Below are 72,089 nucleotides of genomic sequence, written 5' to 3'. Positions count from 1 at the left end.
TTGCATTCATCTCATTTCAGTTCAGTTCAGTTCAGTTCAATCACTCAGCCATGTCCAACTCTTTGTGACCCCATGAATTGCAGCACGCCAGGCCTCCCTATCCATTACCAACTCCTGGAGTTCACTCAAACTCATGTCCATCAAGTCGGTGATGCCATCCAGCCATCTCATCCTCTGTAATCCGCTTCTCCTCCTGCAACCAATCTCTCCCAGCATCAGGGTCTTTTTCAATGAGTCAACTCTTTGCATGAAGTAGCCAAAGTACTGAAGTTTCAGCTTCAACATCAGTCCTACCAATGAACACTCAGGACTGATCTCCTTTAGAATGGACTGGTTGGATCTCCTTGCAGTCCAAGGGACTCTCAAGAGTCTTCTCCAACACCACAGTTCAAAAGCATCAATTCTTTGGCACTCAGCTTTCTTCACATTCCAGCTCTCACATCCATACATGACCACTGGAAAAACCATAGCCTTGACTAGATGGACTTTTGTTGGCAAAGTAATATCTCTGCTTTTTAATATGTTATCTAGGCTGGTCATAATTTTCCTTCCAAGGAGTAAGTGTCATAATTTCATGGCTGCAATCACCATCGGCAGTGATTCTGGAGCCCCCAAAAATAAAGTCTGACATTGTTTCCACTGTTTCCCTATCTATTTCCCAAGAAGTGATGGGATCAGATGCCATGATCTTAATTTTCTAAATGTTGACCTTTAAGTCATCTTTTTCACTCTCCTCTTTGACTTTCATCAAGAGAATTTTTAGTTCCTCTTCACTTTCTGCCATAAGGGTGGTGTCATCCGCATATCTGAGGTTATTGAAATTTCTCCTGGCAATCTTGATTCCAGCTTGTGCTTTCTCCAGCCCAGCATTTCTCATGATGTACTCTGCATATAAGTTAAATTAGCAGGTCGACAATATACAGCCTTGAGGTACTCCTTTTCCTATTTGGAACCAGTCTGTTGTTCCATGTCCAGTTCTAACTGTTGCTTCCTGACCTGCACACGGATTTCTCTAGAGGCATGTCAGGTGGTCTGTTATTCCCATCTCTTTCAGAATTTTCCAGTTTGTTGTGGTCCACACGGTCAAAGAATTTGGCATAGTCAATAAAGCAGAGATAGATGTTTTTCTGGAACTTTCTTGCTTTTTCGATGATCCAGAGGATGTTGGCAATTTGATCTCTGGTTCTTCTGCCTTTTCTAAAACCAGCTTAAACATCTGGAAGTTCACGGTTCAGGTATTGCTGAAACCTGGCTTGGGAATTTTGAGCATTACTAGCTCGTGAGATGAGTGCAATTGTGCGGTAGTTTGAGCAGTCTTTGGCATTGCCTTTCTTTGGGATTGAAATGAAAACTGACCTTTTCCAGTCCTGTGACCACTGCTGAGTTTTCCAAATTTGCTGGCATATTGAGTGCAGCACTTTCACAGCATCATCTTTCAGGATTTGAAATAGCTCCACTGGAATTCCATCACCTCCACTAGCTGTGTTCATAGTGATGCCTTCCAAGGCCCACTTGACTTCACATTCCAAGATGTCTATCTCTAGGTGGATGATCACACCATCATGATTATCTGGGTCATGAAGATTTTTTTTGTACAGTACTTCTATGTATTCTTGCCACCTCTTCTTAATATCTTCTGCTTCTGTTAGGTCTATACCATTTCTGTCCTTTATCGAGCCCATCTTTGCATGAAATGTTCCCTTGGTATTTCTAATTTTCTTGAAGAGATCTCTAGTCTTTCCTATTCTATTGTTTTCCTCTATTTCTTTGCATTGATCCCTGAAGAAGGCTTTCTTATCTCCCCTTGTTATTCTTTGGAACTCTGCATTCAGATGCTTATATCTTTCCTTTCCTCTTTTGCTTTTTGCTTCTCTTCTTTTCACAGCTATTTGTATGGCCTCCTCAGGCAGCCATGTTGCTTTATTGCATTTCTTTACCATGGGGATGGTCGTGAACCTCCATCCATAATTCATCAGGCACTCTGTCTATCAGATCTAGTCCCTTAAATCTATTTCTTACTTCCCCTGTATAATCATAAGGGATTTGATTTAGGTCATACCTGAATGGTCTAGTGGTTTTCCCCACTTTCTTCAATTGAAGTCTGAATTTGGCCATAAGGAGTTCATGATCTGAGCCACAGTCAGCTCCTGGTCTTGTTTTTGCAGACTTTATAGAGCTTCTCCATCTTTGGCTACAAAGAATATAATGAATCTGATTTCGGTGGTGACCATCTGGTGATGTCCATGTGTAGAGTCTTTTCTTGTATTGTTGGAATAGGGTGTTAGCTATGACCAGTGCATTCTCTTGGCAAAACTCTATCAGCCTTTTCCCTGCTTCATTCCATACTCCAAGGCCAAATTTTCCTGTTACTCCAGGTGTTCCCTGATTTCCTACTTTTGCATTCCAGACCCCTCTAATGAAAAGGACATCTTTTTTGGGTGTTAGTTCTGAAAGGTCTTGTAGGTCTTCATACAACCATTCAAGTTCAGCTTCTTCAGCATTATTGGTTGGGGCATTGGCCTAGATTACTGTGATATTGAATGGTTTACCTTGATAACAAACAGAGATCATTCTGTCGTTTTTGAGATTGCCTCCAAGTACTGCATTTGATGGTTTTGAACTGTGATGTTGGAGAATACTCTTGAGAGTCCCTTGGACTGCAAGGAGATCAACCAGTCCATCCTAAAGGAGATCAGTCCTGGATGTTCTTTGGAAGGAATGATGCTAAAGCTGAAACTCCAGTACTTTGGCCACCTCATGCGAAGAGTTGACTCATTGGAAAAGACTCTGATGCTGGGAGGGATTGGGGGCAGGAGGGAAAGGGGACGACAGAGGATGAGATGGCTGGATGTCATCACCAACTCAATGGATGTGGGTTTGTGAACTCCAGGAGTTGGTGAGGGACAGGGAGGCCTGGCAAGCTGCAATTCATGGGGTCACAAAGAGTCGGACACGACTGAGCTACTGAACTGACTGACTGACTGACTGCATTTCGGATTCTTGTTTACCATGATGGCTACTCCATTTCTTTTAAGGGATTCCTGCCCACAGTAGTGGATATAATGGTCATCTGAGTTATATTCACCCATTCCAGTCCATTTTAGTTCACTGATTCCTAGAATGTCGATGTTCACTTTTGCTATCTCCTGTTTAACCACTTCCAATTTGCCTTGATTCATGGACCTGACATTCCAGGTTCCTATGCAATATTGCTCTTTACAGCATCGGACCTTGCTTCTATCACCAGTCACATCCACAACTGGGAACTGTTTTTGCTTTGGCTCCATTCCTTCATTCTTTCTGGAGTTATTTGTCCACTGATCTCCAGTAGCATATTTGGCACCTACCGACCCAGGGAGTTCCTCTTTCAGTATCCTATCATTTTGCCTTTTCATACTGTTCATGGGGTTCTCAAGGCAAGAATACTGAAGTGGTTTGCCATTCCCTTCTCCAGTGGACCACAGTCTGTCAGACCTCTCCACTATGACCCGTCCATCTTGGGTGGCCCTACAGGGCATGGCTTAGTTTCATTGAGTTAGACAAGGCTCTGGTCCTAGTGTGATCAGATTGGCTAGTTTTCTGTGATTATGGTTTCAGTGTGTCTGCCCTCTGATGCCCTCTCGCAATACCTACCATCTTACTTGGGTTTCTTTTACCTTGATCATGGGGTATCTCTTCATGGCTGCTCCAGCAAAGTGCAGGTGCTGCTCCTTACCTTGGATGAGGGGTATCTTCTCACAGCCACCCCTCCTGACCTTAAACATGAAGTAGATCCTCTCCGCTCTCCTGCGCCTGCGCAGCCACCATTCCTTGGACGTGGGGTTGCTCCTATCCACCACTTCCCCTGACGTCAGGCGTGGGATAGCTCCTCTTGGCTGCTCCTGTGCTGTTGCAGCCTGGCACTCTCGGCCGCCACCCCTGACCTTGGGAGAGGTGTAGCTCCTCTCAGTGGCACTTCTGCACGGTCCTTCTAGCCGGCACGCTTCTGCATTCATCTCACACACTAGTAAAGAAATATTCAAAATTCTCCAAGCCAGGCCTCAACAGTACGTGAACTGTGGCCTTCCAGATATTCAAGTTGGATTTAGCAAAGGCAGAACAACCAGAGATCACATTGCCAACATTCGTTGGATCATCAAAAAAGCAAGAGTTTTCCAGAAAAACATCTCCTTCTGCTTCACTGAATACGCCAAAGCCTTTGACTGTGTGAATCACAACACACTGTGAAAAATTCTTAAAGAGATGGGAATACCAGACCACTTGACCTGCCTCCTGTGAAATCTGTGCACAATCAAGAAGCAACAGTTAGAACTGGACATGGAACAACAGACTGGTTCCAAATAGAGAAAGGAGTACATCAAGGCTGCATATTGTCACCCTGCTTATTTAATTTATATGCAGAATACATCATGTGAAATGGCTGGATAAAGCACAAGCTGGAATCAAGATTGCCTGGAGAAACAGCAATAACCTCAGATATGCAGATGATACCACCTTTAGGGCAGAAAGGAAGAAGAACTAAAGAACCTCTTGATGAAAGTGAAAGAGGAGAGTGAAAAAGTTGGCTTAAAACTCAACCTTCAGAAAAATAAAATCATGGCATCCAGTCCAACCACTTCATGGAAAATAGATTGAGAAATAATGGAAATAGTGAAATACTTTACCTTTGGGGGGCTCCAAAATCACTGCAGATGGTGACTTAAATCATGAAATTAAAAGATGCTTGCTCCTTGGAAGAAAAGCTATGACCAGCCTAGACATCATCTTTAAAGCAATTATCTTTCAATAAAAAATTAATTAATAAAAAAAAAACCCTGAGACATTACTTTGCCAACAAAGGTCCATCTAATCAAAGCTACGGTTTTTCCAGTAGTCATATATGGATGTGAGAATTGGACTATAAAGAAAGCTGAGTGCTAAAGAATTGATGCCTTTGAACTGTGGTATTGGAGAAGACCCTTAGAGTCCCTTAGACTGCAAGGATATCCAACCAGTTCATCCTAAAGGAAATCAGTCCTGAATATTCGTTGGAAGGACTGATGCTGAAGCTGAAACTTCAGTTATTGGTCACCTGATGAGAAGAACTGACTCACTAGAAAAGACCCTGATGCTGGGAAAGATCGAAGGCAGGAAGAGAAGGGGACAATAGAGGATAAGATTGTTGTATGGCATCACTGACACAATGAATATGAATTTGTGTAGGTTCCTGGAGTTGGGATGGACAGAGAAGGCTGACATGCTGAAGTCCATGGGTTTGCAAAGAGTCAGACATGACTAAGTGACTGAACTGAACTGATAAAGACACCAGTCATATTGGATGAGGGGCTTTTTTAATGACCTATTTAACTGAACTCTCTCTGTAAAAATCTTATTTTCACATAAGATAGCATCTAAGATACTGGGAGTTGGACCTTCAGTGTATCTTTTGTGAGGGACACAATTCACAACACAAATTGAATACAAATAGCATATTTATTTTTAACTGAAAACAAAAGATAAAATAACAATAAATACCTCATACATTTGTATGTGCCAAATGGATATTTATGATTCTTTTAGCCAATTAATAGGCATGTCTTCAATATTATTGTCTAGGGTGTTTACCTCACCTCTCTGAGCATTATTCTGAAATCAGTATTTTAAATCTTGCAAAATGAGCTAAAATCAACAACGGGCATTTAACAGAATTAAGTGAAAACTAGACATAAAGCAAAAATTAACTACTGAAAGGTGTGAGCTGCATCTTACAACTCAGTAGTAATTCATTTGAAAGAACTGAAAACTCAGGCAATAAGTTCAAGGTAAGACTAAAAGATCTAGTAAATGTAATGTGTTTGATACACGTACACTCCCCACTTATTTTAGCTATGGCCAAATGACTTGGCCAATAAAGTATGAATGGAAGTAACCTATATCACTTCCAGGTGGAATTTTTTAAAGATCCACAGCAACCATAGTCACAGGTAGCATTCCTAAAAAGCTCTGCTCTACAAGTTACATTTCCAGGAGCAAGGATAACATAGATCAGATCTTTTAGCTGACCCTCACTAGACATGTAGTGTGACAATCATATTTTTGTTTTTGTAAACAAGTGAAATTTTGTGTTGTTTGTTATGCAACATAAGCTAACTTATCCTTGGTGCTAAGAATGAAAAATGCAGACAAGGGATTAAGAAGGATAGGAGCAAAATAATAATAAAGTCCTAAAAAAATGAAATCTGTGCCAACAATTTTTAATAGCTTCCCATTAGCTATCAAAATTGGGACAAAAGTCTGCTTCAAGGTCCATATTGTTCTTACTTTTCTTTGGGATTTATAGCCTTCATTGTGTTACATTACTTTTTTAAGGTTGTGTAGGCTCAGATTGGAAGTGTTAGTTGCTCGGTTATGGAGTCTAATGCTTTGCAACCCCATGGACTCTGTCCATGAAATTCTCCAGGCAAGAATACTGGAATGGGTAGCCTTTCCCTTCTCTAGGGGATCTTCCCTACCCGGGGATTAAACCTGGATCTCCCTCATTGCAGGCAGATTCTTTACCATCTGATCCAGCAGAAAAGTCAAATTAGATTAGGTTGTAAAATATTTTCAGTTATTGCTGAAAGAGTTCATCTTTTTAACTCTTTAACTTATTGTGGTTGCTAAAGTTTATTGTGGCTGAAAATGAAGTATGTGAAGACACAAAGAGGAATTTATAAGTTGCCCTGTAAATGGAATTAGATTACAAGAAAATGAGTAGCTCAATGCTAAATTTGTTCAAGCTGAAGTTTTATGACATTTTATGAGGAAAAAAAATTATCATTTATTGAACACCTATTATGTGCTAGGTAATATATTAGTAGTTTATTGTCATTTTATTGATGTGTTGCAATTTTCACGAGGGATATAATTAATTCCATTGCTATGAAAAGTTATATAAATTGACCAATCTGGAATAACTAGTAAGGGTCTGAGCCTGGATTCAGTTCCAATATGGATGCCACCTAAGCATGGGTCCTCATTTCAGAGAGATGAAGTCTGGGCTGAATTTCTATTTTAGTCACTAACATCAATGTGATTCCTTATTTTTTGGACCACATTCATGTTACTGTACAAGACCATTCCTTGTTTTTATAGTTAGGTATCTTATATGGCATTTAAAACAAAAGACCAAAACTCTGAATTCCCTACATAAATAAGATTCTTTTTGTGTGGTTTATATTTTAATCCTTTTCCTGGGTGGGGGGAAGAAATTAAGACTTTTCATAGTCATACGAGGTGCAATAATAGTATTCTTTTATAATCTGAATGAAAAACCGGTAACAAAAATTCTACTACTCCCTGTGAATGTGAGTGATTTGAAATTTCATCACCAGCGTCTCTAGAATGAGATTAACTACTTGCAGATAATAATGAAGTCACTGTTTAGATCATTTACATGATTAAATGAAGAATTTGAGAGAGGAAGTCATTGTGAGGCATATAATTTTCTTTTTCTCTCCTCTGTTGCATGGATTTAATTCCTTAAATATATGGAGAGAAAAAAAGTGTAGTACCTTAAAATTTCCCACATGAAATCTAGTTCTGTTGCAACGATAAAGACACTCAGCCTGCAGCAAATATTTTCATTACAGAGCATTCTTCTTGTCAAGTTATTTTTGTTGAAAAATGATTTATTAGAAAGTCTACATTTGATTATTATAGGGTCAATGATATCCAGCCTGAATAAATAATGTTGGCTGAATATTAAGAAACTATAATGATTGAATGTAGAGGTAAAATTTTTTAACTTTTAAGGCTGTGTGAGTGGCCGTCTGATCTACAGCTGAACTCCCTGGTTCTGTAATATCATCAGTAACAACTGGGAATTTGCTAGAAATGCAAATTTGGGGGCACTCATCCACACAGCAGAAACTCTTGGGAATAGGGCCCTACAATCTGTGTTTTAACAAGCTCCCCAGCAGACGCTGACATAGCTCAAGTCTGACAGACACTAGCTTAATTCATGACTGTTATTGTTTAGCTGCTAAGTCATATACAACACTTTTGTGACCCCATGGACTGTAGCACCCCAGGCTCCTCTGTCTAGGAGATTCTCTAAGCAAGAGTACTGGAGCAAGTTGTCATTTCCTTCTGCAGGGAATCTTCCTGACCCAGGGACTGAACCCACATCTCTTGCATTGGCAGGAAAAATCTTTACCACTGAGTCACCATGTGTGTATGCTGTTGTTTCAGTCATGTCAGACTCTTTGTGATCCCATGGACTGCCAAGCTCCTCTGTCCATGGATTTCTCCAGGCAAAAAGATGGGAGAATACTAGTTGTCATGCCCTTCTCCAGGGGATCTTCCCAACCCAGGGATCAAACCTGCATCTCTTACTTCTCCTCCATTGGCAGGGGTGTTCTTTACCACTAGCACCACCTGGGAAGCCCCCAGGGGAAGTCCAATTCATGACTACTGTTTGAAAAATACATATCTTATCCCCAGCTTTTATCTTTAACAGTGGTTCTTAATCTAACTGAATATTAGAATAATCGGTCAGTCTTTTTAAAGAATACTAATGCTCAGACCCATGTCAGACACAATGAACCAACATTTCCCAGGTGGACCTGGTAATCAGTGGAAATTGAGAACCACTCACATACAGCAGCATAATTTGTGGTGGAGTGAATTTTGAGTATAATGTCAACAGATCTGGATCAGGGGTCCTGATCAGACTTTTTATTCATGGTATAAAGCAAATCATAAAATTACGAATTTCTCTATCACAAAACTTTACAAGTATCCAATGAGTTGAATTATTATGATAATGCTAATCAGGTAGTACTGCATTTTGGCTAGAACTATAAAAACTCTTGCCCCATAGAGACTTGAAAAGGCATCTACATTTTAAAGTATACATACATTTATGTTTGTATCATATATATATTTATGTTTGAGAAGCACTGTTCTAAAGTATGAGGCTTATGTCATTATCATAATGTTAAAAAAAGAAAACACACTTGTGTAATTTTTTATGTAGACTCAAATTATGCTTAGCTTTAAATGAGTGTGAGGTGGAAAAAAGGGGAGAAATTTAAAATAAGCATTTCAACTTCACATTTTCACTGTGCATTAATACTCTGAAGCTAAAAATGAAGACTTTATAAGCCTGTTTGTCCAGCAAGATATAAATTAATATAAGTCCCCTTTGGGCTTGCACAATTACTCAGAATTTAGGAGCAATTCTACACATGGTTATATTTAAAACAGATAAACAACACAGACCTACTGTATAACACAAGGGACTCTGCTCAACAGTGTATAGTAACCTAAATGGGAAACAAGTTTTAACCCAGGCTTTCTGCATTGCAGGCAGATTCTTTACTGTCTGAGGCAACAGGGAAGCCCCTGGAAAAGAATAGCTACATATATATGTATAACTAAAGCCCTTTAATGATACCGGAAACTAATACAACATTGTTAATCAATTACATTCTAATATAAAATCTTTTTAAAAATGGAAATGAAAATTGTATCACAATAAAGATATAAAGGCATATGGAAACACACAAAAAAGAATTTAGGAACAACTCAAGTCTGAAGCATAGTTCTCTTCATGGCTACTGTTTAAAGGTTGGCAAAGAACAGGATAATGGAAGGAGGAGCAGATGAACAACTGGGAATAGCAAAAGTCTGCAGGAAAATACTTGTCAACAAAAAAACATTATTATTATTATTACTATTACTATCATGGATTTTCATAAACAAAACAAGTTTAAACAAACATAAGTAAATGTTTTTATAATCATCTATCCAAAAACAGTTAAGAAAAAGTACCAGAAAAAAAATGCCTCACATGGGTGGTTGAACATATTGAATTTTATTTCCTTCAACAGGTACTGCTTGCTGTTTACACAAGTACAATTATTAAGGCACCAGACATGATTTTCTTTGTAATAACGTTTCTGTATGCCTCTGCTCTTTGGAGAAAGTAATAAACTTCTGGGCGAACAGCAATTCCAATAAATGCCCCCATATACTTCAGCTCATCACTTGTGTAAATTTTATTGACTTACCAGGATCATGTTATTTGGATTTATTGTCTGCAAGGATGAAATGCTATAATAAAAAAGGATAAATGGATCCCACTGGCCCATAAATAACTGTTCCACCAAAAGAGCTGTAGAAGAGCAACTTTGTTTTCCACCATCTGGTGCATCAGAGAATATTATCAAACCAGCAGTAGGTGGTGGTGGGAAAACCTCCGTTTCTCTTGCATCCTTGAGAAAACAGTAGCATTTGGAAAACACATGCATCCTCTTTTCCTGGCCAACTACCTAAATACCATCCAACATAAAAGGATTTATTTTTCTAATATTTTTCTGCTTTAGTGAGTACTATCATTTATAGATAGGGAAGTGTTAGACTGAGAGACTTGACATCTAAAATGTCCTATTTTCCTGCAAAACAGAAAGAACACAATCATGAATAATGCAGAACTCTAAAGCTGGGGAAAATTGATGGCAACTTTCTGAGTAAAACATGAGTAGGAGCCACTGAATGCTCAGAGGATAGAGAGAGGTCATGCCACAGAGTTTAAACTGCATATCCTCTGCATTAGTTAAAGCATCCTATGTGAAGTTCTAAACATTACGTATTAATCCTCTGATCACTCTTTTTTCTTTTATAATCTAGTCATCCCCAACATTTAAATTTAGCACTTCTAAGCCTCAGGCATTTTGAAATCTCATCTTACTGATGAGAATTTTTTTTTTCTTGCTAAATAAATCTGTCTCCATCAAATCCTATTCTTCATAAGCCTTGTCTCTTATGTTTTCACAGGTATAGAATCAGATGTACCAAGAGTTGCTATTTAATTTTTTATTTAGTTCTACTTTATATACATTTAGGCCTCATTCTGATGGAGGTAGAAAACTAAACAAAGCCTAAATGGAAGGTCAAGGTGGAGAAGAAAAAAACTTGCTGGCTCATGTTCACATTGATATCTTGCAGCACTTACATTTAGATGGTAGCAAATTTAATTCTTCTAAACCCTTTTTTACATCCCTTTATCAAATACTTAGATAGTAGAGAATTCATTGAATGAAAAGTCAGTGAAAAAAAGAGATTTTAGGGTAGGATCTGGTGAGAACTATAATCTTGGGTAAAATGTGTCACTTTGTCTCAGTTTCCAAATGTACAAAATGTTTGATTAGATTTGATAAAACACATATTCCTATAAGCCCTAAAGCTTGAAACTTCTAAAAGTTCATTTATATGCACATTAGGTGAAAGCACCTCTAGGAAACAGAATGAAAACATATTGCTGAAAGCCTTGTATGTGGCTATACTACTGATAACTTTTAGGCACAAAGAATGTAATCACAGACATGTGGAAATATAAGTCAAAAATATCATCATAACCATAACAGACTTAAATACACATTTGTCTCATAGCCTGTCATCTAAAAATATTTTACTTCCATATATTTAAGCCTATGATGTGCGCATTGCTAATTTAATAAATAATTATTAAGTAACTATTTTGTTTACAGCACTCTTAAGACCTTCCCTCGTGGCTCAGAGGGTAAAGCGTCTGCCTGCAATGCGGAAGGCCTGGGTTTGATCCCTGGGTGGGGTAGATCCCCTGGAGAAGGAAACGGCAACCCACTCCAGTATTCTTGCCTGGAAAACCCCATGGATGGAGAAGCCTGGTGGGCTACAGTCCATGGAGTCGCAAAAGAGTTGGACATGACTGAGTGACTTCACATAGTCACTAAGAATGCAATCACAGACATAAAAAGTTTCTACTCTCATTAAATTTCCATTAGTTCTGTTCAGTTAAATTCAGTCGCTCAGTCTTGTCTGACTCTTTGCGACCCCATGAATCGCAGCACGCCAGGCCTCTCTGTCCATCACCAACTCCAGGAGTTCACTCAGAGTCGCGTCCATCGAGTCAGTGATGCCATCCAGCCATCTCATCCTCTGTCGTCCCCTTCTCCTCCTGCCCCCAATCTCTCTCAGCATCAGAGTCTTTTCCAATGAGTCAACTCTTCACATGAGGTGGCCAAAGTACTGGAGTTTCAGCTCTAGCATCATTCCTTCCAAAGGAATCCCAGGATTGATCTCCTTCAGAATGGACTGGTTGGATCTCCTTGCAGTCCAAGGGACTCTCAAGAGTCTTCTCCAACACCACAGTTCAAAAGCATCAATTCTTTGGCACTCAGCCTTCTTCACAGTCCAACTCTCACATCCATACAATCATAAATTGTGTTGCTGCAATTCATATTTAATAGAATCTTTTCTATTAGTTGTATGATCAAAAGATTTGAAAGGTATGCTAGGGCTAGAAATGCATAAAGCATAGGGGAAACTGGTTTAAGGTTAGTGCCAAGACAGGGGAGACTCCTGCAGAGACCTAACTGCTTATAAATCCCTACTTCTCAGAACATTATTCTATCTTTATGGGATCTTGGGTGAAGGTCCATCTTCTGTAACTTTCTTCATGTTAACATAGGCTACCATATTCTTAGAGTGGAAGATGTCTACCTGGGTCTTCAGTATCTCTCTGCTGACAGTTATACCTACCCATTTACATGCACAGGCAGAACAAGTTACAATTATTTTTGATGCCCACAAAAATACAAATTATGATGGACAATAGTGTTAATCCCATTCTCTTGAGGCCAGTTCTTAGAACTGTGCTAGCCATAGACTCAGTATCTCTCAAAATAAAGCAGTTTATATCATGGCTGCAGTCTGGTCATTGTGCAATCAGCCCATTCCCTGAAGTGACAGTTATAGCTTCAGCTGCTGAGTCAGTGACTCTATTGTCCTAATCTTTAAGCCTGCTCTTTTGTGACTCAGCAAGACTTGAAAGACTGCAGCTTTTCTATAAACAAGAGGCAAAAGTCATGGATGGACCTTTATACTTGCAAAGGAGCATGCAGGGTTCTGTTTGATTCTGTCACGTTTTCCAACTGCTACTCAGTCACATGTATAGTCTGAGGTGCTTAGGAAAGAGCCACTTAATTATGTTTATTAGTAGAATAAATCATGGTCATTAATAGATAAGACTCACTACCATACCTAAGGGCAGATCTCATCTTCTGAGTATCACATTCTATTCTCAGTGTGCATACTAAGACTTCACAGCAGAAGGAAAAAATCTTTATACTGCTCAGAATTAGTTTATTATTTAGAATTATGTAGGTTTAGGGAGAAATACTGTGCTTTCTGTCATGTGTATGATTTGGGGAGATTCAGTTAACTAAGCTTTGTCCTCATAATTTATAAAAACTGTTACTAGTCATTCCTGTTCAATCATCCTTTATGGAAATTAAAATAGATGCAAAAAGACAGAGGGGGAAAGCTTCTTAAATCTCAAAAGGACAAACAGGAGATTTCACTGAAATATAATCTCCAAAAAGGCAAAGATTTATCTGCTTTGTTCATTTCTAAATCCACAGTATCAGATCAGATTTGGCACTGATTTACCTTAATCATATGTTTGGCAGATTCTTTACTACTGAGTCACCTGTGAATCCAATGATATATTACTGGTGTTGATATATCTATGACAAAGGTCAATTAAAAAGAAATTAAAACCGAATAATTTCTTCTCAGTTTCAGATCTTCAAACTATGGGGTTGCAGAGAGTCAGATATGACTGAGTGATTAACACTTCCAGGTTTCCTATATGGTGCTAGTGGTAAAGAACCCACCTACCAATGCAGGTGACTTAAGAGACTCAGGTTCGATTTCTAGATCAGAAAGATCCCCTGAAGGAGGGCATGGCAACCCAGTTCAGTATTCTCGCCAGGAGAATCCCATGGACAGAGGAGCTTGGAGGGCTACAGTCAATAGGATCGCAAAGAGTCGCACACAACTTAGCTGCACACAAACTAAATTAATCCTAAATATGAGGAGTTTGAAGAGTTTTTTAATTTGAAAACTATAAGAGATTTTGCCAGAATAATCGGTGAATAAGTGTACTACTACATCTATAAAGTGAAAAATGCAAGTTCCCTCTATAATGTTGAAACATCTTAGGGATTAACTAAGAAAATAAAGAGTGTTTTGATGTCTTCTAATGATTGTCTGGGAAGTGGGGAGCTTTGGAAAACATTCTTTTATTTGTTTAATTCAGTAGCTCAGAGTAGGTTCTCTTAAATGCTATCTTAATGTGGTCTATTACATTTAATACAATTATTAGATATTCAAAAGAGTGCGGAACGATCTAGGTCATTGAATTCTTTTGGCCTCTGCTTCTGTTTCTACAAGTACTCATGTAGTCTACTCCCTCTAAATTGTATCGGGTCACTCTGTAAGCCTATGCCCTCATTCTAGTGATAGAATCATCTTCCTCTATGTTTGTCTAAAATGACTGTTATCATAAGAAAGCCTTGAACTGATGGCACTAACACGTCAGTTCTCACTATAGGTTTCTTGATATTTGTGCCACTCATAAATTTTTCACAATATAATAGGTTAAGCAAGAAATTCATCAAGAGAATACTTCTTAAATGACTTACTATTGCTCTCTATCTATTTAAATTTGGGGGGAAAGTAATCTTTACAGAAATATTCAGCCTGGCTGTGTTGATTGAAGTGTATTAAGAGCAGGAATTATTATGATTTCAGTGAATGGAGCAGTGTCAGTTTCTCACAGAAATACCCTGAATAATATGAGACATTATATGAATTATTTATCACTCATGAGATAATATATGTTAGCATGCTTTGCCAAGGATAGCTGGTTAGGTAGAAACTGTTACTCTAGAAATAGCACACCTATTTCTTCAACAACTGTAACCTGGGAAGGGTCCTTATTATAAGTAAGTTATTGAACCAAAGGGAAGGGTGGAAGCTTAGGTCCCAAAGGTTGAGCAGTTTATGTTCTAATTTGTTTCTAAATCTGTCCATAGAAAGTAGTACTGTTTCCACTGGAACAGACCATGGTCTGAAGTCTGTAAAGACCTAACCAGATAAAATAGATTTGAGGGAATAACCTGTCTTATTAGTTTTAACTGACAACATCCATCACCCCTACCACCATCTTCTGGCTGTTAATAGTCAGTCAGTTCAGTCGCTCAGTTGTGTCCAACTCTGCAACCCCATGGACTGCAACACCATACACCTCCCTGTCCATACCAACTCTCGGAGCCTACACAAATTCATGTCCATTGAGTCGGTAATGCCATCCAACCATCTCATCCTCTGTCGTCCCCTTCTCCTGCTTTCAATCTTTCCCAAATCAGGGTCTTTTCCAATGAGTCGGTTCTTCACATCAAGTGGCCAAAGTATTGGAGTTTCAGCTTCAACATGAGTCCCTCTGATGATTATTCAGGACTGATTTCCTTTAGGATGGACTGGTTGGATCTCCTTGTAGCCCAAGGGACTCTCAAGAGTCTTCTCCAACATCACAGTTCTTCAATTCTTCGGCGCTCAGCCTTCTTTAGAGTCCAACTCTCACATCCATACATGACCACTGGAGAAACCATAGCCTTAGACTAGACGGATCTTTGTTGTTAAAGTAATGCCTCTGCTTTTTAATATGCTGTCTAGTTTGGCCATAACTTTCCTTCCAAGGAGTAAGCATCTTTTAATTTCAAGGCTGCAGTCATCATCTGCAGTGATTTTGGAGCCCAAAAACATAAAGTCTGATACTACTTCCCCATCTATTTGCCATGAAATGATGAGACCACGTGCCATGATCTTAGTTTTCTGAACGCTGAGTTTTAAGCCAACGTTTTCACTCTCCCCTTTCACTTTCATCAAGAGGCTCTTTAGTTCTTCTTCCGTTTCTGCCATAACAGTGGTGTCATCTGCGTATCTGAGGTTATTGATATTTCTCCCAGCCATTTTGATTCCAGCTTGTGCGTCATCCAGCCTGGCATTTCTCATGATGTACTCTGCATATAAGTTAAATGGGCAGGGTGACAGTGTACAGCCTTGATGTACTCCTTTTCGTATTTGGAACCAGTCTGTTGTTCCATGTCCAGTTCTAACTGTTGCCTCCTGACCTGCATATAGGTTTCTCAAGAGGCATGTCAGGTGGCCTGGTATTCCCATCTCTTGGAGAATTTTCCACAATTTATTGTGATCCACACAGTCAAAGCCTTTGGCATAGTAAAAAAAGCAGAAATAGATGGTTTTCTGGAACTCTCTTGCTTTTTTGATGATCCAGTGGATGTTGTCAGCTTGATTTCTGGTTCCTCTGCCTTTTCTAAAACCAGCTTGAAGCCCTCAGACAGTGCTTTACGCTATGAGTTCTCGGTGATGGGACTAAAGATGACTAAGAGAGTCATATGGTTTATTATATTCAGGATGCACTCAGTGAAAAGTAATGCCTCTTAGAAACAGTTCTTCTTAAAATTATTATTATTATTATTTTTTGCTTGTGTTAATTTGATCCACTATAGAGTAAATGTCACTTCTCTGGGAAAGACACTTATATGGAATTCCTCATATTCTGATTTCTTGAGGCTGATAGCTCTTCCAGAGGAAAGCCTGGGACTAAGTCTTTTTTTATTTCCTAGAATTTAGGAAGTTAGTGGCAAGCAGAAGACAAGTAGTGTTTGAAGGCATGAATTAAAAGCCTGAGCTTATAACTATTATAATTAATAGTAATATTATTATTAACATTATATACATTATATACAAACACATTATATATATTATATAAATGATATAAAATACATATTCTAAAAATATGAATAAATTATATAAAATTTTATATTATCTATAATAGAGAAATACATGATTATCATTATACTATATTACATTACATTATTAAGGCTTCCACAGTGGCTCAGGAGTGAAGAATTCCTGCAATGCAGGAAATCATTCCTGCAAAGGAATTCCAGGCAATAAAGAACATCTGCAATGCAGAAGACAATCCCAGGTTCTATCCCTAAGTCGAGAAGATCCCCTGGAGGAGGGCATGGCAACCCACTCCAGTATTCTTGCCTGGAGAATCCCATGGACAGAGGAGCCTGGCGGGCTACAGCCATAGGGTTGCAAAGAGTCAGACATGGCTGAAGTGACTGAGCCCCTATATTACATTATTAGTTCATCAAAATGCAAGTTATGCTCTTCTGGACCAATGGAGGAAAGTGGGAAGTAAGATCCATTTTTAGTTCGAACTTAAATGATGTAGAGCCTGTATAAGGACAAAGAATTCAATGTGAACTTACATACATCAGGATAAATCATCAGTAAGGAAATATACTGCCTTAAAATTAATACCTTAATGAGTCCAGGAAGTAACTTTTCTATAAATTGCTTGACTAAATAGAAAAGAGCATGGGTTAGCAGGCATTTGTATAAAATGATTAAATAATAATAAAGTATTCATCTTTTTTTTTTTCTTCATAGGTCTCCAGCAGATTTTTTTTTCACTTGAGAATTTTTTTTCCCCTTTCTCCCACACTTCACTGTATTATTGGTGAATGCACAGACTCTTTTGCTTTGCTCATCTCTAAATCTCAGTGCCCAGCACAGTGAATGGATATTATTTTCTTATGTTTCATTTGTAACCAAAATAAGGACATAATGATGATAACCTTACCTCTAAGTTCCAAGCAATTGCTTCAAATTCCAATAAATATTCAGACTTGCACAGCAAAAATAAAACAGAAAAGAAGAAATGGAATCAAAATTCCTAGCTTTGTCACTACCTAACTTTACAATTTGGGCAAGATCCTTAATTTCTCAGTGCTAATATGTTCATTTGTAAAACAAGTGAATACTGCCTGACAACATCCATAAAGGGGAAAAAAAAAAAAAGCAAAATTCAGATAATAGAAGTTGAGAAAGACACCTGACCTCTCTAGTCTACAAGTGTTGTCTGAGACTAATTATGTCTTTTAGATCCCAGCACTCTAATGAAACTGCTTTCTCAAGAATGCTTATATTTCCAGAGGAATTAAACTGTATCAGCCTTGTTTTCTGCTGCATCTACAGATGCCTGTCACAAGGTATGAAACAAAACAAATGCTCAAAAATATTTGTTAGTGGAATTAGGAAAAATATTTGCTGAGTTCAGTGTCCCCTTAATTATTTTCCTCATTCCCTTTGATGTCCTGGTAACCTTGCTACTTCTACTGATTCATCCTTCTTAAAGTGCTCCTAATAACGGCATCTGCATTTGTTTATTCTCACCTCGTCATCCTTTCCTTCTTGGTATCCTCTTTTTTAATATGTCTTCAAATACAGGTGTTACCCAAGTTCAGCTCATGGTTTTCTCCTTTGTATTCTCCAAAGCTCTTTCAGGCAACTGAACAGACTTCAATGGTTTCCATTATATGCTTTATTCATATAACTTCTGGATATACATTTTTGGTGTTGATTCCTCTACCTTCCAATGCCCAGTCTCACATTTCCAATAGATTTGTATATATTTCCAAACTGAGGCTTTCAAGTGCCTTCAAATCAAGTGGCCATAAATGGCCCATCATTTTCCTTTCCTACCAAAACAGTCTTCCCGCATCTTCTTCATTCTTAACATCATTATTGTTCCCACTATGTTTTCCCTAAACTGTCATAGAGAATCCACTATAAAATTCCATCACATCAGTTCTGTTTTATCTTTCAAATGTATTGCTTTTTCTGTCCCCATTGTCACATTCTCATTTAGCCTTAATTTTTGTTACTTGATATACCAAGCTAACATCTTCATTGGTGTTCATCTGGAGGTTCTCATTCTGGGCTACTCTTACCATGGAGGCAAGAAAGAAGAGAATTAGCATAATATGTATTAACAATTGTAATAGTTGATGAGAATACAAATATGAGTAAGTCTGTCTTCGAGAATTTTAATCTTTAGTGGGGAACAGACACATATGCAAAGGAATGCAGTAAAATGTGGTGAGGCTAAGCCCAAAGGTGCATAATGTGCTACGAGGGAATGACCTACAATAAAGATGGATTCCCTCCTCTATATGGAACCCAGCTGTCTTCTCCCCAACTCATACTTTCTGCTACCAAGAAGGGTGCTGGGGCTTAGACCAAGGAAATAATTCAGCCAGTGTTTTTGACCAGAACAGCCATAAGGAGGCACTGGTGACCTTTGCTAGAGCTTCTTATTGGAGTGCGCTATTAGGAAAGTCAGAAAGCAGTGGGGTGGTTTCTGAGCTAGAATGAGAGAAGTGGCAACAGTGATGGTGGCAGATGCCATGACACGCTGCTGCCAGACATCCCATCAGAAATACCCTCAAAGGTTTACCATTGCCCAGCTGCTGGGCTTCCTTCCAGAAGATGTGCCTGAGCTGTCAGCCCTCTTTCAGACTTGCCCTCAGTCAAAGAAAATGATTTTCCCAAGGTTATTTTTTCCTCTTGGGGCTGAGCTTATTTAATGATTGATCAATCCAGAGGTGAAAATACCTAGTTCCGTCACCATGGGTCTTTCCAGCTCAAAAGCTCAGGAGTTTCCCATTAGGTCACTGGAGACCCGTGTTAGGGATACATCACAGCTCAAATTCACTTGCTGTCTAGTCTTATTTTCTACATTCCAGCCCCCAGGTCAGAGAATGCCTACTAAGAATCCAAGCTATGACAGCCGGTTCCAGGGATGATCCAAGAAACTAAAATGGGATTTTGGAGCTGAGTAACTTATCAATGCTGGCTTTTGTTTTTGTTTAGTTGCTGCTGCTGCTGCTGCTGCTGCTAAGTCGCTTCAGTGGTGTCCAACTCTGTGCAACCCCATAGATGGCAGCTCACCGGGCTCATCCATCCCTGAGATTCTCCAGGCAAGAACACTGGAATGGGTTGCCATTGCCTTCTCCAGTTTAGTTGCTAAGTCACATCCAACACTTTTGTGATCCCATGGACTGTAGTCCACCAGGCTCCTCTGTCCATGGGCTTCTCCAGGCAAGGATACTGGAGAGGTTTGCCTTTTCCTTCTCCAGGGGATCTTCCCAACTCAGGGATCAAACCCATGTCTCCTGCATTGGCAGGTGGATTCTTTACCACTGAGCCACCAAGGAAGCTCCATAATGGTAGTAGGGAAGCATAAAGTATCCTTGGAACATGGTAGCAGGACAATTGTTAAAACTATCTTTGGTGATGAACTAGGCTGGTACAACTATGGAAGACAATACATTAGCTGATACAGTGTATCAGGTATTTTAGGAATTTCGGGGGAAATGGTGACTCTGAAGAAAATGGAATCTGGTGGCTATTGCCAAGCTCGATTCATGCTCTGGAGAGAAGATAATTAAAAACTGATAGTTATTACTAGGTTATTAAATTAAGTATGAAAGTCAACAAGAATCTTACCTCCTACAGTGAACTGTCAGAAAATGTTGAGTTGTGGAAATTAGTGGTAAGAGTAGGCATGCACAAGAGAAAATTGAAATTACAACCAAGGCAGGTCTATTATGTCAAAGTCAAGGTGATAATTGGGAAAGAATGAATTCTGACATCTGGGTTGTTTCAGCTAAAAGACTGAAACTTTATATTTCTGTGAAACCCCATGAGTTTGCAAAGCAGCCCATTATTACTAAGGGTTATCACATTCTCTCTCTCTTTTTTTCACTCTCCATTGATTGAAGACAATTCCAAGATCTCTTCTCTACAAGTTAAAATATATCACCCCCTACTTAGAATCTGTTCCTTTCCACCTCTCCCCTTAGTCACTAAGCCAATCATTAATATAAAGTCAAAAGATAACCCAGCTGGGGAAACCAGGCCTATAAGTAAAGGAAAGGGACTATATCCAGAAGGAACTACAAGATTTATCCAACAAGTTTCATAAAAGATACAAAAATATACATGGACTGGAATTTCAGGGTGCTGGATCAAGGAATATTGGTTATAAAAGAGAGTATATTGATATGGGAGCACTCTCTCATGATATAAACTAAATACTCTGTGAAGTCTTGGAGACGGTATAGGTGTACTGAACGATGGCTACCTGAAGTGTGGGAAAAGCACTGGGCCACATTAAGTGAGGTAGTAATCCAAAATTACCATGGTTAATAGAGGAATAAAGAAATACAAGGCTCAGAAAAGTGGACACTTTAATGTGGGTGTTTCATATAAAACCAGAGGAAAGTATTTAATGATAAGGCCCAGAGGATAAATTATTTGTGAAAGCAATAAGAGATGTGCTGGTGAGAGGTTCACCATCTCCAAATTCAGTTATGTGATCCCTGTAGGCCAGGTCTCATAGTAAACCATATGCCATTATTCAACCAGACTACTGGGAACAATGGATATTAATATAAAAGCATCCCTCCAAACAATACAGGGCAGGTAACAGTGCTTACTTGTCAAAAATAACATGAGCTCAATTATCAAAATGAGTAGCAAGATGGTAAAAATCATCAAGGGTGCTTGATCCCCTGAGAATTATGAAGATAGTTCATAGACCTAAGTTTTCATCAGAGTAAACTAAATAGAGAGCCATCATTGGCATTGCTAAATCTATGAAATCATAAGCAATCAAGAAGGGGAGTTTAAGATCCAGAGAGCAGTTACCCCAAGGAATATCACAGCACTGTTTCTGGTTCCAGACTTGAGTCAAATTTTGGTCCTGATACACAAATACTGAACTCACCAGGCTCCAGGGAGGAAGGACACTCCAACCACACAGCAAAGGAATAAAGTAATAATCCCCCAATCTTTTCTTAAAAGATTTGTAAAAGTAACTACATGTTTGGAAAAGTAGAATATACCCAGGTAATTCAAGGGATTTATTGGATACAGGGTCTGCATTGACATCAATATCCATGCAAGCTGTGCTACTCTGATACATGATCTTAGCTCCAGACCATCCAGTGAAATTACTGTGACTTAAGACCAGGAGCTGACTGTGGCTCAGATCATGAACTCCTTATTACCAAATTCAGACTCAAATTGAAGAAAGTAGGGAAAACCGCTAGACCATTCAGGTATGACCTAAATCAAATCCCAAATGATTATACAGTGGAAGTAAGAAATAGATTTAAGGGCCTAGATCTGATAGATAGAGTGCCTGATGAACTATGGAATGAGGTTCGTGACATTGTACAGGAGACAGGGATCAAGACCATCCCCATGGAAAAAAAATGCAGAAAAGCAAAATGGCTGTCTGGGGAGGCCTTACTTACAAAGAGCTGTGAAAAGAAGAGAGGCGAAAAACAAAGGAGAAAAAGAAAGATATAAGCATCTGAATGCAGAGTTCCAGAAATAGCAAGAAGAGATAAGAAAGCCTTCTTCAGCGATCAATGCAAAGAAACAGAGGAAAATAACAGAATGGGAAAGACTAGAGATCTCTTCAAGAAAATTAGAGATACCAAGGGAACATTTCATGAAAAGATGGGCTCAATATAGGACAGAAATGGTCTGGACCTAACAGAAGCAAGAGATAGTAAGAAGAGATGGCAAGAATACACAGAAGAACTGTACAAAAAAGATCTTCACGACCCAGATAATCATGATGGTGTGATCACTAATCTAGAGCCAGACATCCTGGAATGTGAAGTCAAGTGGGCCTTGGAAAGCATCACTACGAACAAAGCTAGTGAAGGTGATGGAATTCCAGTTGAGCTATTTCAAATCCTGAAAGATGATGCTGTGAAAGTGCTGCACTCAATATGCCAGCAAATTTGGAAAACTCAGCAGTGGCCACAGGACTAGAAAAGGTCAGTTTTCATTCCAATCCCAAAGAAAGGCAATGCCAAAGAATGCTCAAACTACCTCACAATTGCACTCATTTCACAGGCTAGTAAAGTAATGCTCAAAATTCTCCAAGCCACGCTTCAGCAATATGTGAACTGTGAACTTCCTGATGCTCAAGCTGGTTTTAGAAAAGGCAGAGGAACCAGAGATCAAATTGCCAACATCTGCTGGATCATGGAAAAAGCAAGAGAGTTCCAGAAAAACATCTATCTCTGCTTTATTGACTATGCCAAAGCTTTTGACTGTGTGGATCACAAGAAACTGTGGAAAATTCTCCAAGAGATGGGAATACCAGTGGAAACAGTGTCAGACTTTATGTGTTTGGGCTCCAAAATCACTGCAGATGGTGACTGCAGCCATGAAATTAAAAGACACTTACTCCTTGGAAGAAAAATTATGACCAACCTAGATAGTATATTCAAAAGCAGAGACATTACTTTGCCGACTAAGATCCGTCTAGTCAAGGCTATGGTTTTTCCAGTGGTCATGTATGGATGTGAGAGTTGGACTGTGAAGAAGGCTGAGTGCTGAAGAATTGATGCTTTTGAACTGTGGTGTTGGAGAAGACTGTTGAGAGTCCCTTGGACTGCAAGGAGATCCAACCAGTCCATTCTGAAGGAAATCAGCCCTGGGATTTCTTTGGAAGGAATGATGCTAAAGCTGAAACTCCAGTACTTTGGCCACCTCATGTGAAGAGTTGACTCATTGGAAAAGATTCTGATGCTGGGAGGGATTGGGGGCAGGAGGAGAAGGGGACGACCGAGGATGAGATGGCTGGATGGTGTCACTGACTCAATGGACATGAGTCTAGTGAACTCTAGGAGTTGGTGATGGACAGGGAGGCCTGGTGTGCTGTGATTCATGGGGTTGCAAAGAGTTGGACACGACTGAGCGACTGAACTGAACTGTACTTGGTTGCAACATAATTGGGATCTGTTCTTTCTCCTGCCCATCTTGTTTACCACTTACTCTCACAGACATTGGTCCCAAAAGCCTCCCCCAAGTTCTTCCTATCTGTATTTACCTGTCTTTAATCTTCTCCCAAAAGATTCTTATGCATTGCTAATAACTGTCACCCTTCATTCTGATCTCCAGAACAAACACATGTGGAGTGAAGCTGAATCCAACAAGCATCCCAGGCAGAGTTGCTCCATGGAGACCATGCCAGACCAAATGAACACAGTCCATCTACATACTGTGAGCATGAGAACAAATACTTATGAGTGTAAGTTACCAGGTTGGGGAGGTTTGTAACAGCATTGTTATGGCTGCTGCTGCTGCTAAGTAACTTCAGTCGTGTCCGACTCTTTGCGACCCCATAGACGGCAGCCCACCAGGCTCTCCCATCCCTGGGATTCTCTGGGCAAGAACACTGGAGTGGGTTGCCATTTCCTTCTCCAATGCATGAAAGTGGAAAGTGAAAAATGAAACTGAAGTCGCTCAGTTGTATCCGACTCTTAACAACCCCATGGACTGCAGTCTACCAGGCTCCTCCGTCCATAGGATTTTCCAGGCAAGAGTACTGGAGTCGGGTGCCATTGCCTTCTCCGATTGTTATGGCAAAGGGTGACTAATATTTTGCATTTCATTCTACATTTTACAGATGAGGAAATCAAGCCTTAAAAACATTGAGTAATTAGATCCGTATAGTACCACTGTTAAGTGTTAGAAAAAGGTTTCAAACCACTTCTGATCAGGTTAAACTGCAACTTATCATCAAACTTCTGTGTCTTTGCATTGCATTCTGGCTATGATAATTCTTACCATGGCATCAAAGACCCCTGGAATATGATCTTAACCTATCCATCCAGAATAGCTTTGCAATATACTTTTTTCACAATAGAAACACTTGGGTCAGACTATACTCTTAAGTATGTTCTCTGCTTTTGTACATGTGTGCTTAGTTGTTCAGTTGTGTCTGACTCTTTGCTACCCCATGGACTGTGACCTCCCAGGCTCCTCTGTCCATGGGATTCTCCAGGCAAGAATACTAGAATGGGTTATCATTTCCTCTGCCAGTGAATCTTGCCATTCCAGGATCAAACCCGTGTCTCCTGTGTTGGCAGGCAAATTCTTAACCACTGAGCCACCTTTTCCCTGCTAATTGACTCATGCCATCCCTTCTCATGAAGCATCATTTGCCCAATCACTCACAGTCAGAAAAAAAAAATCTCTTCTATGAAAATCACTGATGATTTAAGAACAAAGAGTGATTATTTGAATCACTTTTAAATTATTGGATCACTTATGTATCTTCTATGACATATTGCATACTTCCATGAATAACAGTAGCATATGGTAAGCACCAAGGAACAGAAAGAATGTCTTTTTCTCTCTTCTGCACAGAGTATAGAGACTACCAGAAGTAAATTTTAAAAAATATATAAATATATATAATGAATGACCTGTGGATAATAAAGAATTGTGGGAAAATATAAAAGCTATACACCAATGTATTCTTTCCTATGTTTTAAATTCTAAAGGTTTTATGAAATAAAAATGAACTTTCAATTGGGGTTTAGTTTGGCAAGATTTTTAATTTCTCAGAACAATAATTCTGTCATTTATTAATTGAGAATAATACTTGCCATAGAGAGTTATTATGAGCACTGAATAAAATACACATATAAAATTACTGGCCCAGAAGTTGTTGAAATAACTGTTAAGTGCTTTCCTCTACTCGTCCTATAGTTTAAAACTTTAACTGTCTTTTCCACATAAGAACTCTTATAATTGGAAATATTTGTTTGTCAATTTTTTATTAATAAAGAAACCCATACATCACAATCTGGTATACTGTCTGGTATACATTTATATTCACAAATGAGCATGATTAATTCATCATATTGTACAGATTACAAAACTTCTTTGATATCTTTTATTAAGTTTGTATAGTGAAAAGTCTACCCTAGGTAATAATGAGATCCCTTAATAATTTCTAAAATTCAATCACAAAGCCAAGGTGGGTGAGATATGTGTGTATATGTGTATATGAGCATCTGGTTATACATGGGATTCCAGATTATCATCTATATTTATGCATTAACACTTGCATATTAATTCATAAGGAGTCATATCACAGATACAAGTAGAAATATACAGAAATGTAAAAGGAATAAATATCATGTTATCATCTGTCAGCTAATCAAGTATCTCTAGGCCAGAAATGAGCAAATAACCACATCATCTTATCCATTTCTCTTTGAACTCATCAGTTTAAAAGATGAAAAATCCAAACTATCCCACTATGGCAGGGCTATAGGATGCCGTGGAGTTCTGCACAGCAAGCATTCATATTGCTATCAGACTGAACAAGAAGAAATAGCATCCACTATTGCAGGAGCCAGACTCTATTCTTAGACTGTTTCATCTTCCGCTGTTACTCCTTCCTTTCTCCCTTCTTTCCTACTTTCCTTCCTTTTTCCTCTCATTCCTCACTAATAATCAAAATGATTTCTTTTAAGTGTCTTCATATTTAATTTCTTGGGAGTGAATAGCTGAAAAAAAGCAAAAAATGATGTTCTAATTATCACTAGATAGCCATCACTTTGATAACCTCTATATTAGAAGAATGATGACTCAAAGATGAGGTGACAGAATTAAATACCAGCCTTTATTCAATTAATATTAAAAGATAATGATAATAAAAATAGTGAACATCTTTCTATCTTAATGGGTTGGTTATATCAGATCCACTAAACATTTTAAATAGGCCTCATAAACATTTTTTGACCTAAAAGATGAAGAACAAGGACTTCTAATTCATTATCTGAAAAAAAAAAGTCACCTTTAAAAATACAATGGGAAATTGTACTCTGAAGTTTTATGCTTATCTGTTAATATTCAAGTCCATGAAAATTGAAATACACAAAACAAGGTTTATGAGAAAGGAGGGCTTAATAAAATCAAATATGAATTTTATTTTAAAACTTCTTAGTTCATAAAGACTAAACAGCAGGAAGGGAAAAATACAGAACATGCAAACTTTAAAATAATGATTCCTCTTGGCAGTGAGTGACAGCCAAACTGGGGAGGAGAAATGGAAAAGTCGAAATTATACATGAAAACACCATAGAACATTAACAATTTATGTGAAAACACAACTTTTTTGCTAAGGAAAATGAACTCTTTTGATTCATGTTAGTTCTCCTTAATACTATCTTTAAAACTAGGTTTTAAATGGTTTGGTCATCGTAATAATTGGGATTCCTTGGTGGTTCAAGGGTTTCCCCAGGGGCTCAGCAGTAAAGAATCTGTCTGCAATGCAGGACACCCAGGTTAGACCCCTGGGTCAGGAAGATCTCTTGAAGAAGGGAATTGTTACCCACTCCAGTATTCTTGCCTGGAGAATTCCATGGACAGAGTAGCCTGCTGGGCTATAGTCCATGGGGTCGCAAAGAGTCGAACACAACTGAGTGACTAACACATACACACAAAGACTAGGGGCCTTCCAAGTTGGCCCTAGTGGTAAAGAACCTGCCAGCCAATGCAGAAGACATATGAGACTTGGGTTCAATCCTTGGGTTGGGAGGATCCCTTGGAGGAGGGCATGGCAACCCAATCCAGTATGCTTTTCTGGAGAATCCCATTGACAGAAGAGCCTGGTGGGCTACAGTTCACAAGGTCGCAGAGTCAGACATGACTAAAGCGACTTAGCATGCACACAAAAGCTAGGGTGAGCAGCTCCCTGAATAACTCCCTTCCATCTCATGCTCATTCCTTGCTCCCTCATAAACGATGTGACAAATTGTAAAATATTCAGAATGTGGAAAATGAATAGGTCATCTGCTCAAATGAGATTAACATCTCCATCTGCAAAAGTGAATAGAGGCAGCAAGACTCCCAAATGCCCTGGGTATACAAAATGCTAAAATACAGAGAAAACAAGGCATGGTTTTTCTTTTTAGGATCTTGGACTGAAGGTGAAACATGGGCTGCTGTTTGGTAGTTCAAATTAACTTGGACAAATTAGATCTAATTGTTGCCCTATTTCCAACTCAACTATCAGTCTAATATTCTGAGTGAATTTATAATCCAGGGAACAAAACACATGCAAATAATATTCACATAACCATAAGAATGTATTCAAAATTTAACATTTCATGTGAACCTACTATGGACCAGCTGTTATACTTGGTGCTGGGAGTTGTAGAAAGAAAATTAAACTGTTTTAATTTTATAAATTTTAATAAATTCACTAACTTGAATGTTCTACTTATGAAATTAGGCAACTACAAGGATAAAATTACACAGGTTAGTGCTAAATCCTCTCAGAAGAGTAAATGTCAGAGGAAGAAAATGGATTTGTAAATGAATAGAGATGAAGCAGTTCATTTTCCTGACATTAAAATAACACTTCCATGGAAAGAGATCACAGAATTTTTAAAATAGACGGGACCTTAGAAATCATTTAGTGAAACTCATTACTTTTACCAAAAGAGAGCTAGGTATAAGGATATAAGATGATTCAGCAAATTTTCAGAGATTGATCCATCATTTGTTACCTGTATAAATTTGAGTATGTTGCATTCCCTCTCTGAGTCTCTTGTTTTTAATCTGTAATTTAGCAATAATAATTTTATCCTCCTTCTTGGCTTTTCTTTAGTATTGAATCATAAAAAAATACAGAGTTTAAAACAGGACATGGCAGATATAATGCACTCAGTAAAAGTAAATTCTTAACAGCGATGCTATTGGCAAGAGAGCCAACACCCAGCTTTTGTGATTCTCAAAAATTTCACGCAGTGCTGTAGTATATACTTAATGGTTTGCTTAAAGGGCAGGTTTATGGTAAGTGTTCTTATTAGAAAAAAATAATGCTAATAATGTGAATGAGATGAAACTTTTGGACATAATGGATGACTATGTCTAAACAGATATGTACTTATCACCAAATTCATCAAATAGTACACATTAGGAAAAAAAGTTGTACACATTAAATATGTACAACTTTTGGTCAAATACCTCAGAAAAGTAATTTTAAAAAAGCTCTATGATGCTGCCCTCAATGCACAATTTGTTTATATGCTTATACTTATAGTCTTGCATAGCACACTCAGAAGAAAGGGTCTGCAAATGGTATTTTAAAAGTGGAAATGATGAAAAAGGAAAATTATACAAAAACAATAACAGAGTCAGAAACAAAAGACTGGAAGGTGGGATCAGTGTCAGGAAAACAAATCTCAATGTTCTTATTCTTTCTAACAAAAGCAGACATCCTTATGGGGTAGTTGTACTTCTTGAAACCGTAGATAACCTTAGGAATCACAGGAGATACGAAAGGGAGAGAATAAGCAAATGTCTTCACTTCTTATTTTGCTTCTCCATCCCTTTCAAAATGATAACAAAGCACTGGTAAGAAGAATTTGAATTTCAAGCTAGCTGAGCCTGTGAGAGAGCATCTAACCTCTCAATGAAAATAACATTTCCTGGGGATTTGAAATAGCTTTTTTGTTGTATCCCTAAAGAATTTCAAGCAGTATATACTGTACTAGTTGAGAACAGAGACTTCAGAGTCATATAGAAACTGATTTAACACAAACTCTGTTCAGTTCCATTATCTGCAAAATGGGGTTAATAATAGTATCTCTCTCCAATGAAAGTTTAACAGATTAAAGAAGTTAATGTATGAAATATGTACTATGAAGTGAAAGACACATGTGAAGTACACAAATCTTAATCATTCCAAAATATATAAGCCAAAACTAGGAAGAATAAAATGTTTAATTTATCTGGTAATTTAAAATAGGTACAGGTCTTATTCCTCAAACTTAACAATAGCCAGAAATTAAACCATAGTAGTTTTTGAAAACCATTTGAAGGTGGGCTCGAGGAGTTGGAGGGAGGGTCAGTAAAAGCAAGGTATGGGAGCTTGTGTACAAGAGAAGCAAAAATGACTGCACTTGGAACACTGCACCACATGCCAAAAGTGACTCTACAGTGATCAAACCGCCAAATAAATGGAAGACAGAAGAGGTCTTTCAGTCGCTTTTCTTCATAAAATATCAAGTGTTTGGGACTCCTCTGGTGGTCCAGTGGCTAAGATTCTGGGCTCCCAATACAGAGGTTCCAGCTTCAATCCTTGGTCGGTCAGCAAATTTGATCCCACATGCCACAGCTAAGACCTGGTGGAGTCAAATAAATAAATAAGTATTTAAAAAATATGTCAAGTATCCTAACAACTTTGCTAAATCAATTTGAGATTTGAATATATAAAGAAATCCATAGAGAAAGGATTGTCTTGGAGAAATATGACACTTCTATAAACATTGTATGTGAACCAGTAGTTTTGGAGGCACTTGCTGGTGAGAAAGGCAATCTGTCATCATCTGAACCATTAGACGAAAAAATCCACGGTGGGGGACACATTTGATTCTGAGTTGCCAGACTAAGGAATGTCACACCTGAAGCAGCATTCTGCCTGAAACACCTCTCCCTGGGAAGGAAAAATATGACCTATACTTCTCCTTAGAAGAAATCAAAAACAAAAATAAAAACAGTTGCTTTCTAGTGGAGAATATTTAACATTGAAATTCTAATATTCAGTCTTGACAAAAAATATTATACTTCAGTAACATTCATGAGAACATCATATAATCACGGTATATTCTTGTTATCTATGGACTTATTTGTTAGGTTAATCAACAACTGAAAGTATGTATTGTTTATACATAAAATTTTTGGAGAATCTTTTCATCTTTAACCTAGATGTTTTATCATCGGTGCTGTATAGATGGAGAAGTCTAGAGACCACTGTAAAAATAAAACCGAAAACCAGAAGCAGGAGGCTTAAGTCCAAAGCCTGAGAACATCAGAGAACTCCTGAATTCAGGGAACACTAAGCAATAGGAGCTCATCAAACGCCTCCATACCTACACTGAAACCAAGCTCCACCCAAGGGCCAACAAGTTCCAGAGCAAGACATACCACGCAAATTCTCCAGCAACACAGGAACACACCCCTGAGCTTCAATATACAGGTAGCTCAAAGTTATTCCAAAACTTTTGATGTCTTATAACCCATTACTAGTCACTCCACTGCACTCCAGAGAGAAGAAACCCAGCTTCACCCACCAGACCTCCAACACAAGCCTCCCTAACCAGGAAACCTTGACAAGCCACTGATACAACCCCACCCACAGTGAGGAAGCTCCACAATAAAGAGAACTACACAAATTACCAGAATATAAAAAGGCCATCCCAAACGCAGCAATATAACCAAGATGAAGAGACAGAGGAATACTCAGCAGGTAAAGGAACAGGAGAAATGCCCACCGAACCAAACAAAAGAGGAAGAGATAGGGAATCTACCTGAGAAAGAATTCCGAATATTGATAGTGAAAATGATCCAAAATCTTGAAATCAAAATGGAATCACAGATAAATAGCCTAGAGACAAGGATTGAGAAGATGCAAGAAAGGTTTAACAAGGACCTGGAAGAAATAAAAAAGAGTCAATATACAATGAATAACGCAATAAATGAGATCAGAAACATTCTGGAGGCAACAAATAATAGAATAACGGAGGCAGAAGATAGGATCAGTGAAATAGAAGATAGAATGGTAGAAATAAATGAATCAGAGAGGAAAAAAGAAAAACGAATTAAAAGAAATGAGGACAATCTCAGAGACCTCCAGGACAATATGAAACGCTCCAACATTCGAATTATAGGAGTCCCAGAAGAAGAAGACAAAAAGAAAGACCATGAGAAAATCCTTGAGGAGATAATAGTTGAAAACTTCCCTAAAATGGGGAAGGAAATAATCACCCAAGTCCAAGAAACCCAGAGAGTTCCAAATAGGATAAACCCAAGGCGAAACACCCCAAGACACATATTAATCAAATTAACAAAGATCAAACACAAAGAACAACTATTAAAAGCAGCAAGGGAAAAACAACAAATAACACACAAGGGGATTCCCATAAGGATAACAGCTGATCTTTCAATAGAAACTCTTCAGGCCAGGAGGGAATGGCAAGATATACTTAAAGTGATGAAAGAATATAACCTACAGCCCAGATTACTGTACCCAGCAAGGATCTCATTCAAATACGAAGGAGAAATCAAAAGCTTTACAGACAAGCAAAAGCTGAGAGAATTCAGCAACAACAAACCAGCTCTCCAACAAATTCTAAAGGATATTCTCTAGACAGGAAACACAAAAAGGGAATATAAACCCGAACCCAAAATAATAAAGTAAATGGCAACGGGATCATACTTATCAATAATTACCTTAAATGTAAATGGATTGACTGCCCCAACCAAAAGGCAAAGACTGGCAGAATGGATACAAAAACAAGACCCCTCTATATGCTGCTTACAAGAGACCCACCTCAAAACAAGGGACACATACAGACTGAAAGTGAAGGGTTGGAAAAAGTCATTCCATGCAAATAGAGACCAAAAGAAAGCAGGAGTGGCAATACTCATATCCGATAAAATAGACTTTAAAACAAAGGCTGTGAAAAGAGACAAAGAAGGCCACTACATAATGATCAGAGGATCAATCCAAGAAGAAGATATAACAATTATAAATATATATGCACCCAATATAGGAGCACCACAATATGTAGGACAAATGCTAACAAGTATGAAAGGGGAAATTAACAACAACACAATAATAGTGGGAGACTTTAATACCCCACTCACACCTATGGACAGATCAACTAAACAGAAAATTAACGAAGAAACGCAAACTTTAAATGATACATTAGACCAGTTAGACCTAATTGATATCTATAGGACATTTCACCCCAAAACAATGAATTTCACCTTTTTCTCAAGTGCTCATGGAACCTTCTGCAGGATAGATCACATCCTGGGCCATAAATATAACCTTGATAAATTCGAAAAAATCGAAATCATTCCAAGCATCTTTTCTGACCATAATGCATTAAGATTAGATCTCAATTACAGAAGAAAAACTATTAAAAATTCCAACATATGGAGGCTGAACAACACGCTTCTGAATAACCAACAAATCACAGAAGAAATCAAAAAAGAAATCAAAATATGCATAGAAACGAATGAAAATGAAAACACAGCAACCCAAAACCTGTGGGACACTATAAAAACAGTGCTAAGAGGAAAGTTCATAGCAATACAGGCATACCTCAAGAAACAAGAAAAAAAGTCAAATAAATAACCTAACTCTACACCTAAAGCAACTAGAAAAGGAAGAATTGGAGAATCCCAGAGTTAGCAGAAGGAAAGAAATCTTAAAAATTAGGGCAGAAATAAATGCAAAAGAAACAAAAGGGACCATAGCAAAAATCAACAAAGCCAAAACCTGGTTCTTTGAAAGGATAAATAAAATTGACAAACCATTAGCCAGACTCATCAAGAAGCAAAGAGAGAAAAATCAAATCAATAAAATTAGAAATGAAAATGGAGAGATCACAACAGACAACACAGAAATACAAAGGATCATAAGAGACTACTATCAGCAATTATATGCCAATAAAATGGACAACATGGAAGAAATGGACAAATTCTTAGAAAAGTACAATTTTCCAAAACTGAACCAGGAAGAAATAGAAAATCTTAACAGACCCATCACAAGCATGGAAATTGAAACTAATCAGAAATCTTCCAGCAAACAAAAGCCCAGGTCCAGACGGCTTCACAGCTGAATTCTACCAAAAATTTCGAGAAGAGTTAACACCTATCCTACTCAAAATCTTCCAGAAAATTGCAGAGGAAGGTAAACTTCCAAACTCATTCTATGAGGCCACCATCACCCTAGTACCAAAACCTGACAAAGATACTACAAAGAAAGAAAACTACAGGCCAATATCACTGATGAACATAGATGCAAAAATCCTCAACAAAATTCTAGCAATCAAATCCAACAACACATTAAAAAGATCATACACCATGACCAAGTGGGCTTTATCCCAGGGATGCAAGGATTCTTCAATATCCGCAAATCAATCAATGTAATTCACCACATTAACAAATTGAAAAATAAAAGCCATATGATTATCTCAATAGATGCAGAGAAGGCCTTTGACAAAATTCAACATCCATTTATGATAAAAACTCTCCAGAAAGCAGGAATAGAAGGAACATACCTCAACATAATAAAAGCTATATATGACAAACCCACAGCAAACATTATCCTCAATAGTGAAAATTGAAAGCATTTCCCCTAAAGTCAGGAACAAGACAAGGGTGCCCACTTTCACCACTACTATTCAACATAGTTCTGGAAGTTTTAGCCACAGCAATCAGAGCAGAAAAAGAAATAAAAGGAATCCAGATTGGAAAAGAAGAAGTAAAACTCTCACTGTTTGCAGATGACATGATCCTCTACATAGAAAACCCTAAAGACTCTAGCAGAAAATTACTAGAGCTAATTAATGAATATAGTAAAGTTGCAGGACATAAAATCAACACACAGAAACCCCTTGCATTCCTATACACTAATAATGAGAAAGTATCAAAAGAAATTAAGGAAACAATTCCATTCACCATTGCAACAAAAAGAATAAAATACTTAGGAATATATCTACCTAAAGAAACTAGAGACCTATATATAGAAAACTATAAAGCACTGATGAAAGAAATCAAAGAGGACACTAATAGATGGAGAAATATACCATGTTCATGGATCGGAAGAATCAATAGAGTGAAAATGAGTATACTACCCAAAGCAATTTACAAATTCAATGCAATCCCTTTCAAGCTATCAGCGATACTTTTCACAGAACTAGAACAAATAATTTCAAGATTTGTATGGAAATACAAAAAACCTCAAATAGCCAAAGCAATCTTGAGAAAGAAGACTGTAATTGGAGGAATCAACTTGCCTGACTTCAGGCTCTACTACAAAGCCACAGTCATCAAGACAGTATGGTATTGGCACAAAGACAGAAATATAGATCAATGGAACAAAATAGAAAGCCCAGAGATAAATCCACACACATATGGACACCTTATCTTTGACAAAGGAGGCAAGAATATGCAATGGAGAAAAGACAATCTCTTTAACAAGTGGTGCTGGGAAAACTGGTCAACCACTTGTAAAAGAATGAAACTAGATCACTTTCTAACATCGCACACAAAGATAAACTCAAAATGGATTAAAGATCAAATGTAAGACCAGAAACTGCAAAACTCCTAGAGGAGAACATAGGCAAAACACTCTCCGACATAAACCACAGCAGGATCCTCTATGATCCACCTCCCAGAATTCTGGAAATAAAAGCAAAAATAAACAAATGGGATCTAATTAAAATTAAAAGCTTCTGCACAACAAAGGAAAATATAAGCAAAGTGAAAAGATAGCCTTCCGAATGGGAGAAAATAATAGCAAATGAAGCAGCTGACAAACAACTAATCTCAAAAATATACAAGCAACTCCTGCAGCTCAATTCCAGAAAAATAAACGACCCAATCAAAAAATGGGCCAAAGAACTAAAGAGACATTTCTCCAAAGAAGACATACGGATGGCTAACAAACACATGAAAAGATGCTCAACATCACTCATTATTAGAGAAATGCAAATCAAAACCACAATGAGGTACCACTTCACACCAGTCAGAATGTCTACGATCCAAAAATCTGCAAGCAATAAATGCTGGAGAGGGTGTGGAGAAAAGGGAACCCTCTTACACTGTTGGTGAGAATGCAAACTAGTACAGCCACTATGGAGAACAGTGTGGAGATTCCTTAAAAAATTGCAAACAGAACTGCCTTATGACCCAGCAATCCCACTGCTGGGCATACACACTGAGGAAACCAGAATTGAAAGAGACACATGTACCCCAATGTTCATCGCAGCACTGTTTATAATAGCCAGGACATGGAAACAACCTAGATGTCCATCAGCAGATGAATGGATAAGAAAGCTGTGGTACATATACACAATGGAGTATTACTCAGCCATTAAAAAGAATACATTTGAGTCAGTTCTGATGAGATGGATGAAACTGGAGCCGATTATACAGAGTGAAGTAAGCCAGAAAGAAAAACACCAATACAGTATACTAACACTTATATATGGAATTTAGAAAGATGGCAATGATGACCCTGTATGCAGGACAGCAAAAAAGACACAGATGTGTATAGCAGACTTTTGGACTCAGAGGGAGAGGGAGAGGGTGAGATGATTTGGGAGAATGGCATTGAAACATGTATAATATCATGTAAGAATCGAATCGCCAGTCTATGTCCGATGCAGGATATGGCATGCTTGGGGCTGGTACGTGGGAATGACCCAGAGAGATGTTGTGGGGAGGGGGGTGGGAGGGGGGTTCATGTTTGGGAACGCATGTACACCCGTGGTGGATTCATGTCAATGTATGGCAAAACCAATACAGAATTGTAAAGTAAAATAATAATAATAAAGAAATAAAAAGAAAAAAAAATTTCATATCTGCTTCCTCTGGGGATCTCAAAAGCTAATCAGTAGTGTAAGTAACTGAAAGTCAGAAATCTTTGGTAATAACATTGACTTTACTGTATTTTAATATTTTCTTTAATTTATTAAAGAGTATCTTTTGAGCGGATTATCTATCAAGACATCACCATCACAACCCATTATTAAACGTTAAGGCTTACACTGACTCTCAGTCTATACATATATTTTTATGATGTCATTAGCAGTCGTGACTACTTTGGGAATATTGCAGGCTCTGTAGGAGAGATTTGGAATCTTTATATCTAGTTTTCAATAAGCTTCCATTTCCATAGGGGAACACAAAAAGAGAGAGGGGTCACCATCAATCTCAGACTCCGAGATTGTGTCCTTAAAGAGGAGCAGGACTTCTTGAAACTTGAGAAGAGTAAGAGATTTTTGCCTGCCTTTAGCTAAGAAGAAACAGTTTAGAGGGTGAGTTAAAAAATGTGTCTTAGTGTCACACAATCAACCTCCTCAGGGATTTGTGAGGATGTAGACACATTTGACAAAGACAGCAGCAGAACTTTATAGCTGACAATTAAGAAGTGCTGAGGCACCCTGGTGTGAAACTGCAGCATTCAGGATCTGAAGCTGCAAGAGCAGCTGTGCCAGTCCCTCAGCTCAGCACTTTCCCTCCCAGCCTCTTCCATGCTGTGAGCATGAACCCAGGGCAGGAGCCAGCAAGGGTGGAGAAGCAGATCTGGCTTTCATTCAGAAGACAGGCCACCAGAAAATGGCATCAATTCCTTTGGAGAAAGTCTCTGCTGATACATGGAGAGAACAGAAATAGTGTTTTCTCAATAGATTAGGCTTTATCATGTATGTTTTTTTGTGTGTTCGGTCATATCCGACTCTTTGCGACCCCGTGGACTGTAGTTCCCTAGGTTCCTCTGTTCTTGGAATTTTCCTGGTAAGAATACTGGAGTGGGCAGCCATTTCTCCTCCAGGAGATCTTCCTAACCCAGCAATCAAACCCACATGTCCTGCAGCTCCTCCACTGGCCGGCAGGTTCTTTCCCACTGAGCCACCTAAGAATCCCCAAACTGTCACCTCAAGTGAGTTCTGAAGGTAAAAGAATTTTGAAGCACTTAACTTGAACCACAATTCTGGTCCAGCCATGTACTAACTGTATCAGCGTGGCCCACCAACTTCGCCTTTTTCAGAATATCAATCATGTAGCGTAGGAGTCAGTAAACTTTTTCTCTAAAGGGCTAGCAGTAAATATTTTAAAGTTTGTGGGCCAAGAAGCAAACCTGAGGATATTATGTGAACCCTTATTTTAAAAGAAGGAGAGAAAAAATGACAAGTATTTCATTCATAAAACTCTAATTAGTAGACAAAAAAAATTTAAATATCAGTCAAAAAATTTTATTCTTTAAATTTTTTTTCCAGTAATTTGAAAACCATTCTTATCTCATGGGATGTGCACACACAGCTTCTGGGCTGGATTTGGCCTTGTGCTGTAGTTGGCCAACGTTTCACTTAGAACATATCCTGACTCATGGAAAATCACCAGCAAATGTTACTAATTATTGCTATTATGATTAATACTTTATTATTTTAAATTGCTTAATAAAAGAGTGTTGTTACACTTGGATGTTCTCCTGATCTGTCAAGTCATGGGCAGCAGCATGAACATTCATTTGGACACTATCACCAAAACTCTGATTTTGTAAGGCATTTTAGTATGCATGATGCATTTTAGTATAAGCATTCAAAACAACTTGTCAACTATTTCTTCTTTAACCATCTTTTAAATTCAAGAATGCATCAGGTTTCCTATACTGGGAGTTACAATAACAAGTCCATGTCTTTGGTCTTAGAACTGATTATATCATATAAGAAACAAATCACCAGTCTAGGTTCGAGGCAGGATACAGGATGCTTGGAGCCAGTGCACTGGGATGAACCAGAGGGATGGTATGAGGAAGGAGGTGGGAGGGAGGTTCAGGATTGGGAACACATGTACACCCATGGCAGATTCATGTTGATGTATGGCAAAACCAATACAACATTGTAAAGTAAAATAAATAAATAAATAAATAAAATAAAATCTCAGGGAAAAAAAAAAAAAAAAAAAAAGAACTGATTACAGACCAGGAGTGAAGCTGATAGATAAAGACACAGGATAACTGGATGTGATGGTGACAGTTGCCCAGCTGGAGGTTTAAAAAGGAGCATTGCAAACACATAAGTCACAAAAAAAAATTCTTCTCCTATACAAATATATGAATGTTCAGTTCAAAACCTGAAGTTAGGACTAATCAAGCTTCCATTAATAGAATTTTAGGGAAGTTCCTGGAGGTCCAGAATGTTCAGTTCAGCTCAGTTCAGTCTCTCATTCATGTCTGACTCTTTGTGACTCCATGGACTGCAGCATGGCAGGCTTCCTTATCCATCACCAACTTCTGGACCTTGCTCAAACTCACGTCCATTGAGTCAGTGATGCCTTCCAACTGTCCCATCCAGTAGGTTAGGATTCCTCCCAGATTCAATTCCTGATCCAGGAAATAAAATCTCACATGCTGCATGGCCAAAAATGAAAGAAAATAAAATATTAAATTTGAGACAGATATTTGAAAAGTGAGATTTAAAAAACATGTCTTCTATGCTTCAAACTGTATTAGAGCAGTAAGGGAATTCAGGCAGAGACTTAGCCATGGAAATGAGGACAATCATCCTCACTCACAGAAAGGAAAGAGGGAAGATAGGTACAGAAAGAGAGCTTGTTTTAAGGCTGCAAATTGGGAAGGTTATCAGGACTGGACCATTCTCAGGAGAGAATAATAAGTGAGATAAAACTGGTTAGGTTAGACACCTGTAGTGGATATACTAACTAAGAAAGACATCTTCTCACTGATAGCAATGCTCAGGCTAAGGAGCCTCAAGTCATTGAAACCGCATTTAAAACTTGAATAACTTTATCCTCAGCCCATGATAGAGATGGGGTACTGGAAAGCAGAGAGTAGCACCAGAGAAAATCAAAGAAAGAAGGGGCACAAGGTTTGGAAGACTGTTGATGGCAACTTGGCTAATCAGGTCATCCTATCTCTATAGGGAGGCAAGTAAAGGCAAGATATACTGATGAACTGAAACAGGGAATCATGACTTAAATGTCTTCTGGGTCCAGGAAATGCAACAAATGAGCAATTAGGAATGAATATGAAACAGGAGCTGTCAGGGCCAATGGCAGTGAGAGGGAGTAGACTCTGGCTAAATGAGGAAACACAGAAAGGGGAAAAGAAATAAAGAAGGGAGAGAGGGAGAAAGGGAGGGAAGGATGGAAGCAAGAAGGAAGCAAGGAAGAAAAGCTTATCTACTAAACAAAACACCTAAATTTGATCCTCACTTAGAGTTTTTGATCCATGAACTGGAAAAATAGGCAGAAGTTAAGGGATTGGAATTTATCCAGAAAGAACGCAGTACGTTTGTTAAAAGGATGTGAACTGAAAGCTTGGAAGGACAAGATATACTCAGAAAAGTAAATAAATAAATACATAAATGAAATATGTACACAAACATATTTTGTTCATAGTGTAGAATAAAGCAAATGCCATAGCTCTTTAGCTGCTCTGTCAACTGACTCATCAGCATTTCTACCACTTACACTGGAAATTCCTCCTTGCCCCTGTACCTTCCCAGTTTCTTGTAGAGAAGAAAGATTGTTGCTGCCAACAGAACTTGATTATGCAAGAAATAAGACACTTACTAAATTCTTAACACATCCTCACAACAGTTCTGCAAGGCTGGGATTTTCATCCACATTTTACTAATGAGAAAACAGAACTCAGAGGGATTAAATGACTCACTTAAGGTCACAGGATTGTAAATTGTAGTGTTAAGATGAGAAGCTAGTAGGGCCTCTCACCAAAATCTATATTCTCACTATTGGGAACCAAGCCTTCTCCTTGAAACATAGTCCTCTCCACCTCAAGCCACCACCTGTAATCCACTCACATACTATTCAGTGATTTATAACCGGATACAACATTAACATTAATCCTGCTATCCAGGTTGCCAATGAATTTTACCCATGAAGTAAAATTTTTTGCAAGTAGCCTGTATATCCCCCACAGGTACTTGATATATAATAGACATGTGGAAGGCCAGATAGTGGCAAATTTCTCTACCTAAAAATAGGTTTCTGCTGAATGTCTCAGTGTTCACCTAACTCCATGAAGCTTTAACTTTCTGGATATAAAGTGAAATCATATGAGCTTTGCAAATAAAAATTATACATGGCTTCTGCCGCAAAGGATAACTGCTAACACATGCCCAGGGCTTAATTTCCCTCAGCATACAATGATTATGTTCATAATTCTAAAAAACAATTCTGTTTTAATATCCTATATTTTCTATTTCTAGATTTATAATTCTCTGGGAAAAATGAATAGTGTTTTGTAACATTTGCTCTGGTAGGCAAAGAGCTTACACAATTTATGAGAAAATAGGATTTGAATATGTAAATCACTAAGAAAAATTGCATCACAATTTATCAGATGCCAAAAGCAGGAATGACATTGATATTTTTAGATAATGTTTCACTAAATATATAACATCTCTTAGAGAAATATTAACTAGCAACAGAAACTTGTTTAATAGGGTATAAATTTTCTGATAATGCTTTTTATTCTATGTAGTGCTTCTTATCAATTTAAAATGTGTATTTTTTCAGGGATTTGCATAATGATTAAAAGGTTACTTTAGCCTTAAAATAGATAAATAAGCATGTAGACATACATACATAATTAATGTACACATATGCAATGCATCTTTACATATACACATCTGTGTGTTTTGTGTGCGTATGGTGTGTATGTGTGATGTTGAATTCCCATGATTTCCCCAAATACTGACTGGTATGACTGTCAAGTGCCCTTTTGTTCATCTAAAGGGTATTTGGTGATAGGTAAAGATTTATCTTGTCTTAGTCTCCATCTTAGTTGGATTTAAGACAAACAAAAAAATGCAGGCTCCATTGGGGAAAGACTTTTGTCTATTTTATCTGATCACAATCATTGGAGTAGTGCTTGGGATACAGTAAATATATGCAGAATAAATATAATAAATAAATGACCTAAATTTTGAGTATTTCTCCATTTATAAAAATTGATAATAGGAGTAAAAAATTAGGTGTTAGCAACACATCTTGCTTTAAAATGAAAAAGCATTTAAAGTTGTAAGCTGTTTTCCTCCTTCTATAACAGATAAAGATTTAGCACACTTATTTTATTTATTTATTTTTAATATAAATGTATTTAATTGGAGGCTAATTACTTTAAAATATTGTATTGGTTTTGCTCTACACTGACATGAATCCGCCACAGGTACACATGTGTTCCCCATCCTGAACCCCCCACCACTTCCCTCCCCATACCATCCCTCTGGGTCATCCCAGTACACCAGCTTTGAGCATCTTGTATCATGCATCGAACCTGGACTGGTGATTCGTTTCACATATGATAATATACATGTTTCTATGCCATTCTCCCAAATCATCCCACCCTCGCCCTCTCCCACAGAGTCCATAAGACTGTTCTATACATCTGTGTCTCTTTTGCTTTCTCACATACAGGGTAACCATTACCATCTTTCTAAATTCCATATATATGCATTAGTATACTGTATTGGTGTTTTTCTTTCTGGCTTACTTCACTCTGTATAATAGGCTCCAGTTTCATACACCTCCTTAGAACTGATTCAAATGTATTCTTTTTAATGACTGAGTAATACACATTGTGTGTATGTACCACAGCTTTCTTATCCATTCGTCTGCTGATGGGCATCTAGGTTGCTTCTATGTCCTGGCTATTATAAACAGTGCTGCGATGACCATTGGGGTACACATGTCTCTTTCGATTATGGTTTCCTCCGTGTGTATACACAGCAGTGGGATTGCTGGGTCATATGGCAGTTCTATTTCCAGTTTTTTAAGGAATCTCTACACTGTTCTCCATAGTGGCTGAACTAGTTTGCATTCCCACCAACAGTGTAAGAGGGTTCCCTTTTCTCCACACCCTCTCCAGCATTTATTGTTTATAGACTTTTTGATAGCAGCCATTCTGACTGGCATGAGATGGTACCTCATTGTGGTTTTGATTTGCATTTCTCTGATGATGAGTTATGTTGAGCATCTTTTCATGTGTTTGTTAGCCATCTGTATGTCTTCTTTGGAGAAATGTCTGCTTAGTTCTTTGGCCTAGTTTTTGATTGGGTCATTTATTTTTCTGGAATTGAGCTGCAGGAGTTGCTTGTATATTTTTGAGATTAATTCTTTGTCAGTTGCCTCATTTGCTATTATTTTCTCCCATTCTGAAGGCTGTCTTTTCACCTTGCTAATAGTTTCCTTAATTATGCAAAAGGTTTTAAGTTTAATTAGGTCCCATTTGTTTATTTTTGCTTTTATTTCCATTACTCTGGGAGGCGGGTCATAGAGAATCCTGCTATGATTTATGTTAGAGAGTGTTTTGCCTATGTTTTCCTCTAGGAGTTTTGTAGTTTCTAGTCTTACATTTAGATCTTTAATCCATTTTGAGTTTATTTTTGTGTATGGTGTTAGAAAGTGTTCTAGTTTCATTCTTTTACAAGTGGTTGACCAGTTTTTCCAGCACCACGTGTTAAAAAGATCGTATTTTCTCCATTGTATATTGTTGCCTCCTTTGTCAAAGATAAGGTGTCCATAGGTGCATGGATTTATCTCTGGGCTTTCTATTTTGTTCCATTGATCTATATTTCTGTCTTTGTGCTAGTACCATACTGTCTTGATGACTGTGGCTTTGTAGTAGAGCCTGAAGTCAGGCAGGCTGATTCCTCCAGTTCCATTCTTCTTTCTCAAGATTGCTTTGGCTATTCAAGGTTTTTTTGTATTTCCATACAAATTGTGAAATTATTTGTTCTAGCTCTGTGAAAAATACCGCTGGTAGCTTGATAGGGATTGCACTGAATCTATAGATTACTTTGGGTAGTATACTCATTTTCACTATATTGATTCTTCCTATCCACAAACACAGTATATTTCTCCATCTATTAGTGTCCTCTTTGATTTCTTTCACTAGTGTTTTATAGTTTTATTTATATAAGTCTTTTGTTTCTTTAGGTAGATATATTCCTAAGTATTTTATTCTTTTTGTTGCAATGGTGAATGGAATTGTTTCCTTAATTTCTCTTTCTATTTTATCTTTATTAGTGTATAGAAATGCAAGGGATTCCTGTGTGTTGATTTTATATCCTGCAACTTTACTATATTCATTGATTAGCTCTATTAATTTTCTGGTGGAGTCTTTAGGGTTTTCTATGTAGAGGATCATGTCATCTGCAAACAGTGAGAGTTTTACTTCTTCTTTTCCAATTTGGATCCCTTTTATTTCTTTTTCTGCTCTGATTGCTGTGGCCAAAACTTCCAAAACTATGTTGAATAGTAAGTGGTGAAAGTGGGCACCCTTGTCTTGTTCCTGACTTTGGGGGAAATGCTTTCAATTATTCACAATTGAGGATAATGTTTGCTGTGGGTCTGTCATATATGGCTTTTATTATGTTGAGGTATATTCCTTCTATTCCTGCTTTCTGGAGGGTTTTTATCATAAATGGATGTTGAATTTTGTCAAAGGCTTTCTCTGCATCTATTGAGATAATCATATGGCTTTTATTTTTCAATTTGTTAATCTGGTGTATTACATTGATTGATTTACAGATATTGAAGAATCCTTGCATCCCTGGGATAAAGCCCACTTGGTCATGGTGTATGATCTTTTTAAGTGTTGGATGTTGTTGGATTCTGTTTGCTAGAATTTTGTTAAGGATTTTTGCATCTATGTTCATCAGTGATATTGGCTTGTAGTTTTCTTTTTTTTGTGGCATCTTTGTCTGGTTTTGGTATTAGGGTGATGGTGGCCTCATAGAATGAGTTTGGAAGTTTACCTCCTTCTGCAATTTTCTGGAAGAGTTTGAGTAGGATAGGTGTTAGTTCTTCTCCAAATTTTTGGTAGAATTCAGCTCTGAAGCTGTCTGGACCTGGGCTTTTGTTTGCTGGAAGATTTCTATTACAGTTTCAATTTCCATGCTTGTGATGGGTCTGTTAAGATTTTCTATTTCTTCCTGGTTCAGTTTTGGGAAGTTGTGGGTGGAGCTGGTGGGAGGAGCTGGATTTCTTCTCTCTGGAGTGCAAAGAAGTGTCCACTACTGAGTTATGAGATGTCAGTGGGTTTGGAGTGACTTTGGGCAGCCTGTATATTGAAGCTCAGGGCTATGTTCCTGTGTTGCTGGAGAATTTGCATGGTATGTCTTGCTCTGGGACTTGTTGGCCCTTGGGTGGTGCTTGGTTTCAGTGTAGGTATGGAGGTGTTTGATGAGCTCCTATCGATTAATATTCCCTGGAGTCGGGAGTTCTCTGCTGTTCTCAAGATTTGGACTTAAGCCTCCTGCCAATGGTTTTCAGTCTTATTCTTGCAGTCATCTCAAGACTTCTCCATCTGTCACTTCCAAGGCTATTCCCTCTGTTTTAGCTGCTTGTGTTTGCTGGTCTCTTCAGTGTCTAATTTCCGCCCTGACACAAGGGGGCAGTGGTGGACACTTTTTTAAGGCTCACTTGTTCAGTCGTGCTGTGGGGAGGGAGGAACACTGCAAACAAATAACACTGGCGTGTGTTCCCAGTGTCTCAGCCACACTGGGCTTGCCCCTGCTCACAGTGTGTGTGCTTTCCCTGTCTACACTGCTTAGGCTCTAGGTTGCTCTGCTGGGTACTGTCCGAGGCTGGCCCTGGCAGCATGCACCTCCCAGGTCTAAGCTGCTCAGGTTCAGGCACTTGGGTAGTCCTCAGAGGCACAGACTTGGTTGGGCCTGCGTTTTGTGCCCTTCCCAGGTCCGAGCAGCTCAGGGACCAGGTGTTTGGCGAGCATGGTCGTTGCGACTTTTCACCTCCCCCGTCACCGGTGCACCTTCTCAGGCGGACGTCGACTGTCCAGAATCCCAAGAAGTCTTGGTTAGCAACAAAGCCTGCTTGCACTTTGGTAGATGATGCATCTCTGGGGCCGCGATTGCCCCCTTCGGGCTCTGGCTGTCCTCACCTGCCTGTCTCCGGTGAGGGATGGGCCCATCAGCAGCTGGCTAGCTCTAGTCAGTCCTTTGTTCTGTCAGCGGGCCTGGTGGTGTCTTAGGTTAGGACCATTTGCGTGCTAGTTATCCCGCAGTCTGGTTTGCTACCCCAAGTTAGTTCGCTCAAATTGCCCTCGGGGCATTCAGGCCAGATCCTTACTCTAAGCAACGCAGCCTGTGCCTCCCTGCCCAGCCCCTGCTTGCTAGTGGTGGATGCAGGTGTCTGCGCTGCTTCTCCACTGGGGGAGTTACCTTTGGGCAGGTAATCTGTGGGTTTTAATTATTTATTTATTTTTCCTCCTGGTTATGTTGCCCTCTGAGGTTCCAAGGCTTGCCACAGACTTGCCAGTGAGAGTGTTTCCTGGTGTTTGGAAACTTCTCTCTTTTTTAAGACTCCCTTCCTGGGATGGATCTCTGTCCCTACCTCTTTTGTCCCTCTTTTTATCTTTTATATTTTTCCTACCTCCTTTTGAAGACAATGGGCTGCTTTTCTGGGTGCCTGATGTCCTCTGCTGGCATTCAGAATTTGTTTTGTGGAATTTACTCAGCGTTCAAATGTTCTTTTGATAAATTTGTGGGGAAAAATGTCGTTTCTCCGTCCTATTTCTCCGCCATCTTAGGACCGCCCCCATTTATTTTATTTTAACTGGAAAGATTATGAGGTAGGCTGACAGCAGAGTGCATCTTTCCTAATGGTGTAATGGAATCCTTTTCAGTATCATTAAGATCATTTTAAATAACAGCAGCTAAAGAGTGAATGGATAATTGACACCCATTTTCATTTTTCTCATTATGCTTCACATTCTGTTTTAAAATTAAGGCTGCCATTCCATATGAATTCTTTTGCATATAAGATATACTTATAGAATCATATAATAAAATTTTATATTTTTAAAATGAGAAGAATTACATTTTTGTAAGCATGTTCAACACTAGGGTCTATCTTAAAGTGGAAGCCACATTGGTATAAATAAGCAATTACAAGCATAGCACTTAAGTAAAGAGGATTGAGAAAATCAGAAGACATTCATCTTCCCTTAAGGGACATACATCTTTCTCTAGCTCCAGAAAAATATTGACAACAATTCCATTATGAATCTTTTATTAGTGTATCAAATATAGTGCTAAAGCCTACTTAGATTGTATGTGCTACTGCTGAAACAATAGCATTTAATTTAACCTTTAAACTTAAAATCATAAATATTAAATCAAAAGTTTCCATAAAGCCTTATTATTCAGTGCTGCAAATTCCTTTGTAGAATTCTTTTCAAATATATTTGTGGTGAATTCATTAAGGCAGAGAAGTTCATTGGTGAGATCACAAGGGACTCCTTTCAAAAATCAGAAATTTCATCTAGCACTAGTTGAAAAGTTAACCCCATAAAATTGTTTTAATGGTCAGTATCCTGCCATTCTGCCTAATTTACCCAAAGAGAACAGTATGGGGCTGATGAGTCAGAAGAATGAGTCAGAACCTCAAGCAGTTTGTGGTGGTGGAATCCTGCAAACAATTATCTCATTTCTAGACACCAGTTAGATAAATAAAGTATGACATTATAACCCAGCATGAGACTTAATATTTTGACTTAGGAACAGCTTTGTTTTTTCTTGTAGCACAATTAATGTATGATTAGATGCCACTGTGAATGATGAATTATTTCTTAAAATGTCATGATTCCTTTCCACCTCTTCACTTTGGTGCTTTGTTGCACATCACTTTTTTATGAACCCTCTATAGGCTGGAAAGTAGTACGAGTGCATGCAAGCACTATGGAAATGGCCATGAGACATAAACCTAAGACCAGGCTTTTCTGCATCACAGAATCAAATCAGATCTCTTGCTAAAACGGAGAAATTAAAAAAAAAAAAAGTTTTCAGGGTTAACACTAAGACTCATGGGGAGGTATTTTATTGAAAAGATTTCTTGAATACGGGAAAGTTTTCCTCACCCAGTTTCTATTGACTTTCCTGTAGTCTGTGTGGCACTTTTACGTCTGCCCTTACTACTTCTGAGGCTTCAAGTTCATGTGTCTACAGAACCATGTGAAAGATGTATTGTCTGCCAACGCATAAGCTGGGGGGGAAATGTGCTAGCAAAGCTATCTTACGCTATAAAAAGACTATAGCTTGAGTTCCTGGGCAGTCCCCAATAAATCATAGACACTTAGCTCAGACCTCCACAAACTTCTTTCTACTGATAAGGCATGTTGCACTCTCACTCTCTGTTATCACTACCCAGTTGTCGAGCTGAAGACCATACGAACTTCAAGAAGTGATATTTGCCTTGAGCAGTTCAAAACAAAGGGCCAGAAAAATCCACAGCTCTGACAATCCCAGGATCAGCAGTAAATATCCACAGAATTGGTTAATTAGAGGGAAGAGATTATAGATTTTATAAAGAACTCTTTAACAATGGGCAGCTTAAATAAAAATTCTTTGAAAGTGAATTAAAAAGTCATCATAGATCACAGGGCAATGTCACACTTACTACAAGACAAAGCCAGGAGTATGTTATTGAGTTCAGGAGTAGAAGAAATCATTTTTTTCATATATTTTCCTCTGTTTCCATTTTGTCTTTTTGTGTTCAGGCTGCTATAACTGAATACCATCAACTGGGTGGCTTATGAATAACAAACACTTATTTCTCATTATTTTAGTCTGGGGAAGTCCAAAATCAAGGAGACAGCAGATTCAGCCTGTTCTGAGGATCTGTCTTTCTGGTTCTTACTGTGTCCTCACAAGGTAGAAGGCAAGGGGAGCTCTGTAGGGTTTCTTTCATAAAAGGCTAATGCCATTCATAAGAATTCCACCTTCATGACCTAATGACCTCTAAGAGCCTCTGCCTCCAAATTATATTACATTAGGGGATAGAATTTCTGCACATGACTTGGGGGGAGGGGCATGGTGTGCACTTTTAATCTGTTGCACCATTGAAAATCAGAAAGCAGTTGGAAGCAAAAGGAAGAAGAACTTTAATAAAACTTAACTAGGGAGAAATGAGAAAAAATCCATGTAGAGCTGTCAGTGAAACCATAAGTTCTTGACTTTTTTCCACTGTTATATCTCAGTTATAAAAATTGTCTCAGGAACAAACTATTGCTCATTTATTCATATCCTCACTTTCTCTCTCTCTCTCTTTTATACTGAATGTGAAGATCTTTTAAAGATTTGAAAATAATTTTTGAAAAGATTTTATATAAACGTGTTTTTCCAGAAAGATAAATAAGTAGACAAATACAATGCACAAACACACATACATGGCTCATTTTTCTAAAGAAAAATTGGTCTTGTAGTGAACTGCTTCAAAACAGACTGACAGATATCCATTTACTAAAGCACTGGTGCATTAATGCCAGAAAGAATCCTATTGAAAATGAATATCCTGGGGGAAAGAAAGGAAAGCCACAGCCTATTCCACAAACCTTCTTGTAGGTGGAAGAAATATACACATTACTATATAACATAGATAACTAATAAGGACCTACTATATAAGCACAGGGAACTCTCCTCAATAGTCTGTAATGGTCTACATGGGAAAAGAATCTAAAAAAGAGTGGATAGATATATGTATAACAGATTCACTTTACTGTACACCTGAAACTAAAACAACATTGTAAATCAACTATACCACAATACAATTTTAAATATATATATGTGTGTGTGTATATATGTATATGTGTGTGTGTGTGTATATATATATATATATATATATATATATATATATAAACTCTGAATCACCTATGGTATATTTGGCTTCAAGCAGTCTTTCAGGGAAAAATGACAACTTGAGAAATAATTTATTCTGAAAGTTGCTGAATCTTTCCTGCTGGCATAACTTATTACTGCACTTAATGGCTTTCCTGCAGTTACTATTTTATACTGTATAGGAACCTGTAATGAAAAGGTTAATCAGAGCTTATCAGGGTCTATTATAGTTGGAGGCTATTAGCAGTTTGAATGGAGTACAGGGACTTCAAACCCTCCAGCATAATGAAAAAACTAGTTTTTAAATGGGATCATGCCCTGCATCCTAAGGAGAGCATGACAGTTTTCATTCAGAGAAAATTTGGTTTTAAAAGAACATGGAAAAGTTAAAGGGGCTTTTCTGCTGCCGCTGCTGATGCTGCTAAGTCGGTTCAGTTGTGTCCGACTCTGCGACCCCATAGACGGCAGCCCACCAGGCTTAAGCTTACCATGTAAACTAACTTTTTTTTTTAATTGATCTGACAATTTCCAGATAAGTATTAAGAGTACTAGTTCAGGAGTCAGAATGCCTGGATAAGAAACTAAGTTTTAAAATTTGTATCTATATTATTTAACCTCAATATACCTCAGTTTAGTTTCTTCATTTAAAAAATGAAGATAATCAAAGTCCTTAATCTTTAGGGTTGTTGTGAAAGTGAAGTACAGGTCCATAGAAAGGGCTAAGCATGGTGCCTGACACATAGCAAACAGTGAATATCGGCAATTATTATTATGTTCATATTATCATTATATTTGTTACCTCCCAGTAAGATGAAAATAAAAGGTAATAAAAGGAACTTGAACTCCAAAAGAAATTTTTTTTAACTTTTCAAAATATTGACACATATACAAAATTCCATTTATGAATTTCTCAGTACTGAAATGCATCAACATCCTAATTCATCTCCAGGATTCCAAAGAAAATGGGCTATCACTCTTGTATAAATTTTCCACTGCTGAGTCAACTGTCTTCCAGTTTGAATAAGGTTTTCATCATGTTTATGGTTATTCACTGAGCTGAATACATCCTTTATCATGGTATGCATGCTAATGGCATGCATTTTTCCAAATAGTGACAATGTACATAATAACTCATAATAGTTGAATGGCAGACACAATAATAAACTGCTCAATAAAACCATTATACTATAGCTTCCTTATAATCCACATTTTTGCATATGTGTATTAGAATGGAGACAGTACTTCTTTGTAGGCTGATATAATCATAAAATGCTAACTGTTGTTTGCAAAACACTTTCAAAGCAAGAGCATTTGAATTTTTTTGTCTGAATTTTTGTCTTTTCAGTTGTTTATAAGTAGACCTTTACTGAAAAAACTAGACCTTACAGTGTTTGTGTAATTTTCTTCAGTGCTGGAGAATCCTGTCATTTAGTGGTGCTCCTTCCTATGCAACTCAGGTCAGCAGTTTAAAATACCAGATGAGAGGATTTGCCACAGGAAAACTGACATGAGTGGGCCATAAATGAGCTAATGATAGTTCTTGTCCAGGACATAATATTTGTTTTCTTCAATGCCAGTCATTAAATGAAAACTCCAAATTTATTTTATTTGCTTATGATAAGAACTGGTGTAAACTTTTGATTTGATTATTTGCAAGGAGTATATTAAAGATCAGGAAAAGACTCTCATGCTGGGAAAGACTGAAAGCAAAAGGAGAAGGTGGCAGCAGAGGATGAGATGGTTGGATGGCATCACCAACTCAATGGATATGAATTTGAGCAAACTCTGGGAGACAGTGAAGGACAGAGGAGCCTGGCATGCTGCAGTCCATGGGGTCACAAAGAGTAGGACATGACTTAGTGACTGAACAACAACAGCATGTTAAATATAGTGGATCTACTAACAGTCCTACAGACAGCACTTTCTTGGGCCAGACCTTGGAACAGATTTCTCCTTCCCCTCTTTCACTGACATATTGAAAGCTTATCATCTCCTTCCCTAACCGGACTAAACCACCATCACAACAGTAAACCAAGGTGGACATGAATGGTAGAGCATTGTACCTGAGGCAGAATAGGAAATGTGAGGCAACTCCTTTCAGGGAGGTGGAGAGGGCAAGATAATGAGGGAAAAAGGAGGAGGTTGCAAAGGGCTAGGGAATTGTCAAAGCGGAGTGGGACGATGAAAAGCTAGAATGCTGGACAGACCTGAAGCAAGTATCAATACGGGATACACAGGGGTGGAAGGAACACCTCCCAGCCAAGGATGAGCTGAACAGAGGGAGGGCGATGCACTAAAATGTTATCACTTGCACTCTATTCAGCTTAAAACCAGGACTCAATCCAGAGGAAAAGATTGTTTCATAAATTTTTTGGGTCCCTCCAAAATTTATGTGTTGAAACCCTAACCTCCAGTACCTCTGAATATATCTATATTTGGAGATGTCTTTGAAGAGGCAATTAAGTTCAATGAGGTCTTTAATCCAGTGACTGGAAATTTGGACACAGACACACGTGCACACACCAGCCTTGTGAAGGCAGAAGGAGAGAACGGACAACCATCTGCAAGCCAAGGGGAGAGCCTTCAGAGAAAAACTACTCTGCGGACCTTGATCTTGGAATTCTTGCCTCCAGAACTCTGAGAAAATAAATTTATTTAAACTGTCCTGACACTGGTACTTTGTTATGGCAGTCCTAGAAAACAAATATATCTGATATCTGTATGCTTTTGTCTAAGTTACAGAAACATCATTTATTAATGAACGTTCCTACTCCATTGTTCAGCTTTTAATAATTGATTCTGGAATTTAACAAATGTCTCTGTTGGTAAAGAATCTGCCTGCAATGCAGGGGACCTGGGTTTGATCCCTGGGTCAGGAAGATCCCCTGGGAAAGGGAATGGCAACACACTCCAGTATTTTTTGCCTGGAGAATCCCATGGACAGAGGAGCCTGAAGGGCTACATTCCATGGGATTACAAAGAGTCAGACATGACTGAGGGACCAGCACACACACATGCATGCACAAAGCAATTCGAAGTCTCAGGCATTGAGAAAGGTGTGAAGATGAAGGTGATATTTTCTGTGCTATCATGTCGTCTATACTCTCATAGGTGTTAAAGAAATTTAGATGGAAACTGACCTGAGCTTTATGAACAGAATGTCTGCCTGGTCTTTGTAGTTGGGGAAAAGCCCAGACTACACCTTATTGTTACTCAGCCTGGTAGAGAAACCTACTGATTAAAGTGTCCTTGAAAGGTAGACTGAAAAGCAAAGATTGAAACATTGTTTTTCTCTTGTCATATATAAAGCTTTTATGTATAATAAAATCGTTAAAACCCAGGGATTTTCAAGCTCTATTATTCAAGCTTGCTATACCCTAATGAAGCAATCCTTTAATCTTTAGAATATCAATAGTATGACATCTCTTATGGCAATTATTGATTCCTGTATATTAAAAAAGGACTCTTTTTAACAAATAGAAGACAAACAACTCACACTTTTTTTTAAGAAATATGAGAAAATACTGACTCACACAGGTTAAGATTCCAGACCCATGTTTACTTCGAGCACAGCTGCATCCAGGAACTCAACTGATGTCGAGGGGACTATCTTTATCTCTTTCTCTTTCTCTCCCCACCCCCTCATTCTCTTTTCCATTTCTTGGCACTGTTTTCTTCTAGTTTACTTCCTTCTTACTTAAACTCCATCTCTATCATCATTCCTGGCACCTCTAGATTTCCATCATAATTAAAACTAGAGATTTCTACAGACTTAGGTCTTCTTCAATAACATAGATCAGCAACAGTTTTAGTGTTTTATCTCATTAGAAACATTATTTCACATGCTCTTCCTGAATGAAATGCAATGGCTAGTGGAATAGAACATATATACCAGTCAGAATTGGAGACATGCCCACCTTAGGAACCGAGGGTATAAACTGAGCCAAAGGCCAATCCCTACATGGGCCATGTGGACTATGTTAAAGTTGAGGTAGTGTTTATAAAGGGTAATGGATAAAGCATAGGTGCAAAACAGCAATTATTTACATCCTGCTTAATACAGAATTATTTCTGTTTCACATGTGCATGTTAACTCTCCTACTTTGACCCATTAATAAACACTTCTTCAATTTTTTCTATATTAAAGGCAGCAAACATGCATGTAGAACATAACCTGTGTCAAGCACTCTTCTTTACACATATTGACTCATTTAATAAATAAAATAAATGTATAAGATATATTTATTATCTCCATTTTACAGCTAAAGAACCTAAGCCATCAAAGACTTAACTGACTTTCTCAGGTTACAAAGCAATAGGGGGCAGAGCCAGAATTCAAACCCAGCTGGCCTCCCTGGTTTGTCATCTTCTCTACTGTGTTCTATTATTGCTTTCAGTGGGCAATGCTTGGTAAAGTGTACTGAATGATAGAATGACTAGAGGTAACATAGATACAGCTTAACAGCAAGGAACTGAATCCAGAATCCTTGATTATCATGATAGGATTTTATCCATATGGCCATATTGCATTTGGACTGATTCACTTTGGTGTTCTTCTGACTTAATTTTCTGAATTAGAGTATCTTAACAATCAGGAAAGGAGTACGTCAAAGCTGTATATTGTCACCCTGCTCTTTTAACGTATATGCAGAATATATCAAGTGAAAAGCCAGGCTGGATGAAGCACAAGCTGGAATCAAGATTGCTGGGAGAAATATCAGTAACCTCAGATACACAGATGACACTACCCTTAGGCAGAAAGTGAAGAAGAATTAAAGAGCCTCTTGATGAAAGTGAAAGAAGAGGGTGAAAACGTTGGCTTAAAACTCAACATTTAGAAAACTAAAATCATGGCATTCAGTCCCATCACATCATGGCAAATAGATGGGGAAACAATGGAAGCAGTAAGAGACTTTATTTTCTTGAGCTCCATAATCTGCAAATGGTGACTGCAGCAATGAAATTAAAAGACACTTGCTCCTTGGAAGAAAAGCTATGATCAGCCTAGACAGTATTTTAAAAAGCAGAGACATTACTGTGCTGACAAAGGTCCATCTAGTCAAAGCTATGGTTTTTCCAGTGGTCATGTATGGATGTAAGAGTTGGACTATAAAGAAATCTGAGCACCGAAGAATTGATGATTTTGAACTGTGGTGTTGGAGAAGCCTCTTGAGAGTCCCTTGGACTGCAAGAAGATCCAATCCTTTAGGATTGTCCATCCTAAAGGAAATCAGTCCTGAATAATTATTGAAAGGACTGATGTTGAAGCTGAAACTCCAATGCTTTGGCCTCCTAATGCAAAGAATTGACTCATTTGAAAAGACCCTGATTCTGGGAAAGATTGAAGGAGGGAGGAGAAGGGAATGACAGAGGATGAGATGGTTGGATGGTATCACTGACTTGATGGACACGAGTTTGAGCAAGCTCCAATAATTTGTGATGGACAGGGAAGCCTGGCATGCTGCAGTCCATGGGGTTGCAAAGAGTTGGACACGACTGAGTGACTGAAGTGAACTGATCACTGGTATGCCTTCCATCCTTGCTTCTGCATGAGAAGAGATTTTCTCTTAACCTGTGTTCTACTTATTTTATATCATTTAGTACAAGAGACACTCCTGAAAGCTCCAAGAGTCCAGGGAGTTGCAAATCAAGATGCTAATCTGTAAGATTTATTTTATTAAGTGTTACCAGTCCTGTCAAAATATTAAAGATGTAACTTAATATCCCCCTAGAAACATGATTTCAAATGGGGAATTTTCACAATACTTAGGTTTCTGTCTGTAAGAAAATGGTAAACGTGGGCATATGCACATTCTACTTTCTGTATAAATATAGTCATATTTTTACACTAGTTCAAAAGGACAATTTTCCATTCTGAATCAACTTTGGCTACACTTACAGAGTAATTTGGAACTTCCAAAGTGACACTAATCCCTGTGTTGGGAAGGTCCCTTGCAGGAGGGCATGGCAGGCCACTCCAGTACTTTTGCCTGGAGAGGCCCATGGACAGAGGAGCCTGGCAGGTTACAGTCTGTGCAGTTGCATACCATCAGATACGACTGAAGCGAGTTAGCACACATGCACAAAGTGATTTATTATAGACTGAATCTGATTTATTTTAGTCTTAAAATTATGCATTAATAGATATTATAGATATAGATTCTACACACACACACACACACACACACACACAAACTCCTTTAATTTCTACCCTATAGCAACCCACTGTGGTGTCATCACACACCAAATCCTTACTTAATTGGCTCAGAGGAATCAAAAGCTCAGAAGAGATGGCTCTTAAAGTTCTTGTGAGTTAAGAACAAAGTCTGGTCCAAAAGCATCTATTTAGATAGTAGTAAGAAGTTTAGCCTAAATAGAATCAATTCAAGGTCTCCATTTCAAGCAAGAGATACTCCATATATCAACAGTAAGACCAAGCTTAGAACTCCATAAAGCCATGTTTCAGCACTCCAGAAGCAAGTCACAGACAAGTTGGTCTTTGCCTAGTTACAACAGGGTGACAGATGACCGAAGCTCTGTTCAATAAACACATAATCAGAGAATTTTTAGCTCTGGATTTCTTTGTTGCTATTTTTAACAAGCTTACTAATTCACCAGAAAATACCCAATGCATAACTAAAAGTGAATGATAATGGATGCATTTAACAAGTTATCCTGAGTATTATTTGTAAGGAAAAGTGATAAGTTTTTATTTTGCCTAAAGTTGGTGTGATCACTCACCTAGAGCCAGACATCCTGAATGTGAAGTCAAGTGGGCCTTAGGAAGCATCACTACTAACAAAGCTAGTGGAGGTGATGGAATTCCAGTGGAGCTATTTCAAATCCTGAAAGATGATGCTGTGAAAGTGCTGCACTCAATATGCCAGAAAATTTGGAAAACTCAGCAGTGGCCACAAGACTGGAAAAGGTCAGTTTTCATTCCAATCCCAAAGAAAGGCAATGCCAAAGAATGCTCAAACTACTGAACAATTGCACACACCACACACGCTAGCAAGGTAATGCTCAAAATTCTCCAAACCAAGCTTCAGCAATACGTGAATCGTGAACTTCCAGATGTTCAAGCTGATTTTAGGAAAGGCAGAGGAGCCAGAGGTCAAATTCCAAACATCCATTGGATCATCAAAAAAGCAAGAGAGTTCCAGAAAAACATCTATTTCTGCTTTATTGACTATGCCAAAGCCTTTGACTGTGTGGATCACAATAAACTGGAAAATTCTGAAAGAGATGGGAATACCAGACCACCTGACTGCCTCTTGAGAAACCTATATGCAGGTCAGGAAGCAATGGTTAGAACTGGACATGGAACAACAGACTGGTTCCAAATAGGAAAAGGAGTACGTCAAGGCTGTATATTGTCACCCTGCTTATTTAACTTATATGCAGAGTACATCATGAGAAATGCTGGGCTGGAGGAAGCACAAGCTGGAATCAAGATTGCTGGGAGAAATGTCAATAACCTCAGATATGCAGATGACACCACGCTTATGGCAGAAAATGAATAACAAAAGAGCCTCTTGATGAAAGTGAAAGAGGAGAGTGAAAAAGTTGGCTTAAAGCTCAACATTCAGAAAATGAAGATCATGGCATCCGGTCCCATTACTTCATGGGAAATAGATGGGGAAACAGTGGAAACAGTGGCTGGTTTTATTTTGGGGGGCTCCAAAATCACTACAGATGGTGATTGCAGCCATGAAATTAAAAGATGCTTACTCCTTGCAAGGAAAGTTATGACCAACCTAGACAGCATATTAAAAATCTGATGCAAATAAATTAGTAAACCTCAAAAAAATAAAATAATATAAAAAGCAGTGACATTACTTTGCCAACAAGTTTCATCTAGTCAAGGCTATGGTTTTTCCAGTGGTCATGCATGGATGTGAGAGTTGGACTATAAAGAAAGCTGAGCGCCAAAGAATTGATGCTTTTGAACTGTGGTGTTGGAGAAGACTCTTGAGAGTCCCTTGGATTGAGGAGATCCAACCAGTCCATCCTAAAGGAGACCAGTCCTGGTTGTTCATTGGATGGACTGATGTTGAAGCTGAAACTCCAATAGTTTGGCCACCTGATGTGAAGAACTGACTCATTTGAAAAGACCCTAATGCTGGGAAATATTGAGGGCAGGAGGAGAAGAGGATGACAGAGGACGAGATGGCTGGATGCCATTACCAACTCAATGGACATGGGGTTAGGTGGACTCCAGGAGTTGATGATGGACAGAGAGGCCTGGCATGCTGCGGTTCATGGGTTGCAAAGAGTCAGACACTACTGGGCAACTGAACTGAACTGAAAGTCTTTAGGATATACCAAACGCAGTCCTACAAAATTGCAGTAATCATAACAGCAACAATATAAATATGATAAAACACTGTGATTCTATTTGAAATCATGAAGGAGATACAATCTGTCAGGAGTGCATATCCCAAGAAGAAAGAAGAAAGCATAATTGTAGATTAGTAAAATTAAAAGCTATGAGCAACCTAGATAGCATATTCAAAAGCAGAGACATTACTTTGCCGACTAAGGTCCATCTAGTCAAGGCTATGGTTTTTCCAGTAGTCATGTATGGATGTGAGAGTTGGACTGTGAAGAAGGATGAGCACCGAAGAATTCGTGCTTTTGAGCTGTGGTGTTGGAGAAGACTCTTGAGAGTCCCTTGGACTGCAAGGAGATCCAACCAGTCCATTCTGAAGGAGATCAGCCCTGCGATTTCTTTGGAAGGAATGATGCTAAAGCTGAAACTCCAGTACTTTGGCCACTTCATGCGAAGAGTTGACTCATTGGAGAAGACTTTGATGCTGGGAGGGATTGGGGGCAGAAGGAGAAGGGACGACCGAGGATGAGATGGCTGGATGGCATCACGGACTCGATGGACGCAACTCTGAGTGAACTCCGGGAGTTGGTGATGGACAGGGAGGCCTGGCGGGCTGCGATCCATGGGGTCGCAAAGAGTCGAACATGACTGAGCGACTGAACTGAACTGAACTGAAAATTAAAAGCACAGCCAGACTTTAGTAATAATAAATATTGAAACTTGCTCTCTTTAATTTTTTTCCTTCAGTGGATATTTTCATTTCAGTTCATGTCAGAATGTTATTTTAAAATTTTGCTTTTCTGTCACCATATTAACACCAGGAATACACATGTAGCACATTCTACTTTTGATCAAGAAAGCATGCAATCACATCTTTCTCACTGGTATGGAAACAGCCTATCTTTGAACAGTCCAAGCTGAGTTTGGGAGTTTTTATTCTAAATAAACTTTTTGAACAGCTAAAAAAATATACATATATATCCACCAGACCTTAGTAATATTAAAAATGTTTTAAATGTTCCATTAAATTCAGTTAAGCTTCTGAATTAGCTTTAAATAAACTTTATATATACATATGTATAGACATATACACATATAATTTATATCATATGTAAACTTTATATTATATGTACATATGTAATATATATACACGTATGTATGTGTGTGTATTAGTTACGCAGTCATGACTTTTTGTGACCCCATGGACTGTAGCCAGCCAGGCTCCTCTGTCCATGAAACTCTCTAGGCAAGAATACTAACTGCTGCTGCTAAGTCACTTCAGTCGTGTCCGACTCTGTGACCCCATAGATGGCAGCCCACCAGGCTCCCCCTCACTGGGATTCTCCAGGCAAGAACACTGGAGTGGGTTGCCATTTCCTTCTCCAATGCATGAAAGTGAGAAGTGAAAGTGAAGTCGCTCAGTCGTGTCCCACCGTCAGGGACCCCATGGACTGCATCCTTCCAGGCTCCTCCTTCCATGGGATTTTCCAGGCAAGAGTACTGGAATGGGGTGCCATTGCCTTCTCCAGGGTATTTTCCCGACCCAGGGATAGAAACCAGGGGCCTTACATTGCAGGAAGATTCTTTACTGTCTGAGCCACCAAGGAAGCCTATACATGTATTATATATATTTTATATTTTTTATCTTTCAAAATCATAAGAGCCAGAGCTACCTGAAATTCAGATAAATCATAGAAAATTTAGCCCCATAGTACAGTGAAAATATCTCAAAAATCCCACAAATTTCAATATTGTTTTTTACTTTAAAAAAAATCACCAATAAAATATGTTTTTTTTACTTCAGATGACTATTCTGCCATAAATATTCTCTTAATGAATCCTGTCAGTTCTGACCCCATTATACTCCTCTTTCTTTTATAGCCACAAGTTAAGAAGCTATTTATATAGTTTTCTCAGGTGTTAATAGTTCCTTCAGCTGCCATCAATGTGACAAGATGAACATTTAGAATCCAGTTACCAGCTTTCTGGTCATTTACATTGTCAGTTTCATTCATCTTCCCATGAGCAAGTCAGTATGAAATAATAGGCCTATCAAAGAAAAATGAACCTGTGGGATCCTCTTACCACTGTCAGTGCCATTCAGTGTAATTACTAGTTCATTATACACAGACTTTTGATATTTAGAATTTGGAAAAAATTAGGTATGATTATTACCAAGAAAAATGTCAATGTCTCAGAGCATATTATCATTTGGAAAATTTGATACATATCAGTGAGCATTTTAAAATGGTGATAAATTTGAATTGAAGAAGAAGAAAAAATGGCAATTACTCTCCTCTTTGGGCTCTTGACTGGCTGTGTTTGAAAAGACAGAATAAGATTAATATGCATCTTTACATGGTTGGCCAAGTCCCAGCAAGACACTGAAAAGTCAACAGTAGGTAGGCAGGGAAACTGTGGCACTGAAAATCCTTAGCAAAGGCCCCAAATAAAGGAATGAAATGATTACTACAATGAATACACTGAAACACATATAATGGAGTCTTGAAATAATCTTTTTAAACTAAATGGTCAACTGTATACTGGCCGAGGGGAAAACAAACACATACAAGCTTTGAAAAGAAAATAAGGAAAGAAACAGGAAGTGCTGTCAATACTAAGCTAAAATTCCTGATTGAAATATGCAAGTTTCCAGCTAAATTTCAGTGTGACTTGAAAACATGGTTTGTCTACCCTGGAAGCTGTAGACAGTATGAGGCCAGGAATCTGGTGAGATCACACAAGGCCCATGAAATCCAGTGAAAAACAGAACAGTCAAGCAAAATCCTGTATTGAATGTAAACAGATGGAGAAAACAGTAATTTTGCATGCAAATACCTAGAGTCAGGTGCCTGCTTGGAATTCTATCAAACCATGAGCAAAAGGCAGAAAAGGTCCCACGAAAGATAAATGACATCTTAAAAGAAAATCATTAAATACTTGAAAGGAAAACACTTTTGAGCAATTTTGATGTATATGATGCTAAAGGCTTTCAAGTGTTACATAACTAAGTTCTAGAAACAATTTATGTGAGGCTTTCAGTACACTTCCTAGGACATGGTAGGGCTCTTCAAGGCACCAGTGGCCATGACTCTGATTATTATATAGTTCAGTTCAGTTCAGTCACTCAGTTGTGTCCAAGTCTTTGCCACTCCATGGACTGCAGCACACCAGACCTCCCTGTCCATCACCAACTGCCGGTTTTACTCAAACTCATGTCTATTGAGTCAGCAATGCCATCCAACCATCTCATCCTCTATCATCCCCTTCTCCTCCCGTCTTCAACCTTTCCCAGAATCAGGGGTTTTCCAATGAGTCGGTTCTTCACATCAGGTGGCCAAAATATTGGTGTTTCAGCTTCAATATCAGTCCTTTCAATACTTATTCAGGACTGATTTCTTTTAGGATGGACTGGTTTGATCTCTTTACAGTCCAATGGACTTTCAAGAGTCTTCTCCATCACCACAGTTCAAAAGCATCAATTCTTTGGCTCAACTTTCTTTATAGTCCAACTCTCACATCCATAAATGACCACTGGAAAAACCATGGCTTTGACTAGATGGACCTTTGTTGGCAAAGTAATGTTTCTGCTTTTTAATATGCTATCTAGGCTGGTCATAACTTTTTGTCCAAGGAGTAAGCGTCTTTTAATTTCATGGCTGCAATCACCATCTGCAGTGATTTTGGAGCTCAAAAAAATAAAGTCTCTCGCTGTTTCCATTGTTTCCCCATCTACTTCCCATGAAGTGATGGGACTGGATACCACGATCTTCGTTTTATGAATGTGGAGCTTTAAGCCAAATTTTTCACTCTCCTCTTTCACTTTCATCAAGAGGCTCTTTAGTTCTTCTTCACTTTCTGCCATAAGGGTGGTGTCATCTGCATATCTGAGGTTATTGATATTTCTCCCGGCAATCTTGATTCCAGCTTGTGCTTCCTCCAGCCCAGCATTTCTCATGATGTACTCTGCATATAAGTTAAATAAGCAGGGTGACAATATACAGCCTTGAAGTACTTCTTTTCCTATTTGGAACCAGTCTGTTGTTCCATGTTCAGTTCTAACTGTTGCTTCCTGACCTGCATATAGGTTTCTCAAGAGACAGGTCAGGTGGTCTGGTATTCCCATCTCTCTCAGAATTTTCCACAGTTTATTGTGATCCACAGAGTCAAAGGCTTTGGCATAGTCAATAAAGCAGAAATAGATGTTTTTCTGGAACTCTCTTGCTTTTTCCATGATCCAGCAGATGTTTGCAACTTGATCTCTGGTTCCTCTGCCTTTTCTAAAACCAGCTTGAACATCTAGAAGTTCACGGTTCACGTGTTGTTGAAGCCTGGCTTGGAGAATTTTGATCATTACTTTGCTAGCGTGTGTGATGAGTGCAATTGTTCAGTAGTTTGAGCATTCTTTGACATTGCCTTTCTTTGGGATTAGAATGAAAACTGACCTTTTCCAGTCTTGTGGCCACTGCTGAGTTTTCCAAATTTGCTGGCATTCTGAGTGCAGCACTTTCACAGCATCATCTTTCAGGATTTGAAATACCGCAAATGGAATCTCATTACCTCCACTAGCTTTGTTAGTAGCGATGCTTCCTAAGGCCCACTTGACTTCACATCCCAGGATGTCTGGCCCTAGGTGAGTGATCACACCATCGTGATTATCTGGGTCGTGAAGATCTTTTTTTGCACAGTTCTGTGTATTCTTGCCACCTCTTCTTAATATCTTCTGCTTCTGTTAGGTCCATACCGTTTCTGTCCTTTACTGAGCCCATCTTTTCATGAAATGTTCCCTTGGTATCTCTAATTTTCTTGAGGAGATCTCTATTCTTTCCCATTCTATTGTTTTCCCCTATTTCTTTGCACTGATCACTGAGGAAGGCTTTCTTGTCTCTCCTTGTTATTCTTTGGAACTCTGCATTCAAATGGGTATGTCTTTCCTTTTCTCCTTTGCTTTTCACTTCTCTTCTTTTCACAGCTATTTATAAGGCCTCCTCAGACAGCCATCTTGCTTTTTTGCATTTCTTTTTCTTGGAGATGGTCTTGATCTCTGTCTCCTCTACAATGTCATGAACCTCTGCCCATAGTTCATCAATCAGTCTGTCTATCAGATCTAATCCCTTAAATCTATTTCTCACTTCCACTGTATAATCATAAGGGATTTGATTTAGGTCATACCTGAATGGTCTAATTGTTTTCCCTACTTTCTTTAAGTCTGATTTGGCAATAAGGAGTTCATGATCTGAGCCACAATCAGCTCTTGGTCTTGTTTTTGCTGACTGTATAGAGCTTCTCCATCTTTGACTGCAAAGAATATAATATCAGTCTGATTTTGAGGTTGACCATCTGGTGATGTCCATGTGTAGAGTCTTATCTTGTGTTGTTGGAAGAGGGTACTTGCTAGGACCTGTGTATTCTCTTGGCAAAACTCTATTATCCTTTACCCTGCTTCATTCTATTAATCATGCTCATTTCTATTTACTTTTTTTTTTTTTGAGATTCAATGATATTAAGTGAAGCAGAAAGTTGTGTGTCTGGAATGGGACTTGTATTTATTCAGTGCTCATAATATATAGACATATATATACACATGTACATATATACATATCTGTGTGTATACATTAATGAAGTGAATTTTAATAAAGAAAATTTGATAATGGAAGATATTGAAAATTTGATTCAGATGAATAGATCAATACATGACACATATTAAGCTCTTCGAGAGTTGCAAATTGGTCTCTAAGCTTCCTTCAGTTCAGTTCAGTTCAGTCGCTCAGTCATGTCCGACTCTTTGCGACCCCATGAATTGCAGCACGCCAGGACTCCCTGTCTATCACCAACTTCCGGAGTTCACTCAGACTCACATCCATTGAGTCAGTGATGCCATCTAGCCATCTTATCCTCTGTCGTTCCCTACTCCTCCTGCCCCCAATCCCTCCCAGCATCAGAGTCTTTTCCAATGAGCCAACTCTTCACATGAGGTGGCCAAAGTACTGGAGTTTCAGCTTCAGCATCATTCCCTCCAAAGAAATCCCAGGGCTGATCTCCCTCAGAATGGACTGGTTGGATATCTTTGCAGTCCAAGGGACCCTCAAGAGTCTTCTCCAACACCACAGTTCAAAAGCAAAAATTCTTCAGTACTCAGCTTTCTTCACAGTCCAACTCTCACATCCATACAAGAGCATAGGAAAAACCATAGCCTTAACTAGATGGACCTTTGTTGGCAAAATAATGTCTCTGCTTTTCAATATGCTATCTAGGTCTGGTCATAACTTTCCTTCCAAGGAGTAAGTGTCTTTTAATTTCATGGCTGCAATCACCATCTGCAGTGATTTTGGAGCCCAAAAAAGTAAAGTCTGACACTGTTTCCACTATTTTCCCATCTATTTCCCATGAAGTGATGAGACCAGGTACCATGATCTTCGTTTTCTGAATGTTGAGCTTTAAGACAACTTTTTCACTCTCCACTTTCACTTTCATCAAGAGGCTTTTTAGTTCCTCTTCACTTTCTGCCATAAGGGTGGTGTCATCTGCATATCTGAGGCTATTGATATTTCTCCTGGCAATCTTGATTCCAGCTTGTGCTTCCTCCAGCCCAGCATTTCTCATGATGTACTCTGCATATAAGTTAAATAAGCAGGGTGACAATATACAGCCTTGACGTACTCCTTTTCCTATTTGGAACCAGTCTGTTGTTCCATGTCCAGTTCTAACCATTGCTTCCTGACCTGCATATAGGTTTCTCAAGAGGCAGGTCAGGTGGTCTGGTATTCCCATCTCTTTCAGTATCTTCCACAGTTTATCAATCTTATAGGGGTCTATGCACATTCAGAATAAAAACAGAACAGATAATAAGAATACTATTATTTTTCCTGAAACTTAACTGAAGAGAGAACAGAATTAAAACCGTTTTGCTCCCTTCCCTTCTCTAAAGCCACCCCACCAAGGAAGAATAAAAGCAATGTAAAATCTGTCTTAAATGAAACAAGGAGATGTTTTTAACCATAAAACACCATATAAAAGGAAATTTATTTTGGGAGGCTCCAAAATCCCTGCAGATGGTGATTGCAGCCATGAAATTAACAGACGCTTACTCCTTGGAAGAAAAGTTATGACCAGACCTAGATAACATATTGAAAAGCAGAGACATTACTTTGCCAACAAAGATCTGTCTAGTCAAGGCTATGGTTTTTCCAGTGGTCATGTATGGATGTGAGAGTTGGACTGTGAAGAAAGCTGAGCACCGAAGAATTGCTGCTTTTGAACTGTGGTGTTGGAGAAGACTCTTGAGAGTCCCTTGGACTGCAAGGAGATCCAACCAGTCCATTCTAAAGGAGATCAGCCCTGGGATTTCTTTGGAAGGAATGATGCTAAAGCTGAAACTCCAGTCCTCTGGCCACCTCATGCGAAGAGTTGACTCATTGGAAAAGACTCTGATGCTGGGAGGGATTGGGGACAGGAGGAGAAGGGGACAACAGAGGATGAGATGGCTGGATGGCGTCACTGACTCAATGGACGTGAGTCTGAGTGAACTCCAGGAGTTAGTGATGGACAGGGAGTCCTGGCGTGCTGCAATTCATGGGGTCACAAAGAGTCGGACATGACTGAGCGACTGAACTGAGCTGAACTGAAATGACTTAAAGAGGTCAAAACTAAGGTCAAAACTCAGCAATAGGGACAATACCACTTTCCTGGCCAAGTTCCAGAATGACAGAAATTGCAGGCACAATTTAAAGGCAGAGGGGAGGAGAAATTGAAAGAGAACTGTTCAAACATCTATTTCACAGCAATCATATCTTCACTCCACTCATGATGAGTGGGATTGGTGACTTGTCCTCCCTGTACGTGAAGCAGTAAGAACTATAATCTTTGGAGAAACTGAGACAGAGAGACCCTTGCCTTCAGAATAGAGGATGTGACTGAAGAAGAAATAGGAGATAAGGGTGCCTTAGCGAGTACAGGGTCTCACTAAGAGGGCAGAATCTCTTTTGCCCTAACTGGCTCAGGACACCCCAAACCTGGCATTTGTTCATTAAGCAGTAGACTGAAGGACCCTTTCCTGGAAAACTGAACCACTTCAGAAAAAAATTCCATAGATACTGACAGGGGAAAAAAAATCAGTTTATAACATCACAGCAAAATCACTGATCTACAAGCTTGTTCGTGTGCTTAGTTCCTCAGTTGTGTCCAGCTCTTTATGACCTCATGGACTGTAGCCTGCCAGGCTACTTCTATGCAATTAATTTTTTATTGCCTCAGTTACAACTATGATCACTAAACTTTTGAGTATGAAAGATAAAGACAAATAGAAACTAAAGCAACATTTAACTCAGAACAGAGACAACATGGGTTAAAATAGAAATATTAACCATATATGTGCATATATATAATTTTCATGTAATATTATTCATGTATAACATACATAATTGGAGAAGGCAATGGCACCCCACTCCAGTACTCTTGCCTAGAAAATCCCATGGATGGAGGAAGGAGCCTGGTAGGCTGCAGTCCACTGGGATGCTAAGTGGGACATGACTGAGCGAGTTCACTTTCACCTTTTGCTTTCATGCATTGGAGAAGGCAATGGCACCCCACTCCAGTGTTCTTGCCTGGAGAATCCCAGGGACGGGGGTGCCTGGTGGGCTGCCGTCTATGGGGTCGCACAGAGTTGGACACGACTGAAGTGACTTAGCAACATACATAATATTAGAAAGATATTTTTCAAAGATATTGCATTCTTTTTAAAAAGGATCACACTCACATTAAAGAAAGAATATTCAAAGAACAAAAAATAGAGATAAAATCATATCAAAAATAGAAATTTCAATAGAATGAACAAAAGATGTTGGGAAAAGCTAATAATTTATTTTTTAATATTTCTATATAAAATAGAAGAGAAAGGATAAATGGAGATGCAATCTATAAGGTCCAACAACCCAGTTGCAGAAAGAAAAAACAGAAAATACTTGCAGAGAAGAGATAAAGAGTATTTCTCTGATCTAGATGGACATGACTCTCCAGAATATAATCCAAGGAACCAAAAGTTTCTCCCTGAGACACATCATCGTGAAATCTCAAAACATCAAAGACAAAGAAAACATTATAAAAAATTTTCAGAGTAAATAAACAGATCATGTATAAGAATGGGATATCGGAATTGCAAGAGATCTCTCAAAGGCAACTCTTCAAACAAGAAAACAAAAAGGAAACTATTTCAGCCAATATCTTCCTGCTGGAGAATTCCATGGACAAAGGAGCCTGGAGGGTCACAGTGCATGGGGCTGCAAAGAGCTGGACATGACTGAGCAACTAAGACTTTCACTTTTTCACCTTTTTTCTTCCTTCTGAAGTTTTACACAAACATATATCATTAGTCAAAATTGTAGGTAGAACTGTGACATCTTCAAATTTTCAAAGTCTCTTAAAAGGTACTTCCCATACAAATTTTCTTAAGCAGTTCCAAGAGGATATTTTCCAGCAAAAATGAGTTAAGGAACTAAAATAGGAAAGACTCTTTAAAGCAGAGAGTTGGAGGGAATCCCCTAGCAAACTATTCTATAGGAGTAAGACACTTCAGAATGAACATAAAGTTGGAGGGTTCCTAAAAGATATTTTTTTCAGAAAGAGCAATAAATTACATGACAGATTTGACTAAATGGAAAATTATATGGACTGATATTATATAGACTCAATAGGGAGCATGGGGTCACACAGAGTCAAACACGACTGAAGTGACTTAGCAGAAGCAGAAAGCATGGTAAGTCTCAGATGCAAACATCCCAACATTGACCTGTCATGCCCTAAACATTTAATTGATATACTATTCACTTTCATGCATTGGAGAAGGAAATGGCAACCCACTCCAGTGTTCTTGCCTGGAGAATCCCAAGGATGGGGGCGCCTAGTGGGCTGCCGTCTATGGGGTTGCACAGAGTCGGACACAACTGAAGCAATTTAGCAGCAGCAGCAGCAGTTATTGTCAGTTGCATACTGAAAATCAAGTTTTTCTTTCTTAAACAGGTTGAACAGCATAGAATGTGAGGTGGAAAACATTACTTCTTCCCATTTATTATCATTATGAAAGACAGCTTCTTTTCATGGAAAGCAAGATTTATGAAATTGTACAATGAGATGAGTGAAAAAATTTTATTTAACTATTTTATATAACGAAGAAATTTTCATTTCTAAATGAACAGCATGTATTCAGACACTTCCATTTCAGACTCACATTTGTCACTTTCCATAAATGCTGGCAGAAACCAAACTGCTTAGGGCTCTTTCAGGAAACAGCTTGTGATTTTTTTCTAAATGTTTATTAAACCATTTCCATGAGCCTGGTATCTAGTGGTAGATTTGTTTTGAGCCTTCAGAAGCCTGTAGCTATCTGGGTCACTGCTCCTTTCTGGACTCTCTACCTCTTGACCATATGCTTTGAGAGTACCTCCCACAAGCTCATGCACAGGAGGAAATGCTCTGGAGTTGGCTGGTGCTGTTGCACTGATAGTGCAGATCAAGAAAAATCACACGGGTCCCCAGGCCATGTATTTTTAACTCAAGTTACACCCTTTTGCTAATTGCACCAGAAACTGTTCCCATGAAGGTATTAAACTGTGGTCTTCATTACAATCCAAAGAAGTTTAAAATCATCTTAGTAATTATTTTCCAGTGTCTACCTCTGTGTTAATACCTTACATCTTCCTATTCCTTTAAATAATTAAATATATCATTAGGGCTTCCCATGTGGCTCAGTGGTAAAGAATTCACCTGCCAATGCAGGAGACACAAGAAATGTGTGTTTGATCCCTGGGTTGGGAAGATTCCCTGGAGAAGGAAGTAGGAACCCATTCCAGTATTCTTGCCTGGAGAATCTCATATATCAGAAGAGCCTGATAGGCTACAGTCCACGGGGTCACAAAGAGTCAGACACAACTGAGAACAAACACACAAGGATTTTTTAAATCAGATTGATTTCAAGCAACTGGAAATCAAAGATGTGAATTAAAAGTGAAGATAAGATGTCTCTGTCTTAAACAATTTTTGAAGACTCTTCCAAATGGATTATTATGTCCCCTCCAAGAAGACCCCTGAGGTCATCTGATTTTGTACCAAATGGTCTGCATGCCTAGGATGGATGACATGTAAGCCATATTTAAGTTATCTTGTAGGCTGGGATGAAATTTGACTTTAAAAATGCAAAATTCTTATGGCTCATATTTGGGTCTTACAAAAATAGTGTAAGAAAGAAGATTTTACTTCTACTTTAGGAAAAGTTTCAAGAAATCTCTGCATAAGGAAACCAAAGGAAAATTAGAACTTTCTATATTTATGCAAATTGGTATTTGCTGAGCATTTCCTGATAGTCGACATTTTTCTCTTATGTTTATCCCTAGCTTAGGGAAAAGCAGACTAAAGACAGTAGGTAAGAAGAATCATGATGCAGCCCAACCAGGGCACTAAAATCTACTATAACCTATCTGCCACTGGTGAGATGCCCAAGCTTGCAACACATATACTCTGAAGCCCACTTTGGAGAATTTAGGAAATTTAACATTTGCACAACTAACCTCATTCAAGTGAAGTCCTGAAACCAAAGTTCACTTTAAGCAACATCAGTTAAATGTGTATGTTTATTTTAAAACAGGAATGAAAATCTACAATATTTCCTCTGAAATCAGACAAAAGTCTTAATGGTTGCTAGAGCTTTTCGAATATCTTTCAAGTACATTTTTAAATCCTCAAGTCTCTTACAATAAACGTTTCCATCTCATTGGAACAAATTTTTCAACTTCTTTATAATTTTTCTACCCTAGGCATAAGCTAACATTTAGCAAGGACCACAGAGAAAAATAAGGTCCCTTTATTATCCTAAGAATCATTCTTAATATCAAAATACATACCACTGGGGAGTGGATTGGAGTAGGCAGAACACTAAAGCAATCCTGTCATGTAGGAAGATTTGTCATCTTATTTTGTGGAAACCTGAAATTTCCAATTATAGTTTGCATGACAGTTGGATGAAACAATAATTTTGGACTCTCAAAATTTATTCTTGTCTACCTTTTGTTCATGTCCACTAAGAGTTAAGATGCCTTTTGAACCCTGGAATTATCTTTAAAATATTTGTCCACGACAAAGGCTTTACTGTGGACAGACTGCATTATTCACAAAGGTCTAGTTTTGACATATGGTTCTCTGCATGAGTTCAGCTGCTGGCTGACTCTCAATCTGTGAGCTTTACTGCCAGCTAGAATCAATATCATTTTGTAATAGGGGCACAGCTATTATTCTTTTGTAGAAACAGACATTTGTCTCTGGCTTCCGAAGTCATCCATGGTCTGTACCACACGTTTAGATACTTAATTTAAAAAAAAAAAAACAGCATCTTATATTCCTTCACATGTCTGTATATTTGATCTCCCAAAGAAATTCACTAAGTCAGGAATTGTTTTACATATTTTTGAATAGTACTAGACACATTGGTGGGACTTCCCTGGTGGCTCAGTGGTAAGGAATCCACCTGCCAATGCAGGAGACACAGCCTCGATCCCTGGGTTGGGAAGATATGAAGAAGTGGCTACCCACTCCAGTATTCTTGCCTGGGAAATCTCATGGACAGAGGAGCCTGGTGGGCTATAGTCCATGGGGTCGCAAAAGAATCAGAGACAATTTAGCAACTAAAGAACAAGTTATAATGGTAAGTGCTTCCAATTGTTGAATTGAAAACTATATAGATACTAGCTACAAAATGTGTTTTACATTTTCTTTCTATAATTTAATGGGAAAACCCACAGTAAAATATGAATATTTATGAGTTGCACTACCTTAAATTTTTTCAAGGTATTAAATCTTTGGGAAGCCTAAGCAGAAAGTGGTAACAGCTTAGCAGCATCACAAGTTAAAGTAAATATATCCCAGAGAAAGGTGGATGCATACTGTTGTCAGTCCTACCACAGGATGTGAGAGGTGGGAGATAAATATAGAAACTTCCAGGCCATCTCACTCCTTTTTTCTTTTTTTTTACTTAGTAGAAGATTCATTGTAAACTGAGGTCCCCTCTAAGGAAATTGAACCAGACAGCTGAGGGAGCAGAACGTAAATAACTCACTGTCCTAATGAAGCAAAGAAAACCATGGCAGAATTGATTACCTAAGATGTAGTCTATGCAGTTATCAGAACAGAAAAAAAAAATAAGAAAAACAAAGTAAGGCAAGACAGAAAAGTTATTCTTGACTAAGAATAAATGTTTTCACAATTGTATGCAAGATCTTTTTCTTGCTTTTTGATTCTTTATTGCAATTGTCTTTTCTTGTTTCATTTCTGTAGTAGCTTCTTTTAATTTTCTAAGAGTATTTCTTATGTTTCTTTCTTCTTTCTGTTTTCCCCATGCTCTGTCACTGTTGCCTCCTATTCACTCTAATCTTCATCTTTCATGATAGAGATTTTCTTGGATGATTCATGGATTTCTGTTCCTATTTAAAAGTAAAGCAGGCAAAAGCTCAGTGAGTGTTTTGTACACATAGAGAGGAAAATCAGATAGCTAAGTGTAGGACTTCTTTAAAAATCATTCCTCAATGCTATTATCTGTATGCCGATCTTTTCTCCCAGCCTTCCCATTTCTCCACAGACAAATCTCAGTCCTTTCCAGGACTGATGCCAGAACTCTCTGAACCAAATGGATAAAGGGGCAGAGCTCTTCCCATTCAAGGTTCAGATTTTCACAATCTGCTGTCTTCACTATGGCAACTCACCCCTGATCAACTCTACTTGGGACCTGGACCACAGAGGTTATGAGGATTTACTCTTCATTGAATAACATTCCCCTCTCCTTCAGGGTGAGGAGGATAATTCCCTTGGACAGATATCTGGACATCTTCTTTGTTCTTATACAATTGATGTTACATAAGAAAAATTCATGACAGAATCAAAGCATTATGCATTTACTGATTTCTCCGTTTAGTTACTTCCTTCTTTTATTTGTTTACTTAGTTATTTGATCTTTCACTACCACTTTAAATTTTATTCATTGATACTTCCCCCATCCTAAGGTGAACATTTCCAGTTGACCTCCATACACCCTGGGATTACTTTCAGACTCATAGTCCCCTTTAACTCATAAACTAACTCAGGTTGTAATTAGTATGCTGAATCCTAAGAAGTCTTCAAGCCCTATATTTAATTCAGAAATCTTTTCTCCTCCTTTTTTCCTCTCTTTTCTTTAGAAAATAGAAGCTTCTAGTGCAGGAATAAGTATGCATTCAGTTTTCCTTTTATCCATGCCTACCTTTATTCTCTTTCCAGCTTGCTTAACTTAGTTTTTATCCTCTCATGTTAAAGATTGAGGAAAGGACACATTTTCATAAAGAATGTCATTACTCTGTGAATTGGGGTGCTCTAGATTACAGATGCATAAGGCTCATGCTCTCTCGGACACCTCCGTGAAATTCTGGGAAATTCCCACATGTTAACAAAATTCTAGTTCAGCTCCTTAACATGGGAAATGTGTGTTTTATTTTAAATGACATAGACATCACCCCTCAAACTCTGCTTCTTACCTCATAGAGACATCACTCTTGAGATTCACTTGCCCTTAAGCAGAAGACTTTTGGGACAGAATTAAACAGCCCTGAACTAGCTTTCTCACTTCGCCCATACAAATCCATGAATAACATGGTAATCTCTATTCTGCTGCCTTGGGTCATTTTTTTTCCCTCAATGAAGAATCAGACATCAGCCGTTTTTGTTCCCCAGATAAGGAACACATTTCAGTATCTCTAAGTGGTCCAAGGAAACCCTCATCACTAAGCTTAAAGGAAAGAAAAAGAACAACATGCAAAAACTCCCTCAAGAAGCTAGTAGAAAAATGTTTATTCCCCACTCTCCAAACAAATAAGTGAATTGATCAAGGGACAAATTCCTCCCTATTGCTGTTATAAATGATGTCT

The sequence above is a fragment of the Oryx dammah genome, unplaced genomic scaffold (assembly GCF_014754425.2).
Source record: "Oryx dammah isolate SB20612 unplaced genomic scaffold, SCBI_Odam_1.1 HiC_scaffold_3, whole genome shotgun sequence".
Taxonomy (NCBI): domain Eukaryota; kingdom Metazoa; phylum Chordata; class Mammalia; order Artiodactyla; family Bovidae; genus Oryx; species Oryx dammah.
This window is presented reverse-complemented; position numbering follows the sequence as displayed.